Here is a 68,927-nt window from a genome sequence, read left to right as displayed (position 1 = left end):
CAATATGATGAGATCTCAATTATTAATATCTATGCACCCAACCAGAATGCACCTCAATTTATAAGAGAAACTCTAACAGACATGAGTAACTTGATTTCCTCCAGCTCCATAATCGTTGGAGATTTCAACACTCCCTTGGCAGTGTTGGATCGATCCTCCAGAAAGAAGCTGAGCAAAGAAATCTTAGATTTAAACCTAACCATCCAATATTTAGATTTAGCAGACATCTACAGAACATTTCATCCCAACAAAACTGAATACACATACTTCTCATCAGCCCACGGAACTTACTCCAAAATTGATCACATTTTAGGTCACAAGTCTAACCTCAGTAAATTTAAAGGAATAGAAATTATTCCATGCATCTTCTCGGACCATCATGGAATAAAACTTGAATTGAGTAACAACAGGAATCTGCATACCCATACAAAAACATGGAAGTTAAATAACCTTATGCTGAATGATAGTTGGGTCAGAGATGAGATTAAGAAAGAAATCACCAATTTTTTGGAACAAAATGACAATGAAGACACAAACTATCAGAACCTCTGGGACACTGCAAAGGCAGTTCTAAGAGGGAAATTTATAGCACTGCAAGCCTTCCTCAAGAGAACGGAAAGAGAGGAAGTTAACAACTTAATGGGACATCTCACGCAACTGGAAAAGGAAGAACATTCCAACCCCAAACCCAGTAGAAGAAAAGAAATAACCAAAATTAGAGCAGAATTAAATGAAATTGAAAACAAAAGAATAATACAACAGATCAATAAATCAAAAAGCTGGTTTTTTGAAAAGGTCAATAAAATAGATAAACCTCTGGCCAACCTAATCAGGAAAAAAAGAGTAAAATCTCTAATATCATCAATCAGAAACAACAAAGACGAAATAACCACAGACTCATCAGAAATCCAAAAAATCCTTAATGAATATTACAAGAAACTTTATTCTCAGAAATATGAAAATCTGAAGGAAATAGACCGATACTTGGAAGCACGCCACCTTCCAAGACTTAACCAGAATCAAGTGGAAATGTTGAACAGACCCATATCAAGTTCAGAAATAGCATCAACTATACAAAACCTCCCTAAAAAGAAAAGCCCGGGACCAGATGGTTTCACGTCAGAATTCTACCAAACCTTTAAAGAGGAATTAGTACCTATATTACTCAACCTGTTCCAAAATGTAGAAAAAGAAGGAAGACTACCCAACACGTTCTATGAAGCAAATATCACCCTGATCCCCAAACCAGGAAAAGACCCAACAAGAAAAGAAAATTATAGATCAATATCACTAATGAATATAGATGCAAAAATATTCAACAAGATCCTAACAAACAGAATCCAGCAACACATCAAACAAATTATACATCATGACCAAGTTGGTTTTATCCCAGGGTCTCAAGGCTGGTTCAATATACGTAAATCTATAAATGTAATTCAGCACATAAACAAATTAAAAAACAAAGACCATATGATTCTCTCAATTGATGCAGAAAAAGCTTTTGATAATATCCAGCATCCCTTCATGATCAGAACACTCAAGAAAATTGGTCTAGAAGGGACTTTTCTTAAACTGATAGAGGCTATCTACAGCAAACCCACAGCCAATATCAGATTGAATGGAGTTAAATTGGAATCATTTCCACTCAGATCAGGAACCAGACAAGGCTGCCCATTGTCTCCATTGCTTTTCAACATTGTAATGGAAGTTTTAGCCACCGCAATTAGGGAAGAAAAGGCGATCAAGGGTATCCATATAGGGTCAGAAGAAATCAAACTCTCGCTCTTCGCAGATGATATGATTGTGTATCTGGAAAACACTAGGGACTCTACTACAAAACTCCTAGAAGTGATCAAGGAATACAGCAGCGTCTCAGGTTACAAAATCAACATTCATAAATCGGTAGCCTTTATATACACCAACAACAGTCAAATTGAAAAAACAGTTAAGGACTCTATCCCATTCACAGTAGTGCCAAAGAAGATGAAATATTTGGGAATTTACCTAACAAAAGACGTGAAAGATCTCTATAAAGAGAACTATGAAACTCTAAGAAAAGAAATAGCTGAAAATGTTAACAAATGGAAAAACATACCTAGCTCATGGCTAGGAAGAATCAACATTATCAAAATGTCCATACTACCCAAAGCAATATATAATTTCAACGCACTCCCTATTAAAGCTCCACTGTCATATTTTAAAGATCTTGAAAAAACATTACTTCGTTTTATATGGAATCAGAAAAAACCTCGAATAGCCAAGACATTACTCAGAAATAAAAACAAAACAGGAGGAATCACACTACCAGACCTCAGACTTTACTACAAATCGATAGTGATCAAAACAGCATGGTATTGGCACAAAAACAGAGAAGTAGATATCTGGAATAGAATAGAGAACCAAGAGATGAATCCAGCTACTTACCGCTATTTGATTTTTGACAAGCCAATTAAAAACATTCAGTGGGGAAAAGATTCCCTTTTTAACAAATGGTGCTGGGTGAACTGGCTGGCAACCTGCAGAAGACTGAAATTGGACCCACACCTTTCACCATTAACTAAGATAGACTCTCATTGGATTAAAGATTTAAACTTAAGACATGAAACTATAAAAATACTAGAGGAGAATGCAGGGAAAACCCTTGAAGAAATTGGTCTGGGTGAGCATTTCATGAGGAGAACCCCCCGGGCAATTGAAGCAGCTTCAAAAATACACTACTGGGACTTGATCAAACTAAAAAGCTTCTGCACAGCTAAGAACACAGTAAGCAGAGCAAGCAGACAGCCCTCAGAATGGGAGAAGATATTTGCAGGGTATAACTCTGACAAAGGTTTAATAACCAGAATCCACAGAGAACTCAAACGCATCAGCAAGAAAAAAACAAGGGATCCCATCGCAGGCTGGGCAAGGGATTTGAAGAGAAACTTCTCTGAAGAAGACAGGCGCACGGCCTTCAGACATATGAAAAAATGCTCATCATCTTTAATCATCAGAGAAATGCAAATCAAAACTACTTTGAGATATCATCTAACTCCAATGAGACTAGCCTATATCACAAAATCTCAAGACCAGAGATGTTGGCGTGGATGCGGAGAAAAGGGAACACTTCTGCACTGCTGGTGGGAATGCAAATTAATACATTCCTTTTGGAAAGATATATGGAGAACACTCAGAGATCTAAAAATAGATCTGCCATTCAATCCTGTAATTCCTCTGCTGGGCATATACCCAGAAGACCAAAAATCACAACATAACAAAGATATTTGTACCAGAATGTTTATTGCAGCCCAATTCATAATAGCTAAGTCATGGAAAAAGCCCAAGTGCCCATCGATCCACGAATGGATTAATAAATTGTGGTATATGTATACCATGGAATACTATGCAGCCTTAAAGAAAGATGGAGACTTTACCTCTTTCATGTTTACATGGATGGAGCTGGAACATATTCTTCTTAGTAAAGTATCCCAAGAATGGAAGAAAAAATACCCAATGTACACAGCCCTACTATGAAACTAATTTGGGACTCTCACATGAAAGCTATAACCCAGCTACAACTTAACAATAGGGGGAAGTGGGAAAGGGGGGGGTGGGTGGAGGGAGGGGAATCGGTGGGATCACACCTGTGGTGCATATTACAGGGGTATTTGCGAAACTTGGTAAATGTAGAATGTAAATGTTTTGGCACAGTAACTGAGATAACGCCAGAAAGGCTATGTTAACCACTGTGATAAAAATGTGTCAAATGGTTTATGTAGTGAGTGTATGATGCCCCATAATCATATCATTATATACAGTTATGATTTAATAAAAAAATTAAAAAAAAATCATGCAAATATCTTGGGAAAGAGCTTTGCAAGCAGAAGGCACAGAAAATACTCAGACTCTGAAATAGGAATGAACATGACTTGAGCTAGGAACAAAGAGAAGCCCTGGGTGAGGCTGGAGAGAGAGAGAAAGAGAGGGAACTGGAGACCCAGGGAGGGGCGACATTATGTAGGCCTTGTAGGAGGGGGATCTCATTATAATTGCCATAAGAATCCACGACATAATGTTTTAGCAAGTGAGTGACATATACAGGGATATCACTGGGACAGCTGAGTTCTGGAATAGAGGCAGCAGAGCTATGTCAACAGGCTATCACAGCCCTCCAGACAGAGGTAATGGAAGCTTAGCCAAGGATGTAGGAAGGCCATGAAGCAGTGGCAGATGCAGGACATAATTTGGTGATAGACCTCGTGGGAACTTTCTTTTTTAAGGTTTTGGACAGATAGATTTTATTATTTATTTATTATGGAAGATTTGAACAACACAATAAACTTAATTCCAATTATCTATCTATCTAGTAATCCCAGCAACAACAACAACAAATAAATGGGACCTGATTAAGTTAAAAAGTTTCTGCACAGCCAAGCAGATAGACAACCTACAGAATGGGAGAAGACTTTTGCATGCTACACATCTGATAAAGAAATGATAACCAGAATCTACAAAGAACTTAAACAAATTAACAAGAAAAGAACAACCTCTTTAAAAACTAGGCAAAAGGCTCGGCACCCATAGCACAGTGGTTATGGCGCCAGCCACATACACCAAGGGTGGCCGGTTTGAACCCAGCCCAGGCCAGCTAAACAATACTGACAACTGCAACAAAAAATAGCCAGGTGTTGTGGCAGGTGCCTATCGTCCCAGCTACCTGGGAAGCTGAGGCAAGAGAATCACTTAAGCCCAAGAGTTTGAGGTTGCTGTGAGCTGTGATGCCATAGCACTCTAGCAAGGGTGACATAGTGAGACTCTGTCTCGAAAAACAAACAAAAAAACTAGGCAAAAGACATGAACAGAAACTTTTCTAAGAAAGACAAACTAATGACCAACAAAGACATGAAAAAATGTTCAACATCAAAGGTTCTTTGTGGACAAAGTTGGCTTGAGATGTCTCTTAGAGATCCAAGTGGAGATGTTAAGTGAATGGAGAAATGAATGAGGAGCTCCGCGGAAACCCAGGTTGGGGATATAAATGAGCCTATACACTGGGTAAGATCATCCAGGAGACTGTATGGCTGAGGAGAAAGAGGACCAAGAGCAGAATCCTGTTATACTCCAACATGCCCAGGGTTTATGGCATTGCCTCCTCACTAAACATTTTCCATCACTTTTGCAGTTAGGCAGGGCCATGTAAGTAGCTATGGACAATGAATGGAGGAAGCATCTGAGAACTAGTTCAAGACCTTCAATTGCTATCATCTCCTGCCTTAGCAATCATGAATTTTTGTGTTAAAGTCAACTTGTCTATCAAGTCCAGTCTCTAAATGACTATCTAGCCCAAAGACCTTTTCTGATCCATGTTAGACATATAGCACAAAAGAGAAATAAACATTTATGAGTTAAGCACAGAAATTCCAGGATTCACTTGTTGTCTCCGCATAAGTTGGCCTGTCTTAATTAATTGAGAATGCCATCGTGTGATATGCCTCAATAAAGTACCATTTTCTTTAAAAAAATAAAAAAGCATATGAGGTTGGACAATTAAGTTTACAAACTCATCCTAGAAAAAAGTGCTACACACCTCATTGCTAAATATTACTACAGTTACCTTCAAAGTACTCATCTTGGCTATCTGATGACCCAGATTCTTAAAGATTATGAAGACAATGGTTTTTAAAATGTATTTCTTGAATAATTTAGAAAATCAATATTAGTAGATGTTTTGTAACTTTCTAAATTTCTCTTAGAACAATACTCCTCTTCTGTATGTCAGCTTTTTGTTGAGGAATGAGTCATTTGACAATTGATAAAAACAGATATTCCTCATTTATTCATGTAAAAGATTTTAATTGAGACTTTCCTATGTTCTGAACATTTTGTTAGGAGCCAGGGAAGTAATGAAATAGTGCTAGTATTTACTCCTATGGTTTATAAGTTTTGATACTACCTGCATATTTTACGTGGTATTCAACTTAGTTCTAAGATCTTAAGAGATGAGAAATTAGTTGATCTCTATGTGCTTTAATTCTTCATCTATCAAAGGGGTTAACCTTGTAGGGGATAACCTTTTAGGGGTTATCATTTCCCTTTTTCCCTGTATTAAATGAGACAAAAGTAGAAGGTTATTTTTATTCAGGCTTTAGAAATGGACTTAGACCACTTTAAGGATCAAGGGTTTTTACTGTAAAAACTAACACTGAAAAAGTATCTGGTATTACAGCAGCTCAAGGGCCAGGTGCTCTTTGCATTACTCATTTATGTCTGCATCTGTATGTCTACTTGGTTTTTCATTACTTTTGCTTGTTCTTACACTCTCCTCTATAAATGCTTTGCAAACTTATTTATGGTTTCTGTTCTTCATAACTTTAGTCTATATGCCCCTTGAAGTCCCCAACTCTATCTAGTGGTTTCTTTCTGCTTCCACCTTCACAGATAACTACTTAATACATTTCATCTCTCACTTGTAATTTCCAGGAGAATTTGTTGGACCAATTCATTCGAGCATTCATAACATGTGTTTGGACTTTTTACTATATACAGGCAATGTACTCCCATTGTAATGTGGGCCTCACTACCAGGGCCCTCTGAATTCTCTCTCCACTCATCCTGAAAAATGCTTCCTGCTTACTGGAACCCTGGGAGCTGTTAAGAGATGTTGAATTTGGTCTCCACTCCAGACCTACTAATTTCAGATCCCCAGGTGATTTGTGTGAACATTTAAGTTTGATAAGCACTGCTTTAAACTTCCAGCTCTCAAAACTGTTGCCTGCATATTGGAAACAGCAGGGGATTTAAAAAATATGGGTACTGATGCCTGGGTCTTTCCCCGATTTTCAGATTTAATATTTCTAGGGTGCAGCCTGGTATTCAAAAGATCCCTAGATGATTCCAATGTGCAGGTGGGTTTGGGGCCCTCTGAACTAGTCCTGTGTCACTATTCATCAGCCATGTGATCCTGGACAAATTGCTAAGTTTCTCTCTAGACTAGATTTCTCATTTCTTAAGTAAAGATAATATAGCCTATCTTGTCTACCTCAGAATTGTTCTGAAGGACAAACGTGATAATACACGTGAAACTGTTTTGAAATGTGTGCTTATGAATCTAAGTATCTCATGTATCACTTAACTTTTCTAAACCTAGCTTCTCATATACAAGCGAGGATTCAAGGAAACAAATGCATTATCATTAAACATGAGAATTTAGGTAAAAATACACGAAGGCAAGTCTTCCTAGCTAACATCATTAAGTTTGACCTATGTCATTGCTAGGTACTGTTATCTCAGCTTACCTATCATATAACTGAGGATTGATAGAGAGGTTAAGTAATTCTCTCAGGGCTCTGAAAGCTGTTAAATAGAAATTATTCTTTTTTTTTTTGTAGAGACAGAGTCGCACAGTACCACCCTCAGGTAGAGTGCCATGACGTCACAGGACTCGCAGCAACCTCTAACTTTTGGGCTTACTCCATTCTCCTGCCTCAGACTCCCAATCAGCTGGGACTACAGGCGCCCGCCACAATACCCGGCTATTTTTTTGTTGCAGTTTGGCCGGGGTTGGGTTTGAACCTGCCACCCTCGGCATATGGTGCCGGTGCCCTACTCACTGAGCCACAGGCACCGCCTGACGCTTGTTAAAAACCTCAAGGAAGATTTTCATTCAAGACCATTGCAGTAGGGATCAAGACTACTGCAGTAGGGAGAGGAAATGGATTTGATTCTAGAATAAAACGGGGACAAGTGGAAATTTATAGTTGGAAGCAGGAAGGCAGGCTTGAGGGAGAATTATTAAAAGGAACTTAGTGAGGTATAGATGGTGGAGGAAGAGGAACTTGATTAGTCATCAAGGCTGTCGGAGGAGGAGCTTGACTATCAAGGGTGAGGGGACGCTTGATAAACTAGTTTAACAGGATTCTTTTGTAAAACGGGGCTCAGGGTGAGGCCTGGTTTATAAGACAGCTCAAAAGAGCCTGACTAAAGTTTGGTCAAGGAAGGAGTCTTTGTCAAAGCGGAGGTGGGACTAAAACCGGGTAGGTCTAAGTCTATAAATACAGATCTTGCCGCCTCTACTTCCCCAAGGCGAAAGATTAATCGCTAAACCTCAAAGAAGACAGTTTGGCCCTGTGCACCGGTGAAGTATCCAGTCGTCCATTGCCCAGCTATAAGACTATTGCCTGCACGCAGACCTCAAATCAGATCAACCGCAAATTAGAACGTCAGCTTTCTTATCTACCCTCAGTCCGCAGGCTACAAACTCGTTCGGGCTAGAATCCCAGAACAGATTGAGGGGGCGGGGCCCGAACGCACCTGCGGCGCGCCAATCACAGGCCAGCGCGCAGGAGCGCATGCGCCCTAGTCCTGGGCGGTGCCTCATTGCTCCCAGTCTCCTCCGACCTGTCGGCCTTCCACCGTTCTGATTGGCCTTTGGAAGGTGACGCACAGGGCTTCTTCGACCTATGGCGGCGAAGCCGGCCGGCAGCTTGGCGGAAGTAGTGTGGGGGAGGTGATTCCGAAGAAGAGCGGCGCGGCGGGGTGCCGGCGCAGGCACCCGAAGCGGCCCCAGGAAGATGACTCGCTTCGCTCTAACTGTTGTCCGGCAGTGAGTATCACTGTCGCAGGTTGCCTTCTTTTCTCTTCCCTCTCCTCCCCTCCTGTCTTCTTTCTCTTCTCTCCTCTCCATTGAGTATGTTTCGGAGTGAAAGGAGCATTCATCTGTCATCCCCTCCGGTCCCCTCTGGTTCGACGCTCGGAGGGTCGGCTTGGAAAGGGCTGTTTCCAGGGCGCTTTCGTTTGGGCTATGCGCATACGAGACCCTCAACAGACCCTCGTGCGGACGGCGGGTCTTAGACATCATCAGTACCGTGTTTCAAATGAGGAAAGTGAGTTCCAGAGGAGTAAATCAATCAAGGTTCCTAGCTTAGTGACTGAGCACAAACGGAAGAAAGACAACCATATCCCCAGAGCTCTCGGTGCACTATTTTTGCTCCCTGGCAGAATGCTCAGAGTTTACAGAATTGCTCAGCCATAGCTGATTTTTTTTTTTTTGGTAGAGACGGTGTCACTTTACCGCCCTGGGTAGAGTGCCATGACGTCACAGGACTCACAGCAACCTTCAGCTCTTGGGCTTCCGTGATTCTCCTGCCTCAGCCTCCCGAGCAGCATAGCTTATGTTTTTAAATGCTGGCTACCTTCAGCTCTCTCCTCTCTCCGTCTTTGCTGTTCCCCTTTGTTTCCTCAGGCAGTCTCACTGGCGTCTGTTTAAGGTTTATTTCTTCCCCGAGGTTACAGTTCTAGGAGAGGGAAAAAAAGGGAAGGGCTTCAGCCCTGGCCTCACCAGACTGCATCACTCCGAACAAATGTTTTATTATCATAACTGATTACGTAGAGCTGAATGCTGATATGTCTTTGTGTCTTTTAACTTTCTCCTCCTCAACACATACTTGCCAAGTGTTGAGAAGGAGAAATTCAGAGTGAGTAAGAGTACAGATTTTTCAATTAGGATAGAGCTGGCTTGGACTCTGTACTACAGCCAGGAGCCAGGTAGCCTGAATTTTCAATTAAGTAACCGACTTTTTGACCTTTTTCCTGATATACAAAATGAAGGTAATGATAATGCCTATCTCACTGGATTATTGTGAGAATTAAAAGGAGGAAAAGTAAGGTGCATGGTACAACAGAAGGAACAAAATATACCTGAAGATAAAATAATTTGTATGGGTATTTCTGTAAGGGCAGCTTTAATAAGAACTCAGTTGATTCCCAAATATGATGTATAGTTTATCAGACCAGCATTTTGAGTAGCTACTATGTGCCAGTGTACTGGCAGGTAAATATGGATCACAGAGATAAATATTTTACCAATTCTGCCTTCATGGAATTTACAAGGGGCACTTATATGATTTAACCTTGTCAAGGTGACTTTTAACTGCTATCTTTTCTGTCCTCTGCTTCCTTTATAGGAAGATAATCTTGGGAATCATCTGAAATTCTCCTTTTAGGATTCATGGGATTTTAACAAGTAAATTAGAAATCTAGATGCTTCCTCTCTTCTCTCCACCCCTCTCTGTTTTTAGAATGCTTTGGGAGAATTCTTGACTGACTTAAGGTTATATAGCTAATTGGTAGCAGAAGAGGAACTAGAGTCCTGAGAGTTCTTTCTTCCAGCCTCTGAGCACTTCCTGGATGCCCAACCCAACCAGCACAGTGTCAGACATTTATTTGAAACTCAGAAGTTGTAGGAAATCTGGGTTAAGGCATCCCTTGAAAAGTAAAATGATTCCTGTTTAGATTTGTAATAGACAACAGTGATAAAAATGTGTATTTTATTCTTTTCCTGCAGTTTAACAAGGCTTGATTGTGGAGGCCCTCATAGGTATCATTTAACAAAATAAGTCCTAGTAAGTGTGATTATGTGCCAGGCACTGTTTGAGATAAGGACTGATATCCTCAGTTTGCAGGTAAGGCAACTGAGACAGAGTGGTCATGTAACTTGCTAAAAGTCACATGGCAAGTTGAGGAGGTAGGATTTGAACCAACACAACTTAACCACTCACACTGCCTTTTGCCTTCTTTTTATTGTGTCAAAACCTAATATTTGTAACTTATTTGAATATCACCAGCCATTTCTGAGGCTCCTCTATTTTTTTGAGGCAGAATCTTGCTGTATTGCCTAGGCTAGAGTGCAGTGACCAGATCATAGCTCACTGCCACCTCAAATTCCTGGGTTCACACAGTTTTTCTGCCTCTGCCTCTCAAGTAGTTGGGCTTGTAGGTGCATGCCAACATGCACAGCTAATTTTTCAATTTTTTTTTGTAGAGACAGAGTCTCCTTCTGTTGCCCAGGCTGGTCTCAAACTCTTGGGCTCAAGCAGTTCAACTACCTTTGCCTCCCAAAGTGCTGGGATTATAGGCATGAGCTCAAGGCTACTTTTTATTCTCCTAATATAATTGTGAGAAGTGATAAGAATAGTTTGTTTTGCTCTGTTTTAGATTTAGGAAAATGGAGTGAGAGTGTTGAAATAACCAGTAGGGCTGTGCTTTGCTGCTTTCCTGTCTGGACCATCCTTCTTCTTGCCTTTAGAGCTGTCAAAGCTAAAAAATGGTGATTCTTTTAGGAAAGGAAATCATTTCAAATATAATTACAGTTAAATTTAATGACTTTCAAAGAGTCGAATAATTTTACCTGTTCAGATAATGGGAGAAAACTTTAAAGCAGTTTCTGTAAGTCCAGCAAAATCTTTTGAGCCCTACGCTGTTACTGTGTGTTCATCTTTCTTCATCGTACTTTTAATTGAAACTGCCAGTGTGTGTTGGTTTTGGAATAGAATGCCCAAGATTTCAAAATTCAAGTCTATTATCATTATTAAACTTAACTTCTCATTATCTTATGGCACAGCATTGTTGAAAACTCTAGCATAGGTAGGTTGGCATTATCTTCACCTACATACAAAACACTATCAATGGCCCTGGTTCCTTGAAATGTTATTTGTTGGTGTTTGTAATTCATCACCTGCAAAACTATCCATTTCACTTCCATTTTAACCAGCTCTCAAAACTTTAATTTTGTTTATGATTTTTGGAGACAGAGTCTCACTATGTTACCCTTCTTAGAGTGCCATAGTGTCACAGCTCACAGCAACCTCAAACTCTTGGGCTTAAGCGATTCTTTTGCCTCAGCCTCCCAAGTAGCTGGGGCTACAGGTGCCTGCCACAACACTGGGCTATTTTTTTGTTGTAGTTGTCGTTGTTTAGCAGGCCTGGGCTGGGTTAGAACCCACTGGCCCCAGTATAATGTGGTTGGTATCGTAACCACTGGGCTATGGGTGCCGAGCCAAAATTTTTTTTTGTAAACTAAATTTAACTTACATTTACATTTAATGACTTAAAGGTGAGGAATTAGTAAAATTACTTATAGCATAACTGATTTATTTTTCTTACTGCACCTCTGTGGGAAGTTACTTGCTTTTGTAAAATGCTAATCATTGTTCTGGATATTAATAAAGCAAGCAAAATAATATTAGAACATCTGTAATTTAATCCTTTTATGGAGATACATGAAACTGTGAAGTTAGTGTGATACTTGTTTCCTCAGTATGAGGTTGATCAATTGGGGAGAGCCTTTGTGACTAGAACTGATCTGTATTTAAAGACATATATCATAAATTGGGTATCTTACAAGTTTTTTCCCTCCCAAACCATCTAGTGAAAGTTTGTCATGAACACTAAAGAATATCTACTTTGAAAACTAGCCTCAAATGTATACTAATTTCCCATAATTTGTCTCCCTTTTGTGATGAGCTGAGTATTATCTGCTGAATTTGAATTTCTCTCTCTCTTTCTTTTTCTTTCTTTTTTTTTTTCTTTTGCAGTTTTTGGCCAGGGCTGGGTTTGAACCCACCACCTCTGGCATATGGGGCCGGTGCCCTACTCCTTTGAGCCACAGGCGCCGCCTTGAATTTGAATTTCTTAAAAGGACGTAATAGGGAAATTAAGCTTTCTGCATGATTTTTAAAGAAATGCTCCAAAATATGAATCCAGATTTACAAAAAATAAAATACATCTTTTAAGTGAAGAACAGTGCAGTAACCTACAAAATGAATGATGCATATTTGTAGGGCTTATAAATGGCTGGTCATAAGACAACTTCTTGGCATTAGCATTTGGATTCCTGCAGAGTCGGGCTTTCTGTTTTGGAAGTGGATCATGTTGCAGATTTTGAAAATGGTGTTATTCTTGACTCTTTTAAAATACATCCTTCTGACCTTTTAGCTCCCTCCACCTTCTCAGCTGATATCAGAAGTCAAACTTGATTAAGGGAAGTAGATTAATAGTAAAACTATTTTAGCCATCTACTTTCCTTTCTCCCAAAACAAACTAAACACTTTCAAGGATTTATATAAACCTCTCCATAAAGCTGATAAAAGCTGTGATACTAAATATTTATTAAAGCTTCTGGAAAAAAATTCTATTTTTGGGTTCCTACTCTGTAATATTTATAAAGTGATTTGAAGGCAGATACGCCTGTTAGAACCAAGAGTGAATGCCAGTCATTGTTAATAATATTATTATCATGTCAGCAGTAGTCTCTATCAACTTATAGTAAAATGAAATCCTTCATCACATCACAGCTATTTTTCTCCTTTCACTGAAAATTTTTAGATGGTAGGATATACCTTTATAAAGCTATTAAATTACTGGGATTCCATTTTTGATAAAATAATCTTTTGACAGTCTAATCTTTTTTAAAATCAGCTATTGGGATTAAATTCAAATCCTGAACTAATCTTTTCAGCACAGGTACAAAAAGCAATCATCTCTGCTGAATGTGTGTGATTTATAAAGACCTGGACTTTCTCGTGGCTATTACATGATTTTTTGGGGTAGCAAAACTGTTCATTCTCATGACCCCTGTCTACCCCCACCCCCTTTTTTTTTTTTTTTAAAGAGACAGGTCTTGCTCTGTTACCCAGGCAGTGGCACAATTATAGCTGGCTACAGCTTTCTACTCCAGTGCTCAAGTGATCTTCCTGTCTCAGCCTCCCAAGTAGCTGGGACTACAGGTGCCTGCCACCACACCCAGTTAATTTTTCTATTTTTTTTGTAGAGACAAGGTCTTGGTATATTGCTCAGGATGATGTGGAACTCCTGGCCTCAAGCAGTCCTCCTGCCTTGGTCTCCCAAAGTGCTGGGATTAACAGGTGTGAGCCACCCTGCCCTGCTGATTTTAAATCTATAAAATGAGGGTATTTCTTTGGCTTCTGCTGGAAATTGAATTGGCTGTGTTAAAAAAAAAACAAAAAAACTTCAGACAAATTAAACTTAGCAGAGTGCGAGCAAAGAAATAAAATCCATGAGTTGGGCAGCACAAGAGGTCTTCACCTGGCAAAGTGGGCAGGCAGTATTTATAGACAGAAAAAGGAAGTGAACACAGAAATAGCCTGATTGGTTACAGCTCTGTGCTTGCCTTATTCGGACATGTTTGAGCACTTTGCAGCTCATAATTGGCTGAAAGGTGAGCTGCTATGATTGGCTGAGACTTGTTTTCTTATTATAAGAATATATTCTCAAATTAGGTTGTGGTTTATTTGCATGTTAAGTTAGGGTATAGCTTGCTACACGTGGAGGCAGCTTTATACCAAATTTAATTTAACTGCTACAAAGCCACTGTCACAAGAGGATGTTACTTATGTATTTAAACTTTTATTCTTGGTCTCAGCAAGATTGTGAGGCTGAGACAAGATGCGAATCTAACACATGAAAACTTCTCTAGATTAAAAATGGCAGATTCCCCTATAGGCTTCTGCTTTATCTGTCTAAATCAGGCATCCTCAAACTTTTTAAACAGGGGGCCAATTCACTGTCCCTCAGACCGTTGGAGAGCCGGACTATAGTTTAAACAAAAAAACTAGGAACAAATTCCTGTGCACACTGCATATATCTTATTTTGAAGTAAAAAACAAAAGGGGAACAAATACAATTCACACCGCTTCACTGCGGGCTGCAGTTTGAGGACGCCTGGTCTAAATGGTAGAGTGTAATGTTCTCTTTTGTATCCATTTTATAAGATTCTAAGTGAATTTTGGAGTGTAGAAAAATCTTATTAATATTAACAACAGTGATAATAATGGCAAATCAGTAATACCGTTTTTTTACCAAGGCATAAGTACTTCTGTAAATTCAATTATGCATTTATTTATTTTTATTTTTTTGAGACAGAATCTCACTATTTTGCCCTTGGTAGAGTGCTGTGGTGTTGTAGCTCACAGCAACCTCAAACTCTTGGGCTTAAGTGATTCTCTTGCCTCAGCCTCCCTTGTAGCTGGGAGTAAATGCCAGCCACAACACCTGGCTATTTTTTGGTTGTAGTTGTCATTGTTGTTTGGCAGGCCCGGATGGGTTTGAACCCGCCAGCCCTGGTGTATGTGCCTGGTGCACTAGCTGCTGAGCTATAGGTGCTGAGCCTACGTATTTATTTTTTAAGCTAATATATCCACATATTAGAAATCAAAATTCTCCATAGTCTCCCTGTTCCTTTTACTCCACTCCAGAGGTGGCTGTGTTCATTAGTTTATGTCTATCATTCCAGTGTTCCTTTATGCAGATCCAAATGTTTATTATTTTCCTCCTTTATACAAAAGTAGCATTCTTCTTATATTTTTCTGCACCTCACTTTTTTCTACTTGATCATATTTCTTGGTGATCTTTCCTTATTTTCACATACAGCCTCTTTCTCTTTTAAAAAACACATATATTACTCTATTAGGAAGCTATACCATTGTTTATTTGTTAATGTAACCATTAAAAAATGATTCTTTTGGCCATAGTTAAGGAAATTAATTGCCTCTTAATGGACATTTGGTTATTTATAGTCTGTTGCTATTAGAAATATTACTATATCTTGGTTCAAACCCAACCCTGGTCAAAAAACTGCAAAAAATAAATAAATAAATAAATAAAAATAATAATGAATTAAAATTAAAAAAAAAAAGAAATATTACTGTATCTTAACACAATAACTAAGAAAATGCCAGGAAGGCTATGTTAACCAGTGTGATGAAAATATTGTCAAAAGGTCTATAAAACCAGTGTATGGTGCCCCATGATTGCACTAATGTACACAGCTATGATTTAATAATAAAATAAAATAAAAAGAAATATTACTGTAGCAAATATTTTAAATATAGGCGAATATAGGTATTCCCAGTAATGGGTTTATTGGATAAAAGGGTAAACACATTTGTTATTTTGATAGTTATTTTCAGATGGCCCTCTGTAGCCAAAGTACACTCACTAAAGTTCTGTTATTTCCAAGATTTTCTCTAGGTACTGGGCATGTTAAGGTAGATAGAATCTCTGTCTGTTCCTTTAAGGAACTGGAGCCAGGGTAGACATAAAACTAAAAAGTCAGTTATAATAGCATATGGACAATAACTTTTGTTGGTGGTGCCAGGGTAAAATGGAGCACAGAGTTGGGGCACTTAACTGAAGTAGGTAGATGGGGAATAGTACAGGGCGGGAAGACTACCTAAAACAGCCAGACTTTGGATCTTAAAGAATGAGAATCTGTTAGCCATGCTCAGAAATCTGTTTTAATAAGTACACCAGGTGATTCCGATGCACACTTTAGTTTGAAAACCATCAGTGTAGGCAGTGGTTGGCCAACAATTGTATTTATAAACAAGAAGAAAGGTTCTAGGCAAAGACTCAAGTTTGTGAAGTTTGCGATTCTGACTGCAAGGTCTGATAGAGTTTCTTTCTTGATCTGAGTCAATCCGATGTCAGATCATTATTATTATTATTTTAAACTAATAGTTCACTTAAAAACAAAGAAGCCATCGTACTCCATTGTAACCATGGAAACCACAAATTAAAATCAAAGTGAGATGAATTATTCAGGTACCATAGGCACAGATCGAAAACTTACATTATTGAGCCTTGGTGAGGATGGCCCCCCACACTGAGAGATGGTGGTACAGATTGGTGTAACCACTTTGGCATTACCTAATTAACACTGAGTATCTGCATGCTCATGGCCTAGCAGTTCTGTTACCAGGTGGATATCCCTAGGTATGGGTCAGTCAGCATTTAATTAGAGCACAAAAAATTTGAGCTGACTTCTCCTTGCTTCTCCTTTCCATGTATTTCCGGCATCCTCAAACTGCGGCCAGCGGGCCACGTGAAGCGGTGTGAATTGTATTTGTTCCCGTTTTGTTTTTTACTTCAAAATAAGATATGTGCAGTGTGCATAGGAATTTGTTAATAGTTTTTTTTGTTTAAACTATAGTCCAGCCCTCCAGCGGTCTGAGGGACGGTGAATTGGCCCCCTGTTTAAAAAGTTTGAGGACGCCTGATGTATTTGATGGTTGCATTTTTGTGAGTCTACCCTGTTGTCCCATCTGCCTGGGTACTTCCTTTCCCCTCCGGCCTCAGTTGCCCCCACTGTTTTGTGAAAAAGGTTTCCAGTCTTTTCGCCCTTCTGTTGGCTTCAGATTGGTTTGGGTTGTTTTGTTAATTTTTGAAAATGTAGTACCCAAACTTCAGTTCAACATGCAGTTGGTCTGCAGGATAGTTGTCTGTACTACAAAACAGCAGCTTGAGAAGACCTAGGAACTAGGAGAAGGGGGCGGGGGATTCTGAAGGTTTGTGCACCTTCTTCCTGATTCATCCGATTCCCTTCCACTTGCTCATTTAGTGCAGCATGAATGAAATGACATTTGTCCTTTGGTTCTGATGCCTATGAAAGTAGTTTTCGTCAATATATTTAACAAGGTTATTAGACTAAAATAGAATATACACAGTATTTAGATTTTTAGTAGGATTTTCCACCTGCAGTTCTGTTAGGAGTGATTCCTGATCTAGACATTTTAATTTAGGGCAGTTTGAAATGCTTAGCTCATCAGTAGAGGAGACAATTGCCAGTATTAGTTGAGGATAAATTGTATTTTACAGGTTAGATTATGAAGTATATTACTTGATTCATATGATATCTTTAGGAATCTCATTACCCTTCATTGCTGATATTTTTCTCCTCTCAAAATAACAATTTGGTAATAAATTTTTTCCCCCTCTTTCTATTTTAGTGGAGAAACAAGACTTAACAAGGAGAAAATACTTCAAGGTTGGTATACTCTGAATGTTATTTTAGCTCTCTCCCTACTGTGATGCAAGAGTTAATTGGTTTGGGTGGGGGGAGAGGGCTGGGAGCAGCACTCTGTTGTGGATTGGGATTGCAGACTTAAACCAACATAACCACAGAAATATGCAGTCACTATGGAAGTTTTGAGACAGACTGTGTTATGGTCCGTCATTTCACTTCTGAGAAACACAGTCAACAGTGCCCTTTCTGATTCACCTGTGCAAGTTTCTTTCTTTCTTTCTTTTTTTTTTTTTTTTGAGACAGAGTCTCACTATGTTGCCCTTCGTAGAGGGCAGTGACGTCACAGCTCACAGTAACCTCAAACTCTTGGGCTGAGCCAATTCTCTTGCCTCAGCCTCCCAAGTAGCTCCTCCTACAGGCGCCACCACAGTGCCCGACTATTTTTTTGTTTCAGTTGTCATTGTTGTTTAGCTGACCTGGGCTGGGTTTGAACGCGCCAGCCTCGGTGTATGTTGTGGCCAGTGCTGTAACCACTGTGCAAAGGGCACCGAGCCTCACCTGTGCAAGTTTCAACTTGCTTGGTTTATCATTGTGGCTGGGAGGGCTTCATTTGTTTCCATCCACGTGGGTTTTATGTTTCTTGATTTTTGTGCATCTCAAAATTTTCATAATATCTCATGTATGATCAGAGCATTTGGTAACCAAGAGAAACAAACCTGTGTAAGTGAACTGGATGTAAATAACATTTCTCCAGATTATCCTTTATGTATGGCTTCAAAGTGGCCTGGTCAGCTGATGAAAGAACTATATTGGGTCTGAGTGTCTTAAAATATAACTGTCTAAATTTAAAATGATTTCATATTTGAATACATGAAGTATACTGGCTGCTAAGATAGTTCTTTTAATTTTAGTAGTAATAAAGAAGAGGTTTAAAAAGAGAACTCCTATTTTCACATAAGGTTATTTATTCTGAAGAGATTCTTCTCCCTTGTTCTGTTAACTTGGACTCAAATCTTTTAATTGCCCTGTGAGCCAGCTAGTCTAGCTTTTTAAGAATATCTTGTGTGAACTTTTGGCTAGACATGCTATTTACGTGATGTGATTGTAAAAGCATTTAGTTTTGCTTTTTTTGGTTAGGGACTTCTGGGATTTGCTGATTTTTCACGCCTGGTGTGCCTGACTTGCATTTCTGCAGACTAACTGGTCTGATGCTTAAGTGAACCTTTTATTTTAGGCATGTGCCCCATCCAAGTCACTCTTTGGACTGAAGGCCCTTGCCACCTGTCCTTTGCTATTGCTCATTTGTCTCATTTTATAAGAAGCTGACATTGGAAAACTAAAGTTTCTGTGTTCACACTCATTTTTAGGTTTGTTTTGTGTTTTCTTCCTGACCTTGTAAGTAGATGCTTAGTTCTTGAAGTTATTTTGTTTTTTAAGCTTTTAAGCCTTATATATTTCTAAGTACCATTTTTATTGCATACCCACAATTCTAAATGTGGTAATTTCATAAGCATTCAGCACTAAGTATTTTAATTGACTTCTAACTTAATTACTTGGCGTTCTTACATTATGGTTTATTTGATAATACGTCTTTGAAATTTCTGAACACAGTCCTTTTTTACAATTTTTCCATTATGTGTTTAAGAAAAATATATTTTCTGTAATTGTTGGGATTAGAGCTATATATCAAATAACTGTCCTGAATTTGTTTTCAAATCTTATATATTTGGCTAATTTTTTAAATTTACTAGTTTGCTTGTATGACCTAATATTGATTTTTGAGTAGGACAGCTTCAATTTCTTATTGTGGTACTTAATTTATCTTTTAATACTTGAAATTCTATAAATTTTTTATGTACAAATTTTGCTTTTATATGGATTGAGGCTATTTTATAGGCATATGCAAGTTTCAAAATTGTTACCTCTTCCAAGTGAATATTATTCCTTTTCTTAATACCACAGGGCAAGGAGTAGATGAACCTCTTTCAGAAACTGGATTTAAACAAGCAACTGCTACTGGTGTGTTTCTGAGTAATGTAAAATTTACTCATGCTTTCTCCAGTGACCTCACGAGAACAAAGCAGGTAAGTTTAGAGTCAGGGTCAAGGCTCACGGGTCAAAAGTCTCAACAATTGTGTAATTGTGAAAAATCTACCAGTGTCTGTGGGGAATTAAATCATAAACAAACATCACACCTAAACCTCATTATCCTCTGAACTTTTTTCTTTTCATTTTACTTCATCGTTTTTTGTTTGTTTATTTTTATTTCAGATTAATATGAAGGTACAAATGGTTCAGTTACATTGTTGGCATTTGATAGGTAAAGTCCAAGTTGTAGTTGAGCCCTTCACTAGGAGGTATGCCATATACCCTTACATTGTGCCCATTGGGTGAGAGCACACCAAACCCCCTCCCTCCTTCCCTTTCCCACTTCTTTTTTCCCGTCACCCCTCTACCACTCCTTGAGTTTAATTCAGTTTTTCTCTCATGTGTGTAGTTTTCATCAATTAGTTTCATATTAGTATTGAGTACACTGGATATTTGCTTTTTGATTCTTGTGATACTTTACTAAGGAGAATGTTCTTCAACTCAAACCAGGTAAATGCAAAAGATGTGATGTCTCCATCTTTTTATGGCTGAATAGTATTCCATGGTATATATATACCACAGTTTGTTAATCCATTCATAGATTGATAGGCCCTTCGGTTGGTTCCACATCTTGGCAATTGTGAATTGAGCTATAATAAACATTCTAGTGCAAATGTCCTTATGGTAAAATGATTTTTTTTACTTCTGGGTAGATCCCTAACAATGGGATTATAGGATCAAATGGAAGGTCTACTTTTAGCTCTTTGAGGATTTTCTGTGCTTCCTTCCATAGAGGCTGTGTAAATTTGTAGTCCTCTCCATATCCTTGCCAGCATCTAAAGCCCTGGGACTTGGTCATGTGGGTTATTCTCACTGGGGTTAGGTGGTTTCTCCAGGTGGTTTTGATTTGTATTTGTTTAATGATTAGGGACAATGAGCATTTTTTCCTGTATGTGTTAGTCACATGCCTGTCTTCTTCGGAGAAGGATCTAGTCATGTCTCTTCCCACTGATGAATGCTCTTTTCTTGTTGATTAGTTTGAGTTCTCTGTAGATTCTAGTTATCAGCCCTTTGTCAGATTCGTAACATGCAAACATCTTCTCCCATTCTGAAGTCTGTCTGTTTGCTTTAGTTGTTGTGCCCTCAGCTGTGCAGAAGCTTTTAATCTGCATCACGGCCCATTTATTTATTTTGGTGTTGCTTCCTTTGCTACTGGGTTCTTCTTCGTTAAATCTTTTCCCAGGCCAATATTGTCCAGAATTTTCCCCACATTTTCTTCTAGGGCTTTCATTGTTTCGTGTCTTAAATTTGAATCTTTTATCCAGCATGAGTCAATTTTTGTAAGTGGTGAGAAATGCAGGTCCAGTTTTAGTCTTCTACATGTGGCTAACCAGTTCCTCCAGCACCACTTATTAAATAGGGATTCTTTTTCCCAGTGTATGCTTTTATTTGGTTTATCAAAGATCAGATGGTGGTATGTGGCTGGGTTCATCTCTAGGTTCTCTATTCTATTCCGTAGATTTATGTCTCTGTTTTTTGGTAGTACCATGATGTTTTGATCACTATAGCCTTGTAGCATAACCTGAAGTCTGGTAATGTGGTACCTCCAGATTTGTTTTTATTTGTAATTTTTAAATTAGAGTAGCTTACAAAAAAATATCTAACAAGAATACAAATAAGGTATCATGAGAATGAGCCAGCAGAAACAACAGACAGGAGAAATAAACCCACAAAGACATTAGGTATTAGAATTACCAGATACAGTAAAACAAACAAACAGGTAAAATAAAAAATGCCCACTATATTACTATAAAGAAAGAGAAGACATGTTAGAAATATCTTTAGGGAACATATTACTATAGAAATGACCCCATAGCTTTAGAAAAGAACCAAATCAACTTCTGAAAACTCAATAGAAAGAGGGGGAATAAAAAGGCTGGCATTTTACCTCCTCCCATAAAGTACTAGAAAAAATGACATAATATGGTCTGAAAGAACTATTTTCAGACCTTAGATTTGGGGCACTGTGACACCTGAATGAAGTGGAACATAGGAATATAGTTTTCCAGCCTCTGTAGGGGGAAGCCAGAAAGAGCTCAGTGGTTTCAGTGAGTTGAGAAGACAAAGTTTGGAATTTGAGGAGGTTAACTTAAAAAATACATAACTAAGCTTCATGAGTGTGATGGACAGAAAAAGAACTCTAGAAATACATATAAGAGGCCCTTTAAATCTTGGTGGACTATTCGTGTGTACATGTATAAAAAGTGAAACTGCAGGAGGCCGGGTAAAACACCAATTCGGGGTAGAGAACAATCGCTGGAGAGAGGTAAGCAGATTCCTCACACAGGAAAGGGAATCCTTTGATTTCTCACCAAAGTGGGGAGATTTTGTTGAATACATACAGCATATAGTAGAAATTCCAGAAGGATCACACCTTAAAGGTGAGGCTAAACTAATCTTAGAGGAAAATGATGAGAGAAATGAAAGATTAAAAAAAATATTTTCTCCTTAAAAAGGACCAAATTGATTTAGAGATGAAAAATACAATATTCTAAGATGATAAATTTTGTTAGATAGGAGTTGAGTAGGTACTTTAGAAGAAGAGGTCAGTGAATGTGAAGACATGGCAACAGAGCTTCTAAAATCAACTGTGAAAAAAACCCAGAAGACTAAAATGGGGAAAAGAAACAGAGTCCGAGTGAAATGTGGGACAGTATCAAGCAACCTAGTGATGCTCATTGGCTTTGCAAACACAAAGGGGAGAAGTGGTGGTGGGGTGAATATGAAGAGTTAGAAAACATTTTTGAAGAGATAATGACTAAGAATTTTCTAAATCTATACCCAGTGAAAATATGTTTAAAATATTAGGGTGAATTAAAGAATTTTTTTTTTAATGCAAAAGTTGAGGGAGCAGAAATAGACCCACACTTATATAGTCAGTTGTTATTTTATTTATTTAACTTTTTTTTTGTCATTAAATTTTGAAGAAGGTACCAAAGTAATTCAGTGGAACAAGGACAGTCTTTTAAATAGCGATGATGAAACATGGGATAGCTATAGGAAAGAACATGACCTTTGACCCTTATTTCACACCATACACAAAAACTAACTTGAAATTGATTATAAAACAAATCTAAAAGATATATATATAACATATATATATATATAATATATATAATTCTTTGGAAAAACACTGGAGAAAGGCCTTATGACCTTTTAGAACAAAACATGAACTATGAAAGAAAAGTTTGATGGAATTGGATTTTATCCAGATCAAAATGTTCTGATCTTTTTTTTTTTTTTTTTCTGTAGAGACAGAGTCTCTCTTTGTTGTCCTTTGTAGAGTGCCACAGTTCACAGCAACCTCCAACTCCTGGGCTTAAGCAATTCTCTTGCCTCAGCCTCCCGAGTAACCGGGACTACAGGCGCCCACCACAACGCCCGGCTATTTTTTGGTTGCAGTTCAGCCAGGGCTGGGTTTGAACCCGCTACCCTCGGTATATGGGGCCAGCGCCTTACCGACTGAGCCACAGGCGCCGCCCCTGATCTTTTTAGGATTAAGAAATTGACAAGGCAAGCCACAGATTGGAAGAACATTATAAATAAGTGTATTATATCTATAACCTATGCCATCTATAAGTATGTATATATATATGACAAAGTGTTTGTGTGGATAACACAGTTTTTAACTCCGTGATTTGACAAACAGCCCACTTTAAAGTAAAGTGAGCAAAACAGTTGAATTTGACCAGATACATGACAAAAGAAGACTTATGGAAGGCTAGTAAAAAGGTGAAAAGTGCTCAAACAGCATTGATCATCACAGAAATGCAAATTAAAACCACAGTGAAATACTACCATACTGCTGCACACACATTTGAATGGCTAAAATTAAAAATATAAAAGGATGTACTGATTAGAATGTAAAGAACCAGCTACTTTGGGAAATAGTTTGATAGGTAAGCATATACTTACAATGTCATTCAGCAATTTCAATTGCAGAAATTCATCCAAGACAAATAAGAATAAGTGTCCACACAAAGACTTGTACACAGTTGTTTAATAGCAGCTTTATTTGTAATAGCCAAAACAACCTGTGAATTCATCAGTAGGTGAGTGGATAAGTGATCCGTGGCATAATCATACAACGAAATACAACTCAGCAATGCAGACTGAATTACTGACGCAGGCATCAACTTGGATGGGTCTCAGAAACATGCTAAGCAGGGGAAGTCAAACACTAAAGAGTACATTCTGCATGATTCCTTTTATACGAAACTCTAGAAAAGACTACCTTGTGGTTAGTTATAAAAAGTAGATTGGTGATTGCTTGGACCCAGGATGGGGAGAGATTTATTGGCATGGGCATAAAGGAATCTTTTGGGGTGATGGAATTCTTCTGTATTTTGATTTTGGTGGTACTCAGATAGGCATATACATTTGTCAAATTTCAGCCAATTGTGTACTTAGGAGTATTTTGTCGTCGTAAATTGTATCTTAATGAAGTTGATTTAAAATATGGAAAAAGTTACAAAGCAAAAAACCAAAAGCCTCAATGGATGTACGAAATTATAGATTACACACAGTTGAAGTGACCATTAACTTACAAGTTAATAACCTAAATGTAGCACAGTGTGAGAGATTTGAAATACGAGAGTTTAAAACACATGAGGAGCATGATGAAAAGTTCTGATGTCTTCCAGAAGGAGATATCGGAGAGAATGGGGAAGAGGCACTACTCAAAGAGGTCACAGTTGATTCTCTTAGAGAATTGTTGAAAGACAAATCCTCAGATCCCAGAAGTGTAACAATCCCAGTCAGCATGCATAAAAGAGAAATCCTCATTTGCATTTATCATAGCAAAATGGCAAGAATCTAAAGAATAAGGAGGACATACTCATCTACTAAAGACCAATAGTTAGGCTATCAACAAATTTGTCACTATCAATAATTTATTTAATGTGCTGAGAAATACTAAGGATTGGCCTAGAGTTTTATACCCAGCAAAACCTTTTCTAGCGTGCAGGTGAAATGAAGAGGTTTTAGACAATAGGTTATTAAAGTAACTTGATAATTGAAAAAAAAAAATCAAGAAGGAAAGTCTGTTTCAGAAAAGAATAGTGAGCAAAGACATTGGTAAAGTTATGGGTAAATATGAAGAAATATTGACAACGTATATAAAACGAGGATTATAATTTGTGAGGAAGGGAGTAAAAAAAAAGGCAGAATGTGAACTTAAAGTATTTCTATAGTTTTGCAAAAATAGCGTCTCTTGTCAAGCAAAAACAGCCACACATACCTTGAGAGATGGAAACATGATCAAAAATGAACATAAAAACAAGACCATAAAAACAGCCACAGGAGTTATCTGGTAACTAGTGTTAAAGAGACATAGACTTTAAAAATAACCATTTTATACAGAGTGGAAGATGACATTGAGAGTTTTAGCAGAGAATTGTAAATAATAAACAAGAACCAAATGCAAATTCTAGAACTAAAAATATAATTGAAATTAAGGCTTAGTGGATGGTCTTAACAGCAATTTAGATGCATCTGAATGGAGATTTAAGGAGCTAGAGCAGAGGTTAGTAAACATTTTCTGTAAAGAGCTGAATAATAATATTTAGGTTTTGTGGTGTATGTGGTCTGTGTCGCAACCGTCCAGCTCTGCTGTAGGAAAGCAGCCATAGGCAGGACATACGTAAATGGTGTGGCTGTGTTCTAATAAAATACTTCATTGACAAAAGCAGATGAAAGTCTGGATTTGGCCTGTGGGCCGTAGTTCACTGACCTCTGAACTAGAAGATAGAAGAAAATATCAAAATCAGGCGTGAAGAGACAAAAGAATGAGAAGTATAGAAGAGAGGCAATTTTTACAAAGGAAAGTTATTGCTAGTTCTTTTTTATTCAATGAGATGACATGTATTATTTCGATGTTTCACCGTGAAAGGCGATTGTTTTTATAAGAAACAGTTGTCTTTTTTGATTTTCAGACCATGTGTGGCATTTTGGAGAAAAGCAAATTTTGTAAAGATCTGACAGTAAAGTATGATTTGAGACTTCGAGAAAGGGTAAGTAACTTATTTACCTATTATTCTTTACTGTAAATTATCGGTAAGCCACCTGAGCTGATCACATGACTAGACATTAAATGCATTCCTGCTAGAGATTTGGACTCAGCAAACATATGTTACAGTCACCGTTACATACTTTATCTGTAGCATCTTTATTAAAATTGTGAGATAAGCATCTTAAATTATAAAAGAAAATATGGAAGAGTTTAAATAAAAGTGAAAATTATGGATATTGCATAATTTATGTAAACCAGCTACTACTAATGAACATCTAGGTTATAACTAGATTTCCCACTGATGTAAAAACTGTTAAACATCTTGCGTTAATTCTTTTTAGACCTATTGAATACATTTTTAGAAATGGACACTGTGGAGTATGCACATTTTTTAAGACTTTATCCATATTATTAAATTGCCTTCTAGAAAAGCCATCTCAATTTATAATCTCATAAATAATCTGGGAGAAAGTTTTGTTTTTTTCACACCAACCCTTGATTTTGTTAATGTCTCTTTGATCTTTCAATTTTTAATAGCTTAAGAACAGTGCCATATTTTTACTTTATTGATTCCTGATGAAGTCGATCTCTCATGTTTCATGGCCAGTTATATTTCTTTTGTGATGTATGTGTCCGTTGCTTGAGCTCAATCTTAATGACTCTAGAAAACTAAGAGCTTTGAAGTCACAAAGATCTGGGTTTGAATTTGAACTTTGCCAATTATTCAACTAGCCAGATTATTGGCTGTGAGAATGGGCCATGTGTGAGGGCTTACACCTATAATCCTAGTGCTTTGGGAAGGCCTGAGTAGGAGGATCACTTGAGGCCAGGAGTTTGGGACCAGCTTAAGCAACACAGCGAGACCCTGTCTCTACAAAAAATAGAAAAATTGGGCGGCGCCTGTGGCTCAGTCGGTAAGGTGCTGGCCCCACATACCGAGGGTGGTGGGTTCAAACCCGGCCCCGGCTGAACTGCAACCAAAAAATAGCCGGGCATTGTGGCAGGCGCCTGTAGTCCCAGCTACTCGGGAGGCTGAGGCAAGAGAATCGCTTAAGCCCAGGAGTTGGAGGTTGCTGTGAGCTGTGTGATGCCATGGCACTCTACCAAGGGCCGTAAAGTGAGACCCTGTCTCTACAAAAAAAAATAAAAATAGAAAAATTACCTGGGCATGGTGATGTGCATCTGTAGTCCTAACTACATGGGACTGAGGCCAGGTCTTAAGCACAAGGATCGATCACTTGAGCCCAAGAGTTTGAGGTTGCAGTTCGCTATGGTGATGCCTTTGCACTCTAGCCTGGGCTACAGAGGATGACTCTGTTTTTTATTCAATGATAATAAAATAAAAATAAAAAACAGAAACAAGATTTCAACTGTGTTTTTGAGGTTCTTGGCCCTCTACTGAGTACATTTCCATTATCAGTTCAGTGGAGGTATGGTAATCTAAGTGGAGGAAACTAAGCTTATTCCTGGGGTGACTATTAAAAATTGGATTGGTATTACAAATACGTTGTAAATGTACCGGTATTGCAGATTTACTTGAGGCACTCTTATCTCTTGGACCCTTGCAGAAATACGGGGTTGCAGAAGGCAAGGCACTGAGTGAGCTGAGGGCCATGGCCAAAGCAGCTGGGGAAGAGTGCCCTGCGTTTACACCACCCGGAGGAGAGACCTTAGATGAGGTGTGCAGCACTGCCAGGGTCAGAATGACCCAAGTCGCGCTCTTTTTATAAATGAGATGTTTCTGAATGTTAGCTAACCAGTTTGAAAAATTGCTTGGTTAATAAAATAGTTCTGCACGTACCGTATCTCTTTTCCTTTTTAAAGTATTCCTTCTCATTTATTGTTAAGTTGGCTGTTGTTACTGCTAGTGGATTTAAGGAAATGTGTTATTAGATGATAATTCTAGAAAAATCTTGGACTGTGAAGCAGTGGGGTTAGTAGTGGGAATGGTGTTCAAGGAGGAATGATAGGGAAGTCACCCAAGAGGCAAAATAATTCAAAACATGAAATCTTCAAGCCTCTACTGCCTCTTCAGCTTTCTGAGTGACATCATACCAGGCTCGTTTTTCTGTGGAGTGTTGTGCTTTGAATTGCGTTATTGGTGTTTTCTTCCCCCTTCATTCTTTCTTATAATTTTCTTGTAAAGAGTTTATATTGTTTTTTAAGAAGGGGAAGATTTGTTGCCATTGTATTCCAGCTGCACAGAAGAGCCAGGTGTGGTTCCGGGTCAGCACTACTTTATGGCGTCCAGTTTACTTTGCAGACTTGCCTAACTAGACTGCAAGTGCTTTGAAGTCAAGAGTTGGAAACTGTGGTGCATCTTACTCATCTTGTTCCCCTATGTGATTCTGCAGTTGTAGAAATGGTGTGGGTACTTGCTGATGCCTGTTAACTGCTGAGTGCATGAATAGACGCTGGTGAGGATCTGCCCTTGTGTTGTTTATGTTGGCATTTTTGAAAAAAAATCCCGGTAGTTATGTTTTAAGGAAATTAGTGACATCAGGTTATTTCACCTGGTATTTCTTTCCTTACAGGTGAAAACGCGGGGAAAAGACTTTTTTGGATTTCTTTGCCAGCTAATTCTGAAAGAAGCAGGTCAAAAAGAGCAGTTTTCGCAGGGAGCTCCAAGCAACTGTCTGGAAGCTTCTTTGGCAGAGATACTCACTCTAGGAAAAAAACGCGGCTCTGAATTTAATTCAGAGAGCGGTGCTCAAGGATTAGTAGCCAATGTCTTAGTTGTGAGTCACGGTGCCTACATGAGAAGCCTGTTTGGTTACTTTCTGACTGACCTCATGTGCTCCTTACCAGCAACTGTGAGCAAATCCGAACTTGCATCCGTCAGTCCCAATACAGGGATTAGTCTCTTTATCATAAACTTTGAGGAAGGAAGAGAATTTAAACCAACAATTCAGTGCATTTGCATGAACCTACAGGACCATCTAAGTGCAGTGGCCGAAACTCACTAAGTTTAAACCTGCAACAAAATCTAAGAATTTTGAGCATCTGAAGGGAGTGCCTTTGGCTTTATTTACTTATGTTCTCTGCTAGCTCTGATTTGGAAACTGTTAAAAGCCAATTGTAAAGTTCAAGTGGAATCAAAGCCACATCAAACTTTAATGGAAAACCATTTAGAATTATTTTGTCTGAGTACAGTTGGTGTTTTTCAGAGTAATTTCCCCATCCTGCTCAGTTATATCTCTGGATTATAAATGGATGACGGAACTCAGTATTGCAAGTGGGGGATTAATAAGTTTGTTACTATGCTTTTTCCCCCCTTTTTATGTTGATATTTTTATTTTCTGAAAGGTCTAGCTTATTTTTTTTTTTTTTTTTTTTTTTTTTTTGTAGAGACAGAGTCTCACTGTACTGCCCTTGGTAGAGTGCCGTGGCGTCACACGGCTCACAGCAACCTCTAACTCTTGGGCTTACGTGATTCTCTTGCCTCAGCCTCCCGAGTAGCTGGGACTACAGGCGCCCGCCACAGCGCCCAGCTATTTTTTTTTTTTGTTGCAGTTTGGCCGGGGCTTGGTTTGAACCCTCCACCCTCGGCATATGGGGTCGGCGCCCTACTCACTGAGCCACAGGCGCCGCCCCGAAAGGTCTAGCTTATTTTATTGATGGTTGGTAAATTCTGATTTTTTTCTGTCTCATCCTGTGAGATATTATAATTTTATAATTCCCACTGCATATTATAATTCCCACTACATATTTATGATGATTATGTGTTATATTAATTAAAAGTGTTTGCCACCATAAGTTAATGTAAAGTAAAGTGGCACTGAAATGCTTCACATATAAATCAGCTGTTGGAATTTGCTATTCTGGAGGCCTTGAAATATGGAGATGTGGATGAATGCAGATAATGTTTGCAGAACAGTCTAGGGGAAAGAAGTTAAAATATTACTTGATTAAAAAACATTAAAGAAGGAATCTGAGCAGAATAGTAAAGAGCAGTCTTTTATCTAAGTAATCCCTTCAAAGACAAGTCAGTGGAAACCAAGAAAGCCAAAAGGAAAAAAAAGTTTGACTAAGAGAATAAAGAAAAATATCCACTTTTTATCTAACCTATAGGCTAAAGAATTTCTAATTTGGGGAAGGCTTTAAAGAGAGTAAACAGTTAATAGTACACTATAGTAACCAAGGAGAGGGAGTTTCCTTCTGAAGAGTGGTGCTGCAGCTGCCTCTGTGCTTGTTTTGTGGGAGGAACAGATGAAGCTGCCTCTTCCTTCCACCAGATGGCACTGGAAGAGAGGGAGTTGGGTTAACTTAAATTTTTAGGTAAGATCGGTCCTTCAAAAATTCTTACCTAAATAAAGCATTTTATGTAGTTACTTTAAGTTACCATGTTGAAGCTGTGTGAGTGCAGCTCATAAGAGGATTAATGCTAAGTTTTCCAGTTAAGGCTAAAGCCACAGATAGTCAAAATATAAACCACATTTAAAGTTCAGTATCGTGCTGTGTTCGGCCTGTCCAACACTGCCACTTTTCACCACTATTGAAACAGTGCGTGCATTTGAGCTCCTGAGGACATACACTGTAAAAGACTTGAAAAATAACTGGAAAAGGACAAACAATAAATATCCCACTGTATGTTCCCACCATACAGAAGTAATCTTTCTTATTTTTTTAAAAAAGAAACAATATTTAGATGTAAGTAGAATTTCCTTTAACCAGTCCTCACAGTCCTGCTATTCTGCAGAGCTGACCACGGCACTGAATCTGTGTGTGGGGGGTGTGTATTATTTACATTTTCACCTGGTATCTGTAAAGAAATGGTATTGTTTGGTCCTGTAAAAATGCACATAAATGTCAAGCTATCTGTATTCTTTATTTTTGCTTATTATGTCTGGGGCTCTGTTAATATGTACATAACTAGTTAATTATAAACACTGTATTCGGTTGAATGAATACTACACATTTTCTTTATTTTTCCATCAGGATGCATGTAGGTATGGGCAGTATTTTCTTACAGAAACAACGCTACAGAGAACAGTCTTTTGCTTCACTCCCTCTGCCGTGTCAAAAGATGTTCATCTCCAGCTTTCACAGGAGCCAGCCCTTCTCACAGTGTTCACAGTTCCTGTTTTCAACATCTTTGTCAACACTTGATGCTGTCTTAACTAGTTTTTTGCTTAATCTGATCAGTGAAAAATACCTCATTGTTTTAATATGCTTTTTTGTGATTGCTAATGAGTCTGGGCATTTTTCCTATATAGACATTTCTATATATAGACAATTCTGATATTTCTTCACTGGTGAATCACTGTTGCATAGTCATGATCTGCTTTTCCTTGAAGCTATTTGTTTTTTTCTTAGTGAGTTGCAAGAGTAATTTGATTATTCTGGATACTCGTTCTCTGACTTTTATGTACATTGCAAATATCTTCCAGTTTGTTACAGTATGGTGGCGTCACTATAGTTCACTGCAACCTCAAACCCCTGGGCTCAAGAGATCCTCCTGCCTCAGCCTCCCAAGTAGCTGTGACTATAGGCTCACTCTGCCATGCCTGGCTAATTTTTCTGTTTTAGTAGAGATGGGGTCTTGCTCTTGCTCAGGCTGGTCTCGCACTCTTGACTTCCAGGGACCCTTTCCCCTTGGCTTCCCAGAGTGCTAGGATTATAGGTGTGAGCCACCACACCTGACACTTACTTTAAATTTTTGAGACAAATATATCTTTTCGGTGTTTATCTTTAAGAAAACGTCGCTACCATGAACTTACACACTAATCTTCCTTTTTCTTACAGTTTTAGAGAAATTTTGAATGTCAAACCTTGAAATTATCTAGAATTTATTTTTTATAGTGTAAGGTGAGAATTCAGTTTTACAGGCTTTTTTTTTCCCTATGGGTGAAACAATTAATGCAACGTCATTATGAAGACTCTTTCCTTTCCCAGTTGATTTGTGACTCTGCACTGTCATACCCTCACACATCCATATTTGCTAGAGTCTGTCTATGGACTCGGTTCTGTTTTAGTTCACTTTGTATTCCCAGGGCACATACTTAGTCATGTGGCTTTGCAACTGAGTATCTGTACGGTGAGTACTTGGTGAGTACTTCCTCTTGTTCATTTTAATGATTATCTTAGCTATTTGTGCACCTTATCCCATATACATTTCGGAATCAATTGGTCAATTTCCAGACAAATGTTATTGGAGTCACATGCATTTGTTCAATTATCTAGTCATTCAAGACATGTTTCTCGAGCATGGCACACATATGCCAGGCTACTATAAGAAGTATGAGAACTAGTATCCAAACTGAATATGTAGCAAGGAACCAAAATGGACTAAGTCTCCATCCTTGTGGGATTTATGTTCTATCAGGGAAGATAGTATAACGTGTCAGATTGTGCTCAGTGCTGTTGGGCAAAGTAAGGCAGGGACAGCAAACAGCCTGGCAGGCGGAATGCTTCTATGTTTGGAGTGAGCAGGGCCGGACTGTCAGAATACTGCAGGATGTGAGGTCTGCTGACATCAGGATGTGAGGTGGGAGGAGTAAGGAGTGTCCTGAGGAGGGACCAGGCTTGACCCCTTTGAGCAAGAGATGTGGGAAGGTGATAGGACAGAGAGCTGAAGGGAAGGAGAAGCACGTGGGTGCCTGGTGGTCTGTGCTAAGGGTTTGGGCTTTGACCCTAGTGAGATGGGTCACCTTTGGCCAGTTTGGGGCAGAAGAGTGACCAATAGGACCCCCTTCTGGTCACACTGTAGGGGTCACGGTAGGAGCACAGGCTAGAGGCAGGGGCAGTGGCGGCAGGCTGCCCAGCTGCTTCAAGAAATGAGGCCAGCAAGGTTGGCAGGGACCAGGACAGTGCCAGGGACACTAAGATCCTCGATGTGAAGTGTTGAGGTTAGCTTTAGAGAGGAATGACATCTTCCCATCTGTGAACATCATACGTCTCCATTTTTTGAGTCTTTTATCTAATGAAGCTTTGTCATTTCCTTTGTAATATTTTCTCTGCTTTTTGTTCATTTTTAAAGACTTAATGAGAAGGCGGCCAGTGATTTTTCACATACCCTCTGCCCCACCACGCACACAGAGGGGTGCATTTGTTATACGTGAACCCATATCAGCACATCATTATCACCCAAAGCCCGTAGTTACACTGGGGTTTCTTCTTGGTGTACATCCTGTGCGTTTGAACAAATGTATAATGACACGTACCCACCATACAGAATATTTTTACTGCCCTAAAAATCCTCCATGCTTCCCCTACTCATTTTCTTCCTCGTCTGTTTCTGTGAGGCTTGGTCCAAGTTCCAGCAGGAGCAATGGGTAGAAGTTTCCGGTTCCAGCCTTTGCAGTAGGCTCACAGCTACATATGACTTTCAAGTATCTACATATTCCATATCTGGATAAGCACAGGCTGTCACGCCTCCTGGCCACTGACAGGATAATCAGAAATGCTGATTCATCTCATGGATTTTATGTATACTGTGTTTTTGAGTCTCAACAAAATAGTAGATGAGAGAGTCGTGGACCCAAATAGTCAGCCTTTGTGTCTTCATGAATTTACACACACCACATACAGAGGGAAAACAAGTTGGAATGTGCAGATTTGGGCTTTGCAGCATTTTCGTGTTTCTCTGAAGTTTCTTGAGCGCCCATGTGAAGAAAATGACTTTAAAGTATCTACATATTCACGCCCCCTGGCCGCCTGGAGCTCCAGCCATGACTCCCAGTCTCCTGTCTTCATGTCCTTTCCGTTGCTCAGCCACTCACTCATCTGCATTTTCTTCTTTTTTTTAAATGAATAATGGCTCATACTCGGCATCTTCACTGTTAGATGTGGATTCCCCTTTATTGCTTTTTAATTTAAATTTTTCTTGTTATGAACCTATTTTGCCTAACATCTTTCTCTTGACTAATTTCTGTCAGGGCTGCGTCATGCTCAGCAGTGACATGCTTATGTTAGGGGAAGCACATTAAGTCAGATGCAAGACAGAGCAGCGTGTCCACAGCTTCCCTCTCAAGCTCCTTCTGTGGCACAGGCTCATGCGGGAGATGTAATATTTGTGCATCCCATGTAGGATAAATATGTTCATTTTATTACTCTGTACACACATTCACATTTACATGTAATTGGATTTGTATAAATTAAATGCTTCTATTATATATCTCTATTAAGAAGAGTCATAACCTCATTGAAATAGATCCAGGCTGACCACCCATAATCCTAACACTCTGGGAAGCTGAGGCCGGTGGATCCTTTGAGGTCATGAGTTTGAGACAAGTCTGAGCAAGAGCAAGACGCCATCTCTACTAAAAATTAAAAAAAAAATTTTTTTTAAACTAGCCATCACGGGGGCGGGGGGTGCTTGGCATAATTATCAGCCCCAGACACAGGAAATGTCATAGAGCAGTGCTGCAGGCTGAGCACCTAGTGTCACACACAGCACTCGCCAGCCTGGGTATTGAATGGGACTCTTCTAAAATTTTCCTGAATCACGCAAATGATGCCTTTCACTCATTTTCCTTTGGGTCCCCATCAATTTGAAAGTATAGGTTTTGAAGTCTGTAGGATATGAATTCCTTTCTCTTAAAACAGAGTGACCAAGTAGGTCATCCTAACAGGTAACTACCAGTCCTTAAAACATTTAAGATTCTTTTCTCTGAGACTAAGGGGGTAATTTGTTCATTGATTAAAGTCTAATGAGCTAGGGCAGTGATGCTGAAAAGATTTGTTGTCAGCCTGGATTCAAGTTCAAGGCCTGGGTTTTAATACTCTGGTGGCTGACCAAGTCTCTCAATATCCCTGAGCTCCTGTATCCCCATATCAGAGAGTAATAACAATAATGTGTATGCGTGCATATGTTTTGATAATCTTTTATTTTTGATATATCAAACCTATGGAAAAGTTGCAAGAATAGTGCAAAGAACTCTTGTATACCCTTCACCCACATTACATTTTGCTCCATTTGTTTTATCATGTATATGCACACACTCTTTTCCTTGGATTGAAATGTTTGCAAATACCCTGGCAACACCCTACCCTTTTCCCCTGCAAAATTTCAGTGTGTATTTCCTAAAATCTAGGATGGTCTTAAGGTACAACAGAGAATAAACATAAAAATCAGGAAATTTGACACTGATACAATCTATTATCCAATCCATACACCATATTTAAATTTTGTCAATTTTTCCATTGGTGTACATTCTGGCTATTTTTTTTTTCTTGGTCCAGAATCCAATTGAAGACCGTGTGTTCCATGCAGTTGTCATGTCTCTCCTGTCCTTTAATCTGAACTTTGTCTGCCTAGACCTTGTTATTAAAAAAAAAAGGGGCCAGTTCTTATGTTGTACTGTTAGATTTAGCATTTATATTTTTGTCAGAAGCACCCCCAAAAGGATGTGTCCATGCTTGAATCATGTCAGGGGACACACGGTGTTATATCTCCTAATCTTTCCACTGCAAAATTACTATTTATCCAGTTCTTTATTAAACTTGCCCTCACTCTCTTGGCCTCCAATGATTTTCTGATTCAGTTTTGCTTCCGTGTTTATTAGTTGGCACTCTACACTAAGGGAGCTGTCCCTTATGCCCTACTTATTTATATCAGTATGAAGTCAGAGGTTCCTACTCAGTGGCTTATAATGCAGTACTCTCCTTATTTATTTTATGCTTACATTGTCCCAAATTTGTCCTTTGGAAACGCTTTCAGGCTGACTCTTAGGTGCTGTTGACATAGTCTCATCATTCTGTACGTACTTCCTTCCTTTCCACCGTAACAAGAGATTCCAAATTCATCTTATTCTTTCCCTGCCCCACCCCAGAATCACCTTTCCTTCAAAGAGCCCTATGTTTTTGGAAATGAATGAGAGAGCCTTAGTAGACATGTCAGTTAGAAACCAGTATCTGTGTGCTAGGTCTTTCATCACTAATGTAGCCTTCCTTAATATTGCTGCATTGAATCCCAGTGCACAAATGCACCACAGTTTGTTTATTCTTCTGTTGAACACTTGGACTTATTACAGTTTAGATGTATTCTAAATAAAGCTGCTATGAGTCTTTCTTAAGAGTTTTTGTGAGCGTATGTTTTCACTTCTATTGGGTAAGTGATCTTAGAGTGGAATTGCTGAGTTATAGGGTAGGTGTAGGTATATGTTTACTTTTACAAGAAATGTGCCAGACCTTTCCCACAAATGTTATAGCGTTTTATGTTTACCAACAGTGAGTTCTGGGTGTTCCATATCTTTGCCAATATTTGATGGTATCAATATTTTAAATTTTAGCCATTCTAAAGTTTTAACTTTTTTTTCTTTTTAACTAATGATATGGAGCACTTTCAAACATACAGTATTTATTGGTCATTCATACTGCTTCCTTTGTGTGTGAAATGTCCATTAAAAAATGTGTTGTCTTTTAATTGTTGAGTATTAGGAGTTCTTATATGTAAGTCCTTAGCTGTGTGTATATATGTATATGTGGGCATACTACACGTGTATATGTGTATATAGTTATATATAATTTTATTCCAGTTCATATGTTTATTATATTATTTTATTTCACCATTTTAATGTGTTTTTTTAATAATAAGTTGTTGATTTTTATAAGATTGGCTTACCATTGTGTTTGTTTATAGTTAATGATTTCTTTAAGAAATCTTTGCCTATCCCCCAGTTATGGAGAAATTCTGCTTTCTTCTAGAAGATCTTTAATTTTTAACTTTTATATCTGGGTCTTGTTCCATCTGTAATTTTTGTGTGTGGTGTGAGGTAAGCAGATCGAGGCTCATGGTTATATTTACCTGGATATTCAATTGTTCTAGCAGAATTTGTTGAAAAGGCGTTTTCCCCCTCTGAATTTGTTTGGCCCTATTGTCAAAAATTAATTTACCATATGACTGTCCATCTATTTCTGGACTCGTGTTATTCCATTTATCTATTTGTCTATACATATCAAAAATCATACTGTCCTGATTACATTTATAGTAAGTCTTGAAATCGAGTGTATTAGTCACCTATCTGCTTGTTCTTTTTCAGGTTTTTTGTTGGTGTAGTTGGTCAAATTGCTCCAGCTTTAGCCATTGGGGGCTCTTCCAGTTGGCTCGTGTGTCCCTTTGACATGACCCCCATCAACTTGGGTTGGTTTTTTGTTTCGTTTTCTTAACACTTTCTCCCTTTCTATCAGTACAAGATGCTCCAGGCTCCTATTACGTATTTCACATCCCATTCCCAGAATCAACCATTTCTCCAAGGAGCCTTTGTTCCTTTTATTATTGGAGAATGGTATTAAAAGCAAAAATCTGGGCGCTAGATGTGCTTTTACTATTGGGGTATTGTTTCTTTTAGGTCTCAGCTGACAGAGCAAGGAGAAATATGCATGTGAACTAATCCATGTATACATATCTCTGTGAATATTTCTACATGCAGCCATCTGGATTCATCAACTAGGGCTTAGTGCTTACATGCAGTAGGGTTGGCCTTTACTCTTACAGACTCCACTCATTTCCAAAATTACTCAGGTCAGACCTTTCCTGCACCACCCCAGTGAGGTTGCTTTATGCATTCGTAGTACGGTTAAAGTCTCGTGGTCCATATCCATTTTTAAATCAGCTTGTCCATTTCTATAAAAAAGCCTGCTGAGACTGCTTGCCATCTTAACAATGAGTCTTCTAAATCACGAGCATGGTGTACTTCTCCATTTATTTATAACTTTAATTATTCTTAGCAACGTTTTATAATATTTACGTATGTTGTTAAATTTGTCCCAAATTATTTTTTAAGTTGGTGTTCATTTGTTAACAGCTGTGTCTCTAATTATTTTATGTTTTTGTTTGTCTCTACAGTGTTTTATGTTTCTGATCTTGTTGTGAATAGAATTTTTATATTTTCATTTAAAATTTTACTTTCCAGTTGTTCACTGCTAGTACATACCATTCAATCTATTTTTATATATAATGATCTTGCTACGTTTACATACTGTTTTTAGTTTAGCTCTTGTACTTACTTTATAGATTCCTTAGGACTTTCTATATAGACAATCTTGAGACACTTTTATATTTGTTCCTTACCTTATTGTACTGCCTGGGACCTCTAGTACAACTAAATAGAGGTTCGGGTTAATCCAAAATCTGAAATCTGAAATGCTCCAAAATTAACAACTTTCTGAATGTTGTCATGAGGTCCTGACACCTTTATTATCTGATGGGTCAATGTACATAAACTTTTTCTCATGCACAAATGATTATGTTATTTACACATTATTTAGAATGTTATATAAAATTACCTTCATGCTATACACATAATATGTATAAGAAACATAAGTGAATTTCATGTTTAGATTTGGGTCCCATTCCCAAAATATCTCACTGCACAGTATATATATATATATATATGTGTGTGTGTGTGTGCGTGTGTGTGTATATATATATCAAAATTCTAAAAAAATCTGAAATCCAATACACTTCTGTTCCCAAACATTACAAATCAGGGATACTCAATATGCAATGAAAGAAAATGTTTTTGCCTTGTTCTTTGTTTAAAATCAGGTTGTTAAACCATCTTAAGATATGATGTTAGCTGTAGGTTTTTCATAGAAGAACTTTATCAGGCCAAACTCTCTTACATCTCCAGTCTGAGATTTTTTCTCATAGATAGACATTAAATTTTGTCTATTTTTTTCTGCATCTATCAAACTGATGATATGATTTTTTTCTCCTTTATTTTGTTACTATGGTGAATTACATTGATTTTTAAATGTTAGACCAATCTTTCATACCTGGGATAAACCCTGCTTGGTCATAATGTATTATTACAATATTTATAATTTGATTTGATTTGCTATATTTTGTTAGGGATTTTTGTATCTACTTTCATGAAGGTATTTCATTTGTAGTTTTGAAATTAGAATCATTCTATGATTATAGGGCGACGCCTGTGGCTCAAAGGAGTAGGGCGCCAGCCCCATATACCAGAAGTGGCGGGTTCAAACCCAGCCCCGGCAAAAAACTGCAAAAAAAAAAAAATTCCAGAATCATTCTGTGATTATAAAACAAGTTAGGAGGTAATACTCTGGAAAAGTTTGGGTAGGATTGGTTTTGAATTGTTTAATAGAATTTATTAGTGAATCAATTTTAACCTAGAGTTGGTTTTTGTGGGAATTTTTTGATAATTTAATTTTTAAATAGATACAAGACTATTCAAATTTTTTGTCATCTTGTGTCATTTTGTAAGTTCATATTTTTCAAGTAATTTATCTCTTTCACAGAAGTTGTCAGATTTATCTTTTTAATTTTTGTAAGATCTGTACTAATGTTCCCTCTCATTGGTATTTTGTGTTTCTCTTAATATTCTTGGGTAGGGATTTTACAGTTGTATTATTATTATTATTATTTTTGATACCCATCTTTCTAATGTTTATTTTTGAATTCATTTATTTCTGCTTTTTAAAGTTAGTAAGTTCTGTCTACTTATTTTGAACCTAAAATTGTTTGTTCTCCCCCTTAGAGACTTAAGGAAGAAACTTAAATTGGCTTTAACCTTCTTTCATTTTTTTTTTTTTTATTTTTTTATTAAATCATAAGTGTATACAATGATATGATTATGGGGCATCATACACTCACTTCACAAACCATTTGACACATTTTTATCCCAGTGGTTAACATAGCCTTTCCGGCGTTATCTCAGTTACTGTGCCAAAACATTTATATTCTACATTTACCAAGTTTCGCAAATACCCCTGTAATATCAAATCAAAACTACTTTCATTTTAAAGATAAGTTTTTTTTTTTTTTAATATAGAATTCCTTCTAAGCTCTGCTTTAGCTGCATACCACAAATTTTGGTATGTTGTGTTTTCTTTATCAGTTAGACATATTTTCTAACTTTGATTTATTCTTTGTGCCATGTGTTATTTATAAATGAGCTATTTCATTCAATATGTTGGGGAAGTTTTCAAATATCTTATTGATTTCCTTTTTATTTTTCCAGTTTTTGGCGATTTTAACCCGCCCCCTCTGGCATGTGGGGCCGCTGCTCTACTCCTTTGAGCCACAGGCGCCGCCCGATCTTATTGATTTCTAATTTTGTAAGATTTTGAACTTTGAAGTTATAATTGATATTTGTTTGCCCAACGTATGATGTATCTTGATGGACATTTCATTTGTACCTGGAAAGAGAATGTGTTTTGTAGTTGTTGGATTTAGTAGTCTATAAAAGTCAATTAGAAGGGGAAGGAATTCCCGGAATGATGGCGAAGTCCGGCCTGGGGCAGGATCCCAAGAGCGCTAATGCAGTCACTATGCTATAGCGGGCCATGAAACTAGATTCCAAGTACAAGTATCCGCAGGCTCTGGTATGTTACCAAGAAGGGATTGATCTGCTCCTGCAAGTTATGAAAGGCACTAAAGATGGTACTAAGAAGTCTAATCTCAGAGATGAAATTTCCAGCTACATGGAGAGAGCAGAAAACATAAAGAAATACTTGGCTCAAGAAAAAGAAGATGGAAAATATCACAAGCAAATTAAAATAGAAGAGAATGTAACAGGTTTCAGTTATGAGTCACTTTTTCAAGAATACCTTTATAAGACAGTTACAGAAGTTTGGATAGAAGATCCTTATATTAGACAAGTTCATCAGCTGCATAACTTTCTTCGATTTTGTGAGATACTTATTAGAGATTATCTAAAGTAAAAATGATTCACCTTCTCACCTCTCTGGATAAAGGCAATGGGAAAGAACAGCAAATTAGGGGCCTGGAAGAAATAAAAGAGTCACTCAAGAATCATGAAGTGCTGTTGGAAGTAGAATATTAACCCTCAACACATGACTGAGAAATTAGGTTCAACAATGGATGGGTAATTAAGATTGGAAGAGGACTTGATTATTTTAAGAGAACACAGGGTCGTTTTTCCCTTGGATATTTTGATTTTTATTTACGACCATGTCATGAAACAACAGTGGACGTTTTTCATAACAGACAAAAAAATTGATGGGTAATAGCCTAATTTATATTATATATTTCTACACTGAGTGATTATTAGATTTTTTACTATTTTGAACAGATCATTTTTATAATACATGAATTTCACAATAAAATTTTACATTCCTACTAAAAAAAAAAAAGGCAATTAGAAGAAGTTCCTTAATAGAGTTGTTCAAATATCTACAACCTTACTAACTTTTTACCTGCTTGCTTAATCATTTCCTAGGAGAGGGTGTTCACATTTCCAAATAAGATTTGGACTTGCCTATTCTTTCAATTTAGTCACTTAATGGTCTTTATTTTAGGTCATCGTATGTTTGGCCTGTTCCTTCTCAGGTCCAGTTAGTTTATTTTATTGTTAGTGATTGTAGATGACACCGTGTACTGAGTCTGGATTATGCCATTATTCCTCCAGTGGTGCTGAGTTTTGTTCCAGCAGGCAGTTACATTATCAGAAGATCCTTGTAGTTTTGTCAGGATTGGCATGATTTTCTGCAACGGTAAGTCTATTTCAGTTTTGAATTTAGTCTTAGCGTGTACTCTCTTTCTCTGGGGCTTAGTCCTTACTTGTGAGACAGAGTGTCAGATGCTGATGCACTCAGTAAGCGTAGTCTCTCTACCCTGGTTGGTTGGATTTCTAATGTTTGTCAGCATCACTGTCCATCTCCTAGTGCTGTGGCACATGATCTTTATTAGGACTTACTGAAATTTTTCTGTGTGTGTGCTACCCAGTCTTTGGCCAAAGACCTGCAGTGAGTGCTCACACAGATGCCAGAAATCTCGTTCCATAGCTCCCTCTTCTCAGCTACCTTGCTCTGTGAAGTCCAGCTTGGTGAGATTGCTGCTCTGCTTGGGTTCTACCCTCCTGTTCTGCAGCTGTGAAGCATCCCTAAGGCATAAAGCTGGGATGATCATGGGCCTTAACCAGTGAGTTTCCTTTTTGCCAAGGATGATACTCCTGCTGTGCTACTCCTTGCCTGAAAACTATTGCCTCATATATTTTGTTCTGATGTATAGTTTTTGGTGAAAGAGCAAGTCTAGTACTGGTTACTCTGTCATAGCTGGAAGTGGAAACCATGTGATTTTAAGTGTTAAATGAGTTAAATTATAGAAAAGTTCTGTATAGACAGTAACTATACATGTAAGTGTTGTAATGATATCTTTGTTCAGCAAGGATTTATAATTATGTAGACAAGATAAAGGTTGGGTTTTAAAAATTAGAAACGCTGTCCATGGTTAGGTCACTGAAGCATCTAGCAGCTACATGCATACAATGTATCATAAAATTTACTACAAACACACACACACACATGTGCATGCACACAAACATTCACATTTTCTTCCCTCACCCTCTCCCATCCTTACTTCATTTTGTGTATGTTATGTGGGGGGGTGTTAAAAGCTTTAGTTTTCTTTTCTTTAGTCAGGGAGGAGTTTTATGGAAAAAGAAACTCTTCCAGCCTATGGAAGGGAAATAATTCACAGTACATCTTTTCCCCCCTTCAATGTTTTTTTGTTGCAGTTTCAGTCGGGGTCAAGTTCGAACCCGCCACCCTTGGTATATGGGGCCGGCACCCTACCCACTGAGCCACAGGCATGCCCCCCCTTCAATGTTTAATCTTCCTTCTATAAAGGAATGAAGGCCTGTTTATCCCCAGTGATTATGTTATGATTGCTCCATGTCTGTGAGTTTTCAGGTCCTGTGGGCCAGAAACAAAATTAAGAATCACTGATCTCTTCTGCCTTTTGTTTCTGAAATATGAACTTAAAAAAAATACTAGCCTACCCTTGGTAAGTCTGTTTTGTGTGATCAAAGAAGTAAAGCATTGGACCTGTGCTCCTATATGTATCCTGATGGCTATCCTTACCCTTCCCTATACTGTGGGGGACTTTGATGTCCAGACTCTTAAAAAGGAAGGACACATTCCCTTTGTAGAAAGGGAACACCAATCAGAATGTTGAATTCTATACTAAGTTCTCTTACATTGTTAAAAGGGAGAAGGAATGACTAAAGTCAGGTAATAAAAAACTAATTATGATATGAGCTGATGGGAATTTGAATACAGAGAAATGTAAATGCATAATAAGCATCTTTGCTTCCTGTGTTTTGAAGGAATTCTGAGAATACCAGCCTCAGAAGTAGGTTTTATTATCTTGCTATCAGTGCTTAGAGGGCAGTTGTATGGTATGTGTTAAGTACATAACATCTAGTTTACTAAAATATTGATGTGGTTGCCTGAATGTGTATTTTTCAAATAAAAATATTTCTCTCTTTTGGCTTGGTGTCTGCAGCTCAAGCGGCTAAGGCACCAGCCACATACACCAGAGCTGGCAGATTTGAATCCAGCCCGGGCCTGCCAAACAACAATGACAACTACAACCAAAAAATAGCCGGGCATCGTGGTGGGCGCTTATAGTCCCAGCTGCTTGGGAGGCTGAGGCAAAAGAATTACTTAAGCCCAGGAGTTTGAGGTTGCTGTGAGCTGTGATGCCACAGCACTCTACCCAGGGTGATGGCTTGAGACTCTGTCTCAAAAAAAAAAAAAAAAAAAAATAGAAATTTCTCTCTTTAAAGGAAATACGTTAGGGCTAGAGTGATCAGAAATACAATATGGATAAGAATTTCCTTGTTTTTGATAATTCTGTCTAGATGAATTAAAATTCTTTTTTGAGTCTGCTTATGAATGAAAAAAACCTTAGAATATTTAAAAAAAAATTTTTTTTTTTTTTTTGGCCAGGGCTGGGTTTGAACCCGCCACCTCCGGCATATGGGACCGGCGCCCTACCCGCTGAGCCACAGGCGCCGCCCAGAATATTTTAAAATTTTGATTTTTTTTTCAATTTTGCCTTCTCTGTATTTTCCTCAATGTTCCTCTCCCATAAATCCCTTTTATTCTCAATTCTGACATGTTTTTATGTAGCAATACAGAAAAGAGAAGCTGACAGAAGCTGAAATAAATTTTATTTTTCTTTGAAAAAGAAAAGAAGAAGGTGGGGTTACATTTTTATGCGTATCTATAAATATAGAATGATAGGCAAAATATTCCAAATAAATAAATAAATATTGCCACATGCTAAGGGACATAAGAAATTGTGGGGGCTCCCTTGGCTCTGTTAAAAAGAAAACCCCTATATTGGTGTTGAGTTTGTGAGGTTACAGCCAGGTTTCCAACAACATCCTTTTGGGATTTTTTTAAATCTAGTTAACAATATTGAGGAAGCTCCAATATCTATTATACAGGATAATATCCCCGACAGGAAATGAAAAATATTAAAGAAAATATTTGCCACGTGTGGCTATGAACTGTTGTTATACTTAGTTTTAGTGTTTCAGAACAGGGACTGACCTTCAGGTTCAGCTTAAAACCTTGTTCAGTGTTTTCCTGATAACTAAAAAGAATAAATCCATTTCTAATGTTGGCTACATGATGGCTATTTAAAGAAAAGGTGACTGGGAAGAAGCATGGCTTGAATCTACTCTGCATGTTAATATTCTGCTGTTTAGGTGGTTATTAAATAGAGGTAGGAAAACGTGGCCCCCTTGCGGGAAGCATGGCCGTCATGCGTCTGGCTGGCGTGAGGGCTGCGCCAGTCCCAGCTGCCTGGCCTTCTCAGCTGTGTAAGTGAGGCTTTGTTTCCTGCAGGGTAGAAAGGGCTCCTGCGTCTGAAGTCTGTCCACATTTAAAGCCTGAACAATTTCCAAGTGGAAATTCACACAGATATGTCAGCCTGCGAGTGTTTTAACTAATCTTACAGCCACTTGCTGCAGAGCACTTAAGGAGCCCATGGTCAAAAGCCATGTCAAAAGCCTGACAGCATTCTTCTCATAACTCATACAGCTTGTCCGCTGGTTGGTGAACTTCTTTTCCCCCCTGACTCCTTGATGTTAATTCACTTAGAAAAAAAGGACACAATTTTTCAGTCCACAGAACATCTAACCAGAGCAGCCCATTGTCTGCTTGAGACAGTGTCTCAAGGTCCATTCTGGATAATTTACACAAATGTGACCCCGAGAGGACTCAACCTGAAAGTAGAGGCTTCATTAAATGCCTCTTTGGAGAGTTTGAACTTATTTCCATTTTGAAAAGCAAATCCTAGCAGGGTGGATTATCATAAGCTGATACGAAAGCTATTCCTTAGGCCAAATTCAGTAAAACCAAAGATGGGGTCAAGGGGCAAAACTGTATCGCGAGCCCCCTGGGAACGGAGCAGCCACTCCGGCCCCACGGCCCCTGGATGGCGGACAGAGCCAGGCAGCGGTGTCTGCCCAGTGTCCAGCGTGAGGGCTCCCGCCGGATTCGCCCCGTTTACCTGGCATTCTGGGTGTCTGGTTTTGACTACCTGCCACCAATCTTTTTTGACAGTCTTCCCCAGAGATTTTTCTTCAAGGAAGATAAATGGCTTAAACTTAGTGTCCTCACCAGCTTGCCCTGGCGGGCTGTTAATATCAAGGTGGCAAACTCATATGCCATCTGGATCCCGGCGGGAAACAAGCGCCCCGGGCAGTGGGAGGCCTCTGGGGCTGCCCTTCCCCTCGCCTTCCGAGCAGCGAGCTCCCTAATCCAGCACTTTCGCTTAGTGCCAAACTAAGAGAGGCGTACGGAAGAGCAATACGGGGCTGGAGTGGGGGTCTCCTCCTTCGGACGCTGCTAGTTTACATGCTGGCTTTCTTATTCAGAAAGGTGGTATATGCGGGGTGCGGAAGGCGGTGAAACCCTGTTACTCAGGACCTCCCGAGGGAGGGAGTTAGAGAGGAGCCGCTAGCTCCATACATCACTCCCTTCCCCAGGCTGGATGCGCAGAGTGCTGGTCCCTGGAAGGCCGCTGGAAGAGGGCTCCTCTCCGGCCCCTAGACATACCTGGGGAAGGGGCGACACCTGTCCAGGCCGGCCCTCCCGGCGTGGGCGTTCACCCGGTTGCCCCGGACCACCCCTAAAGGGTCGTTGGCCACCAGACTGTTGTCCTCGGCGCTGGGCAGCTCCTGCGAGCAGGAGGCGGGGCCCGGGGTGGCGCGCGGCCGCGGCTTGAGTACGTTCAGGGGGTCGAGCTCCGAGTCGTCCTCGGCGCTGCGCGTGTGCCGCCGCGGGCGCGGGGTGTGGAAGTGAAGCAGCGGGATGTCGTTCCTCCGCGACAGGAACTGGGAGAACGGGGGCGGGTTCGTGCCCGGCAGGAAGGGCCTCTTGGCGCGGCCCAGGCTGACCAAGAAGTGGTGCTGCGGCGAGAGGTAGACGTCGTAGCCGTTCTCCAGGGTCCGGTGTCGGAACCTGCAGTTCTCCGGGTGGAAGGAGTGCTGCAAAGAAGGGCGAGAGCAGAGCGGGCGGTGAGGGCTGGCCGCGGGCCCCTCCCCGGGCCTGGCGCGCTGGCCACTGGCCTGGGGCCCTGGGCGGGCACGCGCTGCGTCCTCTCTAGGGGAAAAGTGGTTTCCAGGTATGCGTTGCCCAACACGGAACGCAGCCCCACAATCTGCGCCTGGAGACCCGGCCCCACACCTGGCTTTCTTGGCATCCCTCATCCCTCTCTCTACCTTTTCCAACCCTCTTCTGGCTGAAGGTTGGCTTGGGTTTGTCTCCTCACCTGGAGAAAGGAGGTGGGATGGCGTTGGTAGGGTACTGACGTGAGAGAGAGGAGCTGGGTTTGAATTCTCGCTGCTAGTTTATTGAGGGCCTCCAAAGGCCTGTGCCTATTGTTTCATTTAAACCTCAAACTCCATGAATTGAGTATTTACAGACTAGGCCTATCTATATGCCTAGATGTGTTCAACAGATATTTATTTAATTATCTATATGTCAGTGTTTGTTCAACAGAGATTTATCTGTTCTAAGCCAGACACTGGTAGTCAAACCAGAAAGTCTCTGCTCTTGAGAAATTTCTAGTGGATATGTCCAGCAGTAAGAGACTCCAGGGTAAGCAGTCCTCTGGAATATGGCCACAGCCTTTTAGTTTGGGAAACTTTTTGCTTACCAGTCTGAATGACCAGCTCTCACTGGGGTAGAGGTAATTAAATACAAATCTGTCACTGGGGAGAACTTCCCAGGCTATGCCATTTCCTGCACTTCATTTTTTCCCCCTCCAAATAAGAAACTTAAGTCTGGTGAAATGAGGGGACTTGCCTAAGGTGACAGCTAGTCACATAATCAAGAAGAAACTAGTGGCTTCTCACCCTTTCTAACGTATTTTACAACGTGAATTTACATGATTTGAGGACCTACAACTACATACCAAGGCCTGTGGTAGATACAAAAATGGGTACCAACAGGCCGCCCAGAGCAAGGGCAGACTCTAGAACCAGACTGCCCAGGCTCACACCTTAGCTGTGTAAATCTGAGCATTAGGCACTTAGACTTGTGAAAACAGGTCACCAAGGTACACTGCCAATGGTACCTTTAAGCTAGAGAAGTCCAGATTGTGTCAAAGAAATTAGATAATTGTTTGCAAATGGTGACCAAGACAAAAAGACACTCACTGATCCAAAAATGTTGCCTCGGAAATCCATACAGAGGTATCTTCTGCTCATCACACCTGTAATCACCACAAAGCCAGCATCCTCTGACCTGATCATTAGGGCACCTATGGGAAAAACAAAAAAAAACTCTTCTGTATCCAATTTCTGCCTGCAAGCACGTCCCTAAAACCCACATTCCTGAAAGCTCCCAGGATTGAGTTAAAGGCTGGTGACGTCACATAACCCTGACCTTCTACTTGTTTAGCCTCATTTCCTCTGACACCGCACACAAGCTCCCGTCAGCTCCTGCTTCGTCCTCCCCTTGCTGGTATAGAGCACTCTGGACTCGGGGCATTCTGTCACCGGTGCTGTACACGTTTCTCTCTCTTACCTGGACTTGCTAATCTCTTTAAATGTTTGTGGTGGTGGATACATTCTTCCAAGTTTCTGCTTTTGTGATTTAAAAATCTATGGTGAGATGTTGTTCATGGATCCAGCTTGTACATAGAGTCTGATACTCTATCATCAAACTGTATAATAATAGTCTGATACGTTATTCAACACGCACTGTGTGTCCAGAACTGTATTAGAGTTGATGTCCCTCCTTCTCTACTTGCTGAAGTCAGGCACTCATCCTGCAAGACCAAGTTCAGACGTCACTATCTGAATGGAGACTTTCCTCGTCTCCTTAATCAGAACTGATTGTTCTTTCTTCTCGTCACCCCCCTCAGCACAGTGCCTCTGCCATACCATGGATTCCACTGATGCTGGTCAAGCTGAGTTTACCCATCTGGTGCCTTCTCCAGAGTGAGCTACTTCAGCACAGAGGGTACATGCATTTTGGATGGCATTTTCTTCCTGGGCTCTTCTTGGGTTCGGTTCTTGGTCCTTTAGTCACTTGGTGGTGCCCCCTCCAGGTGCCGTTCTTTTTTCTTTTTTTTTTTTTCCATGTGTTTAGGCCTTCCAATTGGCTTTTATTTTATTTTATTTTTTGTTGTTAAATCATAGCTGTGTACATTAGTGCAGTCAACGTCCAGGTGCAGTTCTTCACGGTCTTTCAATGTCCCTTCTTAAAAATTAGTCTCCCACAAGGGCCTGAAACCCATTCATATTGTTTACACCTTAAATAATTGATAACAGTCTGAAGCATGCTTTCTTTTTTCTTGCAAGGGCACAATTAGACCATAGGATGGTGTAATATGACTGATAATTGAGCAAGACTTCTGCCTTAAATACTGCTGAATTACCTGACATTTTCTGTTAAAAATCATTTCTTTAGGTCAGCAAAGCCACTTCCCTTTGCTTACTACAGAATTTCCACGTACATCTCATCTGACCTCACAGCCTCCAGGGAGGTAGTCCAGACAGGAATTCTAATTCCTCCTCTGCGAATGCAGCTCAGAGAGTCTGTTAAGGCCTGACCTCTGTGCCTGGCCAGTGATGGGGCCTTGCAGAGTGATTTAAAGCCCAAGGCTCCGCTCTTATATCATGTAGGCTCAGTACAAAGATCTCAAGGACAGCACGTGGGCAGTAATTAGACACTAGCTGAGATTATGTTAGGGACTGAAATTGGAGTGATGTGGGGCAGAGGGACTGAGGGTGAGGGCAAGCCCAGAAAGAAGACACAGGAAGGGGGCCAAAGAGAAAAATTAAATCATCTCAAAGTCTGGCTGCGACTTAACATTGGGGGAAGCTTCTGGAAAGTGGGGTGGAGCATGGGAGATGTTGAAGATGTTTAAATTCCTCCAAAATAGTGTCTGCCTATGTGTCTAAATTATGCGGCTAATTCTGTGGTACATCCTGAGAGAAACAGTAATATGTAAGAAATAGAGTAGAATCTCTGTAAGTTGACCACCCCAGCACTGTAACAAACTGGTCAACATACAGAGGTGGTCCACATAAGGAACGAGGTCTACTATCCTGATAACATGTGGTGTATGTCCATCCTAGGAAAATTAGGTCAACTTAAGGAGGCGGTCAGTGCAGGGAGGTGGCCAAGCATGGCGGTCTTACTGCAGTTTTTACTCTGATGACTTTTCAGTCTAATTGGGAAAAAAGTTACACTTAGTAACTTTTTTTGAATGGTTGTTCTTTAAATAGTTTATATCTTTTAAACTCTCAAGACAACTGTTACATGGTTAATATTATTACTAAGAGAAGTATTCGTAGTTGCAGCATCCCAACTAAAGTGATGAGGAAACTTAGGCAGGATTGAAACTCAGGTTGGTGACATCGCCTTCCTGATACCCTGTGCCTTGCCTGCAGCAGAGATCATTAAGGTCTGAGAAGACAGTATCAGTGCTAACGTACGTGCCGCACCCATGAAGACGAGTCGAAGCAAGCCTAATGGAGTCAGGGAAGAGGCACTGAACTAGGAACCAAGACCCAGGGGCTGTGGATTCTGGCCCCAGTTCTGGCATTTACTAACCTTGTAGCCTTGGGCAACTCCTTGCTGTAGTCGTAGTTTCCTCATCTGTGAATTGAGGATAATTCTTAGGGTGACAGTAAGAATCAAACAGGATAACGGTTGCAAAGTGACTGGAAACGACACCGTGTAGCGTGCTCTTCCCTGCCGTTCATGCTTTTTGACAGTTGTGCTGGCCTGGTGCTATGGCCAGTGTGGGCAGTGTGCATGGGACACGACTCTTGCTCTCCAGGGCTGGTCCCCACAGGAAACAACCCGCAGTGGTTGAACAGTGAGCAGCTGCTATGGAGGGCACACAGGCTCTCGCATCAAACCCACATGCGCCAGTATGAAAGTTTAGAACCTGGAAGAGAGGCAGCTTTCTTCCCTTTGGGTTTTCAGAGGGCATCTTTTTGCGGTCTGCACAGATGTGGCAGGGGGAGAATTTGGTGGAAGGAAGGAACAAATCACTGGCTGCTGCAGCCTCCCACGCTACCTGTTGGAGCAGGGCAGGGAGTAGGCTTAAAGGACTTTGCCGTCTCCTTGCACATGATCTTGCAGGATCACGTCATCTCCTTGTGTGAGATTTGGGGCCAAGATGGCTTGTAGGTCACTGACTAGCTGTGCTCCCACTATCTCAGTTCTTTAACCTTTGTTGTTTTTTTTCCTGTGTAAAATGGGGACAGTAGAATCATTTGCCTCATTTTGTTGTCTTGAGGATATAATGAAATAATGTTCTTACCCACTATAAAGCACTTCCCAAATGAGAGTCATTTTACCAATTACCACTTCAGCTCAACCTCTGCTGTGGCAGCAGAAAATCATCTGCCCTGTTCTGTTCTCATAACAGTGAATGACAAAGGAGATGACGGAAGTGCCTTGAGCTCCTCAAAAGAAAGATAATACTGTGAAGAAGGGTTAGAGCTCAGCTTCAAGTAAAGGAAATTCCAAGGGAGAAAGTGGAAGAAGAGAAACCATCGGGTTTGGGGAAGCGATATCACCCACGGGTGAGCAACATCTCTCTTGCCGTTTCTGCAAGCGAGGGTAAGGGGGCGTTAGAGCGAGGCCTTGTTCAAGGCAGAACAGGTGACACAGACACTGGGGAGGCTCCAGGACAGCAGCGCTGTGTGTCTGAAGGGAGCCTGTGGAATCGTATAAGCAGATGATTTCATCTGGTTAAGTGCAATAACCTGAAGATGGGTTGTGCACGCTACTTGTAATCAAGAATTTACTACAGCTGTACCCTCAATGAATCCCCAATAATAAAAAAAAAGCATGTTAATTTTAAATAAAAAGAAGTTGGATAAGAAAAAATAAAGAATTTACTACAGCAAAATCATCAACCAGAGCATATTTCACTGGAAATGTATAACTAATTAGGAGGGAACTCCCCCCACTCCCATGTTGCTGTCAGTGTAAAGGCATGGCTTCCCATTCATTGACGAGGTGATTACAAGTCCTTCACCAGACTTTTAATTAGTTGTTCTTCCTAGCTACGTGTGCTAATGTTTCCTCTTTCCTTTCGGGTAACTTTCGATCTTAGTGTATAATTTTCCCTTGATCTTTTTTTGGATAAGATATATAACTGATTGAACAGTACAAAAGATCACATAAACTGAGAAAAATAGATCTCCCATCCTCTACCCTGACCCTGAGTTTCCTCCCCACCATGTTAGCATTTATCTTTTCAAAGACACAATGCTTAGCACTCAGTGAATTCCTCTGGGCCTGATGCCAGGTGGGCACTTGGGGGAAAAGGGCTACAATTTGTATGCTGGCCCAGGAGGCTGGACTCCACATACTCCCTGTCCACCATAGCCACCCTGCTCCATGCTACTCTACTTCTTGTTCAGAAGGACTTGTCTTTGGAGAGTGCCTTTCAGCAAATGGAGCCCATGATTCTAGGCAAGATGTGCAAACATCCTCTAGTTGTATGCAGCCCTTTCCATCGGTGGAAATCAAATTATTCACCATAACCTGCGATCCTGCATTTATTATTTATGTATATTATCATTATTAATAATAATATTATTATTATTTGAGACAGAGTATCCCTCTGTTGCCCTGGGTAGAATGCAGTGGCATCATCTTATCCCACAGCAACCTCAGACTCTTGGGTTCAAGTGATCCTCCTGCCTCAGCCTCCCCAGTAGCTGGGACTACAGGTGCCCAAGACCACACCTGTCTAATTTTTCTATTTTTTTTCTTTTGAGACAGAATCTCACTTTGTTGCCCTAAGAAGAGTGCCTTGGCATCATATCTCACAGCAACCTCAAACTCTTGGGCTCAGGTAATCCATTTGCCTCAGCTTCCTGAGTAGTTGGGACTACAAGTGCCTGCCACAATGCCTGGCTATTGTTTTAGAGACATAGTCTCGCTCTTGCTCAGGTTGGTCTCAAATTCCTGAGCTCAAGCTATCCACCTGCCTCATTCTTCCAGAGTGCTTGGATTACAGGCATGAGCCACCACTCCTGGAAAATTTTTCTATTTTGAGTAGAGATGGGGTTTTGCCCTTGTTCAGGCTGGTCTCAAATTCCTGACATCAAGGAATCTTCCTGCCTCAGCCTCGCAGAGTGCTGGGATTACAGGTGTGAGCCACTGTGCCCAGCCTTATACTACATTTTAAATCACATCTAATCTTGCAGTGGAATTAAGAGTGGCCCTCCATGAGAAGTGCTAAATTATATTTCCTAAAAAACCTGATAATGAGCTGGGTGAAAAGAAGAAATGGCGGACTATGAAGTCCTTGAAGAGCTGTGTCTTCCTGTTCAGTCACAGAGCTTGGTATAATGACAGCCACGTTGTAGGTCCTATTAAATATCTATTGAATGAAATGAGCAACACTTTGGTGCACCAAGACTGAGCTCAGATTTTTGCCATCAGAATCAAACTTGACTTTGAAGGTGTTGACTCCTAAATCCTACTCTATTCCCTTAAATTCTGGAACCTGTGATATTTAGAGGTCATTTTTCTCCATCCTTTCATCTTGTAAACCATTGGTTTTGTACGTGCATGTATATCTTGCCAACAGCTTTCAGCACCTTTGATTCCTAGAAGAATGAGTGCCTTGGCCACAGCAAAATAATCGATTCATGCTTAACAACAAGAAAGAACAAATCATAATTCCCCTAAGATGTTATCTTTAGTTAGAGATTGTAATTACTATTTTCATTCCTTTCATTTGAAATATATTGACTCCATTTGCATTTGTCTGTATCTGTAGAGTAATTTTTACGTACTCTTCTAAAATATAAGACCCTGTCTTTTACCATATCCATCCTCCCCGCCCCCCCCTTATCCCTCATATAGGAGCACACCAAGGGGACCTCATTCAAATCAGTGCTAATTGAGTGACATTGTGAATTGTGATCCAACTCTCCACAGACCTAATCTTTAAAAACATGCCGGTTGTCTCACGTTGCCCAAGAGTTCCCAACGAGGTCAACTTGCTACTGATTGGACACCTCTCAGTCAGTGTCAGAGAGAAGAATCATCAAGGGCCACCTCTGAAGCACCCAGTACACCTGTTGGACTGAAGGATGGAGGCATGGTGGTGGGTGGATTGTGCACCAAGTGGTCAGATCCACCCTAACAGCACACCCAGCCAGTGTCTCTAATATGATCTTCCTGAGAATTTTTAGAAGGCTAGGAGCTCAGAGTTGGAAAGAGCTCTTAAGTTCATTCTTAGCAGGATAAAGGAATCTTCTTTACAATCTCCTTGGTTAACCAGTCTAAAAGTTTATGAGCTAGAACCCAGTCCATTGATCTACCTGGCTTCTTTTCCTTTTAGACTCCTTGGCTTCCTTTCTGTATGTTATTTGAATTATTGGACAGGGAAAAGGTAAAGAGGTTCCTACTGTGGGAAGAATGGTTTTAGTTGAGGCAGAAATTATGCATGCTCAGAGAAACCCCTAACGGGGAAGGTGTCACAGATTCTTCCCCTAAGGTATAAGCATACACACATGCACACACACACACACACACACAGAATGAGAGGCTCCTGAGCAGGGAGCTAGGGGGTTGGATTAGCCCTCTGGTCTACCCCAAACCTCCTCAGTCCTCATGAGGATGGGCAATAGGGAAGTCCCCCTTCTTCCCAGCCTGAAGCCCCTACTCACTGTAGATGGTCTGGTGGGGTGCGCCGTCCACATGGCCGTCCTTGTGGATCTGCAGGTGGTAGCTGTTTCTGGCTGAGGCCGTGTACAGGTGGGTCAGGCCACCCCAGCTGGAGCTGAGCAGCGGGGAGGCATTGGGATAGGCTCTGACAATGCTCATGCTGCAAACACTGCACAGGGCGCAGACCCAGAGCCTGAGGCAGGTCCCCAGCATCACGCTGCTCTCTGAGTGGTTGGTGCTGAGACTGAAACCAGACACTCCCTCTGCAGGCCTGGCCTTGCTGGCCTTTCCTTTTTCCTTGCAAGTAGCCGGCCGAAGATCCTAGGCTGGATTCCCTCCTTTTTTAACCCTGGACTTTTAAAGGGTAGCAGTGTGACATTGAACAGGAAGAAGTCCACTGTCCACATCCTCTGTGTTGTAATCAGCCCATTTGAAGAAAGTGCAGACCTCTGAGGCGCACGGAAGGCACGTCGGTTCCAGACACACACACCCCTCAATTTCAAGCCAACGCTCCCAAAAGTGAATGATGTGTGGGCAAAAGTTATCTGTGACCCTGGGTTGTCTGTTGACCTGTCCCACTTCCACCAGGAAATGTGAAGGCAACCACTGGTTTCTAAAATATCCAGCTTCAGTCATGCAGTCCACTAACTCCTAGGCAATTAATCTCCTGTTGTTGAGTCTGCTCATTTTGGTTTTCTTAGTTCTTTAAATTCCTGTGCATTCTCTGTGTGCAGCAGTAGGTGGGTTCCTTGGAGGATACAGAGATATATCACACCATAGGCAGATGGCATCCTGAGGCCTCCCACCCTTCCACCTCATTAAAGATATGGGAGCTGAGAGCAGGGGCTCCAAACCCCAGATAGCATCTTGGGAAGAAAGAAAACAAGGCCTGGAGGTCACTGAAAACGCCGACGTTCAATTTCTCAGTTTCCCTATTTGGACCATCTAGTGAACTAAACTGGTAATAACATTGTCCCCAAGAGTAGGGGACTCAATCAGAGACCTCACGAGTGGCAGACGTCTGCTGGCCGAGCCTCAGGGATCAGCACATAATACAGCGTGTCCCCAGAGTTAGCGTCTGCATACAGGTGCTCGGCTCTGGGACTGGCTGCCTGCAGGGAGGTGCTACTCACAGATGTGCCCTCTGCAAAGCTAAAGCCTAAAGGGGAGCGAGCTACCGGGGCACAGACCAGGAAAACACACAATTCCCCTTTACTGAGGACCTACCACGTGCAGGCATCACACTAGACATCATGGCTGATATAGGAGAAACCCAGTGTGAGTCTTGCCTCAAGGACCTCAGATGGAATGGAAGAGGCAGACAAAAAGTAATTAGAACACAAAGCGTGTACAATCTTACAGGTACAGGCAAAAAGAGAGGACGTTCATTACCCTACAACTGCACAGTTTTATTTTAATGGCTTATGAAGCATTTTCTTATCTATTAACTCACTTGAACCTCATTGTAACTGTGGGATGGGCACAGCCGCCATTATCAACATTTTTATACTATACTTGGGCTTCATATGTCCACAGTCACAAGGCAGGTAAGTGGCAGAGCTAGGGTAAGGCTTCTGATTCCCTAGGCTACTTCTCAAAAGAATCACAGTGACAGCTAACACTTACAGAAAGCTTACTCTCCCACCCCCTGTTCTAAGTGCTTTCCTTGTAGTAACTCATTTACTCTTCAGGATAATCCTTGGAAGAGGTGTTGTTATTTCTGTTGTATGAACCAGAACACTGGTGCACACAGTTTAAGTAACCTGCCTAAGGTAGACAGCTAATATGTGGAAGAAGTTGGATTTGAATCCAGATCTGACTCCAGACCTCCTAAGCCCTTTGCAAGATGTCTAAACCCACACAGCATGTTAGAGTTTAAGCCACGAGAGCTAGGAACTCGGTAAGCACGTGCAAGTGGCAATCAGACAAAGCACTCCTTGGTTTTTCTCTAACAAACTAAGTCCGTTACCCAGGGTGTCGATACACATTGCTTGTCTCCCCAGGGTTGGATAGAAGACGGAAAACAACAGAATGGTTCGTTAATATAGTCACATTTCAGGTAAGAGAATCTGGGATCTAAGTGTGACCTTAGGAGCCCAAAGGGAAACTCTGATACCAGATGCAAGCAGGAAGCCCACGGAGGAGGCCGCTGGATTGCCTTGGATTGGTTCCCAGGTGGCTGCCTGGATGCGGCAGAGAGGCTGGTCTGTGACAGGTGGGGAAGCCTACTCATGTCCAGCTTGGCCAGGAAGCCCCTGCTCGGGCATCAGGAGAATTCGCTGTGAGGAGGCTCCTACTCTGGGTCCTCCATTTCCAGGCTTTCACTGTGGACCATGGACTATGGGAAGCTGTATTCCTGCAAGTTCATCACTTTCCTTCATCTCCTCTTTTCTCAGAATCTGCTCTGAGAAGATTATTGAGGAGGATTATCTCACTTGGACCATATCCCCTCAGTGTGAAGACTTGGCCACCATACCCTTGGCTTGACTCCCATTAGGCTATGATGGAAAAATATTGGAGGGAATCAAAGAAAAAGAAGAGCTGGGAGATAGGAGAGGGCGTGTTCTCAGGGAAGCTCATAGTTTTCTTTCCTTTTCAAGACTCCGTGTAAGGCTCTGTACACCAATGGTGGAACTTGGCAGGCCATGGTTCCCGATCTCTCACCTCCTCGTGACCCTGTCTCTGTCATTTCATAACAGTTTTACAGCCATCTGACTTTCTCAGGGCACTGTCTTGTCCAGGACCTCAGGCAGATGGAAATCTGAGCCATCCCTGATGAATAATTGTTGCTTGTTTTCTTGAAGTTCTATGGGGCATGCCATTCTGCATCTTGTCTGAAAATGCCATTCTGGTGTCATCTTGACATTAAAAAATGCTCCTTCAGCCAGTCAGATGCTTCCTTTACTATATCTTCTCAATCAATGCCTTTTTTTTTGAGACAGACTCTCACTTTGTCACCCTCAGTAGAGTGCGGTGGCATTATAGCTCGCAGCAACCTCAAACTCTTGGGCTCAAGCGATCCTCTTGCCTCACAACTCCCGAGTAGCTGAGACTACAGTTGTCCACCACAATACTCAGCTGTTTTTTTAGAGACAGGGACTCACTCTGGTTCGGGCTGGTCTCGAACTCCTGAACTCAAGCAATCTATTTGCCTTGGCCTCCCAGAGTGCTAGGATTACAGTCAATGCATAACAGTTTATTGAAAGCTTACTGTGTGGTTAGTATCTTGTAGAAAGTCTTTAGGGAAGCCTAATAATAAAAAATACAGTCCTCATCTTACAATAGACTAGGCAGAAAATACTTTGCATTTATCCAGTGTTTCACAAACGACGATGTATATTAACCCACACTGCCCCCTTGGATGTTCAAAATAGTCCTGTGGGCTGGGCGGGAGGTGCTCGGGATGACTTTCCCCAAAGCAACCTGCCTCTTGATATACACATTCTGCAATGTAGGAATTTAAAAGAATAGAAAAACAAGCATTATTTAAAAAAAAAAAAAAACACTGTTATTGAAGAGTAAATCAATGCAGAAATCTATGAAATAGAAAGTAAACATGTATTAGGTTTAGCACCCTCTAGAAGTAAAATGTTATCAAAGGTTAAATACTATTGATTTGGGGTATACCTATACAGGGTGTCCGTAAAGTTCATGTGCCATTTAAAACAGACAAGTATTTTAAATGGCACATGAACTTTACGGACACCCTGTATATGTATATACTTACATATGCACTTTTTAAGCCAAAATTGAGAGCCTACTATGTACAGAGTAAGCTTACCTTGTTCCTGCCATAGTCTATTTAGATGGTCAGGATGTATGAGGGCCGTCTGGAAAGAATCCAGGCTTGTATGTCTGTTATTTTTCACAGGGTGAGGCTGGATACTTTCCAGATAGCCCTTGTGTACCTCTACCTGATTCTTTTTAGCAGTTATATTCCATTCTGTTTTATTCCATTTGAGAGTGATCAGCTCTTCTGGAGGCTTCATTTCCTTCCAAGATCTGCCCAAAATTTGGGGGGTGGTTTCCAAGGTCATCGAATGTCATTTTATATGTGTATATGTATATATTTTTATGTATTGTATGTATATACACACCCATGCACATACAAGCGTACACACACACGCATATACCTCACGATAGCTTCATGTGGTGTGGCCCTGGTGGCTGAGGTCACAGTGCTCTGTCACAAGAACTTAGTACTTCTTAGTCTAGAACTAGTAACTCCCATGGAGTCAACCTCCTGAACTTCCCCTTTTTCCCTCCAAGTGAGATGTTCCAATTTCTCCTCCCCAAAACAAAATTTTCAGCTTATTTTTTTTTTCATGGAAGTCTTTCTAAAATAAAGGCCCATGAAAGGGCTTATCTTCAGGGCAGGTCCTCCTCCAAAACCCTGAGGAAGAGAGCCTAGAACTACAGCAAAGTGGGACATCAAGGCCTAAAAAGGGGTTCAGATCCACATAAAATGTGGAGGTGCTTCCCTGCAGTTCAGCGGGGAATGGTTTTCTCTCCCGCCACTACTGCCAAGGAATCTCAAGCTTCCAGTGACCTTGTCAAGACCACACTTGTTCATTCAGAAATAGTGACACCAATACTCAGTGATGGTTGCTGATGACAAGGATCAGCGTCTGAGTACTGTTCACTGAAGCCTTTTGAAAATAAGCTTTGCTTATTTTCATGACATTAAACTTTGCCACCTATTTTGACCTTAACATAGAGCATAAATGTTTGTGTAAGAACAGGCAAATCTTTGAGAATATTTCATTTAAAATATGTACATCTGAGTACCTGTTTTCTTAGAAGTTTAACATTGTTCAAGAGCATAAAGCAGTTCACTTGAGTCTAAGAACTTGGAAGAGCATTAGAAGAGAGATCTGAGGGAGGGCGACAGAAAAGAAACTGAGGCAAGCACGCTGAAGAAGAAATGGTGGAAGCCAGAGCAGCAGGGAAGCCCAAGGACTGACCGACAGCAGGTGCAGGCGAGGGCTGATTGCGTCAGCCAATTACCTCCCTTGGCAAATGCTTTCTGCAGTGAGCGTGGCCCTGAAAGATGTTGGGGGCCAGGGCTGAACGTGTACGACTAATACACTATGTGCTATCATTTGTGGGTAGTTGTTCAATGTCTGAGACAGCTGCCCAGTGAGGAAGCTGAGCATAGGGAAGGCGCACAAAGCAGAGGGCTGACTGGGGCACAGGGGGTGTTTAGGGCAGTGTCTGTATGACACTGTAACGGTGGAGATTGACGCTGAGCATTTGTCAAAACCCAGAACAGTACAACACAAAGAGTGATCCCTGATGTAAACATTCGCCTTTAGTTGATAATAACGTGTCCACAGTGGTTCATTAATTCTAACCAATGCAGCACACGAATGCAAGCTGGGGGAGACGGTGTGCAGAGTCGGCAGAGGAGGCGTACGGGAACTCTCTGCACTTTCTGCTCAATTTTTCCATAACCCATAATGGCTCTGAAAAAATTGAGTCTGTTAAAAAAAAATGAGAGTAGAATTCCACAACTGTGTTCATCTCAACAGGAGTGAACATGTCTTGGCTGCCTGGAATGGTTCTTCCCAGGATCAGATTAATGAGATGTGCACAGCAGCACGCAGTTCACTAAGTACAGCGGGTTCACTTCCATTCCTTTAAAATAAGATGCAAACCTCTCACCCACACCCATCACGAGGATTGGCTTCCCCGACAACTGGCGCTCACTGAATCTGCTTGTGCAGCGCTCCTTTCTTTGCGCCTGTTTCTCCAGCTGCAAGATGGGGGGTGGGATGTGCGCAGCTCTCAAGTGACTCTCAGCCCGTGCACTCTGGGCCTTCGTTTGTCTGCAGGGGGAGCGCTGCCTGTCTTCCAGCCCTCCTCACTGCCTTGTCAACTGCTACCCTGGATCATCTGCATGTGAGTTCCCCACCTCATCCGTAGCATCTGGAGGTGTTTATATTCCTGCTGATGGAGCCTTCTCCCCCTGCCTCCTGCCTTGCTTAAAATGCCCATGCCAAATTAGGAATAAACTCAAAGAAGACAGAGTCTGTAATCTAATATATAATATCGTATATATTATTGTTATATCATATATTTGCAACGGTTTAATTTTAGAGGCATCTATAACATCAGTCTCAGTCTGACATATTTCCTCAAAGGTCAATTGAAGTGTGTAACTGCAACCCCCATCATACATTCCAAAATGAAAGACAAATGGCTTCTGCAATCGTGCACAGTCCTGTTGTGTTGCCTTTGGTCCTTATAATCAGAATCTTATTTTGCCAGGACAAAAGGAAGTTAAAGAACCTCAGATGGCCTCTGCTGGGGAGCCCTAGCAAACTGAAGGTCACAGCAGACCTTGAGATCAAAGGATCAATGGCTGAAGCCTTTTCCTTCCCTCTCAACTCCTCACCCCTTCTCCTTCCGCTTACGCCCTCTTCTTCCTGGAAACACCGTCCCGGCCCCCACCTCCACAGCTGGCAAGAGATAAGCCATGTGTCACACGGGTGGGGGAGGCCGGGCCTGTGTGCGGGACCTCACGAAAGGCTCCCTTTGGGTGATAAGAGCAGGGATAGGATTGTTGCACTCAGAGCAAAGCTGAGGAGTTAAGTCAGACTCTGGGAGCCCAGGTGGGGGTGGCTTTGATGAAGGTTTCTCAGGTTAAGATCTGCTGCCTTGTATCCTCCCTCCCCAAACCCTACGTGTAACAATTTCCAGGACTTTCCCCAACTCTCCTTTCTTTCTCTTCATTACGCTTTACCTTCCCCCAAAGAACTATTTTTACTTGATATTTGAATAGGCTTTTTAACATTTTTTCCAAATCCTTTTGTGATGATTGTCTCCCTTGTTCCTCACTAGTCTACTTGGAGAAAGGCTTCCCCTGGACTGTCATTCCCGCAGGTCACCACTGTGAGGTCCAGGCTTCCTTTGGCTAGCCAGACAGGCACACTTCCTGGCACTGGCCAGAGGGAGCGCATCCCCCAGCTTTCCCCAGCTTTCCTCCTCGCCTGGGGCGCCCCACTCCTGTCCTCTTTGTGCCTTTCTGAATAGAAGCCCGCCTGGAGTTTTCTGAACATGAGGGATTTGTGAAGTGACAATCCATTTCCTCACCCCTCCTCTCCTGCCAGTGCCCCCAAACCCACTCCAGGCTGGCCCCTTGCTTCTCTAACCTGAGGGAGTCAATGTGGGACTCTCAGAGTTGCATGTCGGGAACCTGAGCCCTGGAGATCCTCGTCCCTGCCTATTTTCACGGTGAGGAGGAATGAGGCTCACGGGTGCTCTGGCCAAGTTAGGGGCAGAGCTTAGTGCTAGAGTCCGGCTTCTGACCCTGAGCGCAGAGGGTTCTGAACCCTCCCACCATGCCGTGCCTACAGGTACTCATGGAACAAATTCACTACAGTCAGGTCACCTGGGTTCTGTTCCGAGCCTGCCTTAGGAGAGTGAGGTGACCTTTGCATAGGCCCTGTATGGCGCCTCATCCCTCATTGTGCCTCTGGGAATATGGGAGTATGAGGTACAAGAGGTAGCGGGTGGGTCCTGGGTGGCCCTGGGCAAGCAGATCCCCCTTGCCTTCTCAGTCTCAGCCCTGGCCCAGGCCCGTTTTCCACAGCTTCACTTGCCCTCCTCTTGGGGACATTAACCCTCTTTAGTGCCCACAGGGAAGGGCTTGGGATCATTTGCTTGCACAATTATTTCTCTCCAGTCCTGATCTTACCCTTAGTGACTCATATCATGGAAAGGGCAGACCTTGGAGGCAGGAGCCGTCCTCAGCTTTGCTCGTCTCATTCCTGTTCTTTGTGGAATAAAGGGATTTCACAGGAAGAGGTACCTGGCGCGGCACGTCCGGCTCTGCAGGCTGCAGTCGTGGCTGTGCTCACCGTTTCCTCAGCAGAATCCTCTCCATAGCCAGAAACCAGCCTGCTGAAATCCAAACAATACAGCCTTCTTTATAAATTTTTAAGAATTTATGTCCTAGTTGAGATGTTCCAACAGTCTCTAGAGACCTCCTTTATCCATAAACTAATATCAGATTTTTGTGAGGAGGGGGGATTATTTCCTTAAAATTCTAAGTTAAAGCTTCTTGAACTATGTCCTGAAAGTCCCCAAGAGTCAACGGGGGTGTTGAGGCAGTGACTCCCATGGCCTGCAGTGGCCGGAACCTGGGCTGACTGTTGCCTCTGGAGTCATGAGTGGCCTGTGTAACCTAAAGATACTCTTATTTACTATGTAGGCCATGATGTGAAAAGATGGGCAAGCAGTGCTCTAAGGCAGGTGGACCAGCCACAGCCATCATAACAACCACGGTGACAAAGTGCTTTTTCAGTTCTATTCTTTGCCAGATACATCCCACAAGGGAGGCCAGGGTGGTATCAGAACATTGGATGTTTAAGTGATGTGCCCAAGATCATCCACAGTTGAAGCTGGGACTGCACCTGTGCTGTAGCCTCACGTAATGACAGGAGTCACTCCTCAGGTCACAAACAGCGTCACTAACTGTATTGTCTTACCCACAATACAGCATCCTCACATGCATTCTCTTACTGGTCTTCACAACAACCCCATGAGATATGAGGAATCCCCCTCTTTCATGTGAAGACCCTGAGGATCAATGTGTGACTTGCCCAAGGTCACACACTTAGTATGTGGCAGAATTGGGAGTCAAGTCCCTGTCTTCTTACTCTGAATTGGGAACTGTGTGGAGCACACCATCCTCCCTCTGTGGCTGTCCCTGTTTTCAAGAATGTATACAATGTTCAGCACACCCCCTGGGTGAAGGGCTCAACTACAACTTGAACTTTACCTTCAAAATGAAAACAATGTACCTAAACATTTGTAGTCTCAAATTAATCTGAAATTAAAAATAAAGAAAGAAAAGAATGTGTCTTTAGGACTGAAACCATCAGAATAGGAACATGGTGGGCAAAGGGCAGTGACCCAGGAGAGGCAGGGGTGCACTGGGCACAGGTTCCCTCAGTGTAAGCTTTGGATACTATTTTCCAGGGCGGGGGGAGGGATGAAGGAGTAATGGTTAGAGCCCTTGGTTACTCTGCCCGTAAGGTTTTGCCAGGCTGCTGTTATCCCACTCTGTTCCTTTGTCTCAAACCAGGGGGAAGACAGTCATTCTTGCAGACGCAGGATCTGCCCAAGGAAGGAACAGCAGAAACTTGGGACTGCAGAGGAGCTGTCTGTGTGTGTGTGAGAGTGTGGGTGCATGTGTGTGTGTGTCCACACTGGCTGCCTGATCTGATTGGTGCTCCAAGGTTGCCCAACAGCCCCCAGCCCACCCTCTCAGGATGCCTGGGGCTTGTCACGCAGCCCACGTCGGGCAGCAGACATCCTGGTTCCCACTCACCTCTCTGGAGCCTGTGAGCCAGGCCAGCCCACCGTGTTTGGGACTCTGCACATCCGGACTCGTGTTATCTCAGGATCCTGGGACTCCGTGACTCCCCTGCCCTGCCTCCTCCCTTCCCTGTGGACACGTAGCCACCACACACTTCTCAGAGGGCTATTTCTAGCTGAGGGGCTGGTAATTCAGCCCCAGTCTGTCAGCCCAGGCCGTCTGTGCGCTGCAGCTGGGTCAGGCGGACCGACACGTTGTGGGCTCAGCAGAATGCAGGATGTTGGGGCTTCCGGAGGCAGGCATCCCCTTAGCCTGCTGGAGGTCAGGGCTGCCGAGGCGTGGGGGTGGGGGTCAGACAGGATGCTCCTGCCACACGGGAGGAGGAGCTGGTGTCTCACACCTCCAGCAGCTCTCTGCTCTCTGACCTGAGGCAGCCCCTTCCCTGGCAAGAATTATTTCTTTGTCTTTAGCAGAGCTGAGAGGAGGCAGCCATGGGGTTGGGTGCAGACCCTGGGGTTAGTCTGGGGTTAGTCTGAGCCAGAAGCCAAGATCTGTGCTACACCAGGCATGCCATCTTTGCCAAGTTACCTCACCTCTCTGAGTTTCAGTTTCCTCAGCTGTATGAAAGGAAATAATACTCATTCCTGCCTCATTCTGTTGTTGACAGGCATTAATAATAAGGCACACATAACACGTCATCTCCTGTAGTGCTCACATAGAGCTGCTCAGGCTATGGTAAATGTTTATTGTTATTTTGTTGTTGTTGACATTTTCCCTTTTCTAAACCCCAAACTTCTCTCACAGCTTCAGGTAGTTCCTCCAAGACTCTCACCTCCTATCAGAATTCCTCAAAGGTGACTTTCAAAGTTTTGGTTATTTCCAATGCCTGGCACATTTTAGGTGCTTAATCAGTATTCACCAGAAGAAAGAATGAATTCTTCCCTTAGCTTGATGTGATGGGAAGAACACTGACCTTGGAATTAAAACAAAATAGAAAAACAAATCCTGGATTCAAAGCCTAGCTGCACCCGTTGGCCAGGGCTGTGAGGCGGCCAGGGACGCTTGTTCTCCCTGTTCCTCGGTGCCCCGCACCTGTCAGCTGAGGCCTTGGAGTCTGTGCAGCCCCCTTCAGGGTGTGAGCACCAGTGGGCAGAGGGCATGGCCCTGCTCTGGAAACCGGGAAGGGCTGCATGGTTCTGGGCAGACTATTCTTTATTTCTAACTTTTTCACATTTTAGATTTTCTGCTCCAGGAAGAGAGATCTGCCTTCTTTAACTTCCTTTCACATCACTGTGTTCTCAGCTGGCACGGAGGTGTCCACAGTCCCTGCTCTCTGCCTCCCAACGTGGGGCTCCCTTCCTCCAGAACTGAGCCAATTCACCCCATATGCGAAGCCTCCCACTATCAGCTTCACCCAAACCCAAGAACCATTCATCCCTGGGCGGCGCCTGTGGCTCAGTCCGTAAGGCACTGGCCCCATATACCGGATGGCGGGTTCAAACCCTGCCCCAGCCAAACTGCAACCAAAAAATAGCCGGGCGTTGTGGCGGGCGCCTGTAGTCCCAGCTACTTGGGAGGCTGAGGCAAGAGAATGGCTTAAGCCCAGGAGTTGGAGGTTGCTGTGAGCTGTGTGAGGCCACAGCACTCTACCGAGGGCCATAAAATGAGACTCTGTCTCTACAAAAAAAAAAAAAAAAAAGAACCATTCATCCCATCACCTAATGCTCCTTGGACTGGGATATTGGGGAGCACATTCTTTCCTTTTGGGTGTATTCTCATATTTTTAGAGAATTTATCCATTGACTCCATTTACCATAATTACAAGGTGTCTCTCAAAGCAAAGCCACATGATCTCACTTGAACTTCACCACAGGTCTGTGAGGGAAGTAAGACTGGTGTCATTGTCCTCCTTTACAGATGAGGTCATTGAGACCTAAGAATGGTTATTGAATAACTCAAGGGCTCGCAGCCAATGCCTTGGGCCCAGTTCTTCAGTTTCCTATGCATCCCATCTCACTTTCAGGATTCCGGCTGGGGAATCCTGAAAGTGAGATGGTCTAGACCAGGTCTACAAAATTCTTCTGATGGGCCACCTGGCATGGGAACTCAGACTGCATGTCTGACAGATCCTGGGGTTCCAATCTGTGCTTATCCTCTTACGGGCTGTCACCTTGGGCAAATTACTTGGTCTCTCTGAACTTAGTTAACATGTCTATAAAATTAGGATATAATATCTGCCTCATATGAAAAAAGCCTGGTCTCTAGATACCCAATGTTTCCTTCCTTTCCTTATATTTCTTCAAAGCACCCAACAGTCTCTAAAACGTGTGTGCCTTTTCATATCACTGTATTTTGACACATATAATGTGCTCCTGTGCGTAATACCCACCCACGTTTTTGGCTTGAACTTTCAGGAAAAAAGTCTTTCATTTTAATTTTTAATTCAAACTTTTATTTGTTCATATTTAGGCATTTGTTTTTTGTATTATAAAGGAATTTTGGTATTTTTTAACAAGTTATGGTACAAGAAATTTTATGTAACAAATAATTACAAAATGTAAGAACAGATACAAAGTATAAGAAATTTTATGTATCAGAAACAAATAGTAACATCTACCTATAATGCAAAGGCTTATTTTTCCCTCAAAAATTGGGGCAAAAAAGGTGCACATTATACACAGCAAAATATGATATGTTTCCATTCTGACCTCATAAAGGTAATTAGGCGAGGAATATATTTTGAGAGCTAATGTATGCCAGATGCTGTGCTGATGGAGGGACACATGGGTGAAAGGACATTGGAGCTTACAGTATAGAGGGGCAGAGCACCTGCTACAGCGGCAGCTTCTCCTAGCGTGATGTGTGCCACGAAGAAGGTGTGTTCAAAGGGTTCTGGGAGCCCAGGAGAAGGCGCTCTCAACTGGCCAGGAAAGGGGAAGTTGGGCTTCATGGAAGGGTTAACAGCTGAGCTGAGTTTTGAAGGAGGAAGAGTTAGCCAAGCGATCAAGGTGTGATGTAGGAGAGAGAATTGTAAAAGGGGAGATTACATGTGACAGGCACAGGAGGAACACGACATCTGAGAAGAACTGTCATGGAATGTCAGTATAACTAGTATAATAGGAGGCATGAAGTTGGGAAATCAGGGGGAAAGGGTGAGCCAAAGTGTTGGGTTACAAATGGACTTAGATGACATACGAAGGAATTTATGTTATAACCTTTAGCCTATGAGGACACACTAGAAAATCTGGGCAGGGACTTGGTATGATTAAACTTGAGCTGTGGACGATGACTTTGGTAGCCACGTGGTGAGTAAATTAGAAGGGGAACAAGTCTATATGCAGGCAGACCAGTTAGAACACTTCTAGAACATTTTGGATGAGAGATAGTAATAGGCTGCAAAACAGGGGCCATTTGAGGTTAGAAAATAAAACACAGGGTTATGAGAGATCTTCAGAAAGAATAACTTACAGGAAGAAATGATTAATTGTAGATGGGGGCAGAGAAGGGGGATTCAGGCATGATCCCCAGGTTTCTGAGTTGAGAACCTCTGAGAGGCTGATGATACCATCACCAGCCTAGAAAATCCCAGAGATGAGGGGCCCAGCGCTGCTGGATTTAGAATTCATTACAAAAGGTGGGGCTCTCAGGAAGGACATTGGGCTTGAGGAGTAGAGAAATGGGAGTTGTTTGCCTAGAAGTGATAGTTGAAGAAATCTTTTCTTTTTTTTTTTTTTGTGATAGTCTCTCTGTCACCGTGGGTACAATGCCATGGTGTCATAGCTCACAACAACTTCAAACTCATGGGCTTGAGCAATCCTCTTGCTTCAGACTCCCCAGTAGCTAGGAGTATAGGCACCCACCACGTTGCCAGCGATTTTTTCTATTTCTAGTAAAGACAGGGTCCCACTCTTGCTCAGGCTGGTTTTGAACTCCTGAGCTCAAGCAATCAATCCACCTGCCCCAGCCTCCCAGGGTGTTAGGATTACAGACATGAGCCACTGTGTCCAGCCCCCAATTTTAAGACTAGATAATCCAGGGAGAGCTCATGGACTAAAAAAGGAGAACATTGACTTTTAAGAAGGAAGAAGAATCCACAAACAACACTAGGAAACATTACTCATAGAGTTTTAGCTGAGAATCCTGGGAACCTGACCTGTGTTAATTACCTTCTGTTGCTGCAGATTCCTGAAATGTAAAAGATACACAGAAGATGCCACAGGCAGGTGCACTGTCTACATCCCAAGCCAGATCTCAGTCGAGTGAGCTGTGCTGGGGAGTATGTGAGCCCCCAGGGCCTCCCAACTAACTGGCAATGTTGGCTAAAAACAGAGGAAACTTCTCATCCTCATTCCTCTAAGCATTTAATCACTCTTGACCCTTGGGGTTTTACCTTTCCGATTGCCAATGGAGAAGATAAATAGATATTTAAATAAAGGGAAGATCAAAGACTCCTTTCCTAAAGAGGGGAGCAGAGATAAGGAGGGAGGGAGGGAAGACCAGGAATAAAAGGGACCTTTACTGAGAAGGGGGCATGGTGAGATTCACTCCTCACCACTTGCGTGTATATAGCTTATTTATTCCTCCTACTAAAAAACCCGTGTAGTTCTAAGAGGGTTATTGACTCATATCTTATTCCCTGCAGGAGCTAAGAAGAGTCTTCAGCTCTCTCTAGAGTTTAGAATGTGTCCTTAATTATAAGGATTGGGGAAAGGAAAATGAGAGAGGGGAATGTTAGGGAAGCCAGAGGAAGCAAGCTTTCTAGAAAGAAGACTTGAACAACCATGTCAGATTAAAGGACCAAGAAATGCAGTTTCTAATGTATGGTTTTGCAAAGAGCTGCTTCAGTGGAGTAGACTAAAGACAGATCGTGTGGGTCTAGGACAAAATGAGGAATGAGGAAATGGAAATAGAGAGTGTGGACTGATGTATGGACAGACAACAGTCATGCAAGGGGTGTCCCAGTGAAGGGAGGAAAGCCCCCAGAACTCACCATGTCGATGCTTGGCTTTGCACAGCAGTAAACTCAAAAGTGAGCTTACTAGCTTCAGGGAAGTTTTATTGAGACAGACAGGTGACAGATCCTACTCCATAGACAGAGGAGGGGTCCTTTCCTGGGCAGGCAGGGGGGACCTCTCATGGGGCAATTGATAACATTTTTAAATGTTCAAAAATCCTGTATGTGACCAGCATTGTCTGCAGTCAGGCCAGAAAGGTTAATCATAAACTGCTGTGGTGACCTGAGAATCGAGCCGCAGCAGGGCAGACTGAGAATCCTTCTTACCCAGGGACTGTACTGACTGCTGGCAGAAAAGGGAGAGAAGGTGCTGCAAAATTTACACACATACACAGTGTTTCCACCCACGAGAGATGACACTGTAACAGCCCGGAGCCAGGCTAACAGACACCGCCCCAACTAGACTATTCAAGGCTTTTTATTAGGGATCTGGGGACGTGCACACATAAGGCAAAAAGTGAGAAAGTAACAGTTTCATGTTTCAATTAAACAGGCAAGGAAGAAATCTATCAGGGTGAAGGACAGAGGAGCATTAAAATACAGATCAAAGAATATTTGGGGTAGGATTTAATGAGGGGACAGGTTAGATAGCTGCAGCTGCAGGGTAGTTATCATTGATTTCTAGCTTATTTATATCCTGTCCCTAAGCTGCTGATCTCTAACCAGACATTTCCCAGACTGTTTTCTCATCTACTCTGCTGGACATTCCATCCCCCGTCACATCACCTCAGGTGTGCATCACAGCAGAGGGGTTGAGACTCTAGGTCATAACCTGCATGAGTTCTCAGGAGGCCAGCCTACTCTAGCTCTCACCCACAAACTGCTGTTCTAGAAAGGTAAACACAAATAGTTTCCAAGGCACCCAGCTTAGTAATTCATCCCTCCTCAGGTGGTCCTGGGCTGGCCACTTCCCTGTTCGGGGTAAGTAGGGCCTGCCGTCCGTCAAAGTGGCTGTACTCAGGCT

General features: G+C 41.3%; 2 protein-coding genes, 1 long non-coding RNA gene and 1 pseudogene across 4 annotated transcripts; 3 read left to right on the top strand and 1 right to left on the bottom strand.

Annotated features, from left to right (window-relative positions):
- Positions 1-8,456: 8,456 nt before the first annotated feature.
- On the top strand, positions 8,457-33,371 carry TIGAR (TP53 induced glycolysis regulatory phosphatase). 2 transcript variants are annotated; one of them, XM_053557371.1, is made up of 7 exons: positions 8,457-8,581; positions 17,562-17,599; positions 19,541-19,662; positions 25,660-25,737; positions 27,305-27,415; positions 28,271-29,042; positions 29,336-33,371. In XM_053557371.1, the coding sequence occupies exons 1-6, from the start codon at positions 8,550-8,552 to the stop codon at positions 28,700-28,702; spliced, it is 813 nt and encodes a 270-aa protein (XP_053413346.1). In that variant the 5' UTR covers positions 8,457-8,549; the 3' UTR covers positions 28,703-29,042; positions 29,336-33,371. The 2 variants fall into 2 exon arrangements, with proteins under 2 accessions (XP_053413346.1, XP_053413347.1); XM_053557372.1 differs by lacking the exon at positions 27,305-27,415.
- Positions 33,372-39,780: 6,409 nt separating this feature from the next.
- LOC128561966 (MIT domain-containing protein 1-like) lies at positions 39,781-40,669 on the top strand (annotated as a pseudogene).
- A 3,731-nt stretch (positions 40,670-44,400) lies between these two features.
- FGF23 (fibroblast growth factor 23) lies at positions 44,401-54,862 on the bottom strand. The gene is made up of 4 exons (XM_053557680.1): positions 54,852-54,862; positions 53,627-54,372; positions 47,126-47,229; positions 44,401-45,952 (listed from the first exon to the last, which is right to left on the bottom strand). The coding sequence occupies exons 2-4, from the start codon at positions 53,835-53,837 to the stop codon at positions 45,512-45,514; spliced, it is 756 nt and encodes a 251-aa protein (XP_053413655.1). The 5' UTR covers positions 53,838-54,372; positions 54,852-54,862; the 3' UTR covers positions 44,401-45,511.
- LOC128562592 (uncharacterized) lies at positions 49,534-53,268 on the top strand. Its single transcript, XR_008373468.1, has 3 exons — positions 49,534-50,515; positions 51,726-51,798; positions 52,818-53,268. It is a non-coding gene; the product is annotated as an uncharacterized LOC128562592 (long non-coding RNA).
- Positions 54,863-68,927: the final 14,065 nt, after the last annotated feature.

The sequence above is a fragment of the Nycticebus coucang genome, chromosome 12 (assembly GCF_027406575.1).
Source record: "Nycticebus coucang isolate mNycCou1 chromosome 12, mNycCou1.pri, whole genome shotgun sequence".
NCBI lineage: Eukaryota > Metazoa > Chordata > Mammalia > Primates > Lorisidae > Nycticebus > Nycticebus coucang.
The sequence above is the reverse complement of the archived record's forward strand: the minus strand, read 5'-3'. Positions and strand labels throughout refer to the sequence as shown.

Bases quoted from the DNA above. Each gene is read 5' to 3' on its own strand.
- TIGAR (XM_053557371.1), top strand. From the start codon at position 8,550: ATGACTCGCTTCGCTCTAACTGTTGTCCGGCA. The intron at 19,663-25,659 runs GTAAGTTTAGAG...TTTGATTTTCAG, and splicing joins ACCTCACGAGAACAAAGCAG to ACCATGTGTGGCATTTTGGA. The intron at 27,416-28,270 runs GTGTGCAGCACT...CTTTCCTTACAG, and splicing joins GAGGAGAGACCTTAGATGAG to GTGAAAACGCGGGGAAAAGA.
- FGF23 (XM_053557680.1), bottom strand. From the start codon at position 53,837: ATGCTGGGGACCTGCCTCAGGCTCTGGGTCTGCGCCCTGTGCAGTGTT. The intron at 47,230-53,626 runs GTGAGTAGGGGC...TTTTTCCCATAG, and splicing joins ACCCCACCAGACCATCTACA to GTGCCCTAATGATCAGGTCA. The intron at 45,953-47,125 runs GTGAGTGTCTTT...CCTTCTTTGCAG, and splicing joins GAGGCAACATTTTTGGATCA to CACTCCTTCCACCCGGAGAA.